At 39.7% G+C, this 60948-nt stretch overlaps 2 protein-coding genes across 4 annotated transcripts in view; both read left to right on the forward strand.

Moving 5' to 3' along the window:
* Nucleotides 1-14005, forward strand: part of HEATR3 (HEAT repeat containing 3) — a 24470-nt gene extending 10465 nt beyond the window's left edge. For all 3 annotated transcript variants that reach the window (XM_071567602.1, XM_071567601.1, XM_071567603.1), the window contains 7 exons: nt 1153-1310; nt 2312-2394; nt 2649-2785; nt 5305-5393; nt 6213-6356; nt 6460-6636; nt 7580-14005. In XM_071567602.1, coding sequence (XP_071423703.1) covers nt 1153-1310; nt 2312-2394; nt 2649-2785; nt 5305-5393; nt 6213-6356; nt 6460-6636; nt 7580-7699 — 908 coding nt within the window. In that variant the 3' untranslated portion in view covers nt 7700-14005. The remainder of the gene's footprint in view (nt 1-1152; nt 1311-2311; nt 2395-2648; nt 2786-5304; nt 5394-6212; nt 6357-6459; nt 6637-7579) is intronic.
* A 1169-nt stretch (nt 14006-15174) lies between these two features.
* TENT4B (terminal nucleotidyltransferase 4B) lies at nt 15175-57472 on the forward strand. Its single transcript, XM_071567304.1, has 12 exons — nt 15175-15878; nt 36446-36569; nt 41564-41610; nt 44244-44364; nt 45393-45500; nt 48490-48618; nt 49967-50180; nt 50772-50898; nt 50999-51102; nt 52532-52719; nt 53309-53473; nt 54726-57472. The coding sequence occupies exons 1-12, from the start codon at nt 15316-15318 to the stop codon at nt 54903-54905; spliced, it is 2070 nt and encodes a 689-aa protein (XP_071423405.1). The 5' UTR covers nt 15175-15315; the 3' UTR covers nt 54906-57472.
* Nucleotides 57473-60948: the final 3476 nt, after the last annotated feature.

The raw sequence follows: 60948 nt of genomic DNA on the forward strand, positions 1-60948 counted from the left end.
ACTGCTACACAGTACAGGTGAAATGCATTAATTTAGACTTTTCTTGCTGTATGTTAAGTGACTTTATCTGTTACCACAGAAGTGCATGGCTGTTAGACTACAGTACCTACATCTCAGGAGAATCTGTGTTGTCAGACAAAATAACTTGGGGGTGAATATGATATTTTTTCGTCAGAGTAGTTAAATGTCCTGACCTATGTATGCAGGCAGAGCTTTCATCTTTTAGAGAGGAGGATCAGTCTAACCTGTAGACTTAGGACTTGGGTAAACACCAGTTAAAATGTAACCAGGTTTAAAGCAACTTTAGATAAATCCGTGTGAACTCTGTAGACGTAGCTATATCGGTTTAAATATATAAATGATGAACTGAGCTTCTGCTTGTCAGGCCAAGTCTGCCTTTAGTTGTGGACAGATTATTCACTTTACAGTAGGCTGTTGGTAATGCAACCTCAACTCCTCTTGCCATGTGTGATTGCACTTACAGATCTGCTAGTAGAATAAGTCATGTAAGTATAAACTTAGTTCAGGTTTAAGACTATAATCCTTGCTTCATTGACTTAAAATATGATTCCTGAAATGACTATGAGAGATTATTCGGCTTGCTTTGGCTTGTTTTGCTGTGATCACTTCATTTTGAGTGGCCTTGCTGTAGAGACAGTAACATCTTAATCCAGACCAGTTACTGCCCATGCAGAGGACATCTGTCTGTGGCTTCAGTATTGCCAGAAAAACAGTTGCCTTAACTTGTTTATTAACTGCAGTCAGTTTAAGTTAAACCAGTGTATTTGCATGCGTGAATCTACCTAAAAAATTGAAATGGTCCAGTGCAAGTTAAAATCTCAGTAAATCTTTGAGATGTTTTTTCTATACATTTTTTGATATTTTTCAGTAACACATTGTTAGTATCAGAGACTAAACTACCAGTGTATGAAAAACATCTCTTGTAAGAATATTTGTTGCCTGAGTGAATGTAAAATATTTTTTTAATAAAATATTTGGAACTGCAGATTAATAGTGCTTGGTTTGTGAGGAGCTCACAGAGCCCCAGAGCTTAAAGATTCCTAAACGAAGAGATGGAGCCAAGTACAATCGAGAAGTGGATACCTATTGCATGAGGGCTGTTATATTTGCAAGTCTGTCTTCTGTTCTCAGATCCCTCCGATGACGAGTGGGAAGAACTGTCCAGCAGTGATGAAAGTGACTTGTTCATGGAAAACTCCTACAACGAGGGGAGTGGGCTGCTAATGACACCCCTATGCCTCTCTGATGAGGTTCACTCAGCATTTCTGAACAATCTCATTCCAAAGAAGGTGTTGTCTTCTTTTATATTTCCCACACATGGTACAGTCTTTCCCTGGTTCCTGTTCTTTATCCCAGGTTAAGCAAGGAAATTATCCCAATCTACCTGAAGGAAAGAAATATTTTTTTAAAAATGAGTTTAGCTTCACTTCATTTGGCCTAGAGGTGAATCACTGTATGATTTGTCTTGACCTAAATAATTGCTTCATGTAAGTTGGAATAGAAGAGTCATCTGTTTTAGAAAGCTAGTTGGGTTTCTTTTAATATGTTTTGGGGGTTTTTTTCCAAAATACAAAGACTGTTGTTCCCTGATTTGGACATGAAAAACCTTACCTGCAAAAAGAAAGAAAACTTTGGTGAAGCGTGACAGCCAGATTTCCATATTATTAATTGAGGTGGAAGTAATGTATGTGAATGGCAGCAGTAGCACTGAAAAAGTAACAAGTCTCCTGTTTTATACAAAGTGTCTGAAGTACAGTATTTGACACTGACAGGAATTTGGATGTTTTTGTTTCAGAGTTGTTTAGCTCATTTTTATTTGGGGTTTTAAAGTTGGAATTTGTTTTTTAAATCAGTTACTGTGCTGGTTCAGCAGCATTGTAGAATCCCAGCCTAAGACATCAAGGTGTGAGATGAAAACTTTGAAGCCTTTTTGTGCTTAATAGCAGGAGTTTTATGTCAAAGCCTTCTACACTTGCAGCCATCTGAAAATTCTGCAGCAGCATCAGTAAGAAGAAAGAGCCAAATAAGAAAGAATAGCAGAGATTTAGAGAATCTCTTGTTGTTCAGTACAGTTGGATATTTAAAATATGCTTTGCTAAATCCAGTGAAATGCTTGTATTTTCAGCAGGTGAGACACTTGCTGCCTGCAAAGCTTTGAAATACATAGTTTGAAGTATCTGTTTGATATCAAGATGAAATTTCCGTCTTTTCTCCAAACACACTATAACAAAAACACTAAAGCAACAAAAAAAAGGCTTTATTGCTAAACCTTTCTTTTTCCCCTCCTCAGATTCTTGAAAAAACTGCTTATCCAAACAGTGTTGCTGTAGACATCTGTATGCACAATCCATCTTGGAAACCATTAATGAAAAAGTAGGAATTTCATTGCCTCTCTTACTATTTTTCATTTATAATAAGTTGGTTTAGAACTCTTAGACAGATTGTCTGTCTTTGGATAACTTTTAAGATCTGGATGCTGGCAGATCTGATACATGACTGGGTAAAGAGATATAAATGTTTTTGTAAACTGCACACAAGATCACAGCCTTAATTCAAGATTGTTATTTGTATTTCAACATGTTTTCTAAGAGATCTGCTAAGTGCATTTTTTCATCTGTTTCTTTCAGACTGAATGCAGTGCAGTGTAGAGCTTTAACATGTCTTCATAGCATTTTGTTAGTGTCAGATGTTGATTGTCTTGGAGGAGCTTCAGCACTTCAGTCCCTTGCACAGCATCTCTCACAGCTGGTCTTTTCTAAAACAGGTAAGATGTTTAGTAAAGGGGACTGGCTGATGCCCTTTGCTAATCAAATAGATTTACGGTAGCCGTGTATGTTGTTAAAATTCTAATGCTGTTTTATTACCAATTGTATCCCTTTGGCCTTTCAAAGTAAGGATATTGAATGTTGGAAATGTGCTGGCAAAACAGTATATCCTGGTAAGATGCTCATAATGCAGGAATCTGCTTTACATCTGGGTCCACACAGAAAGTCTGTTAGTTAGTGGGTGAATCCTGCCTTGCTGTGAGACCAGAACAGTTTGCTTGATCATATTTGTGATAATAGTTTTTCATCAATCAGATGAGCTATGAAGATGTGACGTTTTCTTTTTAAATGTGCTAACTAGGTAGCCTAAAGAGATGTGAAAAGGAGTATGTCTAGCACAGTCTTTCACATAATTTTTTTTCTAGCAATCTTAGGAAATTATGGCAAAGACAATTGTTGCAAAAAAAATGTACATGCTTGTTAGGGTAGGAAGGAGAGCAGCCACCTTGTCTGTGGGACATGCTTTATGCTTAAGATGGCATAGCTTTATTGAAAAGATATTTGTGGTAAGAAAATGTGCAAAGTTTTTATGATTAAATTTTAAAGCTGCTCCACTTCTGGTTCTGGTTTGATTTCAATGGAGAAGTTAATAAATGCTATATAAAATATATAATTAGACATTGGAATGGTTTGCCCAGGGAGGCGGTGGGGTCACTATCCCTGGATGTGTTTAAAGAAAGTCTGGATGGTCTGACAAGGTGGTGTTCGGTCAAAGGCTGGACTTCTTGATCTCAGAGGTCTTTCCCAACCTCACCGATTCTGTGGTATATCCTGGTAAACACTAGAATGTATCCACTATAATTCCTCCAAGGTTTCCCCGTACATCTGCTAGTATCCGTATTATTGGTGGCTGTGCATTAGTTGGCATTTCCAGCTACTTCCTGTAATCCTATACATGAGATGAGCAGCATTTCAATAATCCTGTTGAACCATTTATGCTGTCATCTCTCTGTTAGTGACACAAGAGAAGCTGAATTGAGATTAAAAAAAAAAAAGGCAAGAAACCCCACCCTGGTTCCAAAGTGATGATGTGGGTCCCTGATGATCCGGGTCCCTGATAGGCTCTGCTTCATTCAGACTATTCTGATAATCTGTTTTTGTTTAAGGTGAGTGGTGATAGCTTTTCCAAAAATAAGAGATATTCTTAGAGGCTGGAAAAGCCTGCCAACTCTCAACATTGTCAGAAAATGTTTTCCTTCAGACAGCTCTGTTGAAGTTGAGCATATGTGTGGCTTTGTCATTTCTTGTCTCTTAGAAGATGGAGAAGCTCAGTTTCCTTCCTTTCTTTGAGTGTCTCCATTTGTAGCCACAGATGCAGGGTTTGTAGTTCTTTGCTGTGATGCACAGAATAACACTGCATTAATGCTTGAAAATATATCTGCCTGCAAAAACCACTTTTTTCTCAATGTCTTTAAAAGCATGTGATACATCCATGAAAACATTATACTGAGAGTGTAGTTCTTGAAAAACTAAAATGAAGAAATGAAAATGCATATGCAGACATAGGCAAGGAAGCTCATATAAAATACTTGTCCCATGCTTGAAGAGACAGCTTCCAGGATTTGGGGGTCTACGTGTTAAGCTTTGCAATAGAAGGCTTTCAAATGAAGCTGGAGAAGTTGCAAGCTGAGGACAGATGGTGCTAATAAAATTAATTTAATGGCCTGGGCCCATTTTTTAATGGTTAAATGCTGTGTAATGGATACTGCCAGATAGAGTTGATAAAATACCAACATGTGGTTAGAAGGAATCCTGTGGTTTACAGGGTGAAAAAGAGGCATAAAGATCTAGTTGCTTACATGAGAAAGGGGGAGATATGCATGAATCAAAAAGTTCTGCATTTGGAGTGGTCCAGAAAATAAGAACACATTAGAGGAAAACAAAAAGCCTCAAGAAGTGCAGAACTTGCATTGAAGGTGATGGCCTGGTATTGGATGAGTTTGTAGTTAAACAAGAATAATGCAGTGTTTGAGTCATACATTCCTGAAATGTTATTAAACCACCGGAAAACATGCTCTTTATATGAATTGGAAAGAGTCCAGTGTTCTGGGTGTCTAAAAAGCTTGCTCAAGAAGGCAGAAGAAAGGAGGTAAAGTACACAGTCAGCTTCTGTAGCTTTCTCAGTTCCTGTATTATGGCCTCCATGTGATGCCAGTTTTCCAGCTGCTGTTCTGGTGACAGTGGTTTGTACCATACCTTGGGTCACACAAGTGTTGCAACCAGGGATGTGCCTGAAAATGAGGACCAGCTGTGGTTAACCTCCAGATACAGTTAATACTGAATTCAAACAAATCACTATGGTTACAGCCTACAGAGACTAGTCTCTGAAAATCTGGCTTTTCCTGTTGCAGTAGTACCTGGGGAAACAATTAAGGGATTAAGGAATTTGTGTGTCTTTGCTTCCCATGTCCCTCATCTTACTGTTTAACTTTTGGCTCTGGGTTTATTTCTTTGACAGAATTCCCTAAAGACACAGAATTCCTGGAAGCCATAACCAGTGCTTTGAGGGCTCTCCTACAAACAATGGCATCAAAGAACATCTCCCAGGTAAAAGCTTTCAAACTCAAATGCTCTGGTAGGTTCAAATTCATGTGAGATTGGGCTGGAAAGTTTTTGAAACAAAATTATTTAAATGAAGTGCAGAATTTCAGGAGGTGCAAACAATGAGAGAACAGATTTAATAGCATTAACTCTTTGTGTTTGTTGTAGACCTTACAACAATACTTTTTCATCTGTCTCTTCCATAACATGTAAACAGATGAAAGGTATTTCAAAACCAGAATTACAGTAAGCTATGGGTAGTATCTTTGGAGATGGATATAATGACAGATATTCAGTAAATTAGCACCTAGAAATGTGGATTCTTTATTTCTTGATTTCACCCAGTTGAAGCTGGTTGTCTTTCTAGAATCTTGGTTGGACATGAGCTAGTGAGCTAAATACAAAAATGAAACATAATAAGTTTGTTATACAAGACATAATACTAGATGGTCTTATGGTCCTTTCTGGCTTTAAACTGAAAAATGAGCTTCTCTGTTGTATGTTATAATGAGGTGGAAGCAGCTATTGAACAGGGTAAATTTGTGAAAATATGTTTGGGCTTAGAACTTTTCCTTCACCTTCATGACAGCCTTGGTTATGTTCTAGAAGAAATACCTTAAGTTGAAAGAGAGAATTTGACTGTTTTCTTGGTAATTACATTTTCAGAATTCATGTAGTTTTTGTAATGCAGGGCTCTTTATTTCTGTGTTACACATTTCCCCGTGTTCTGTAAAAGCAAAGTATCTAAATGTCACATTTGAAAAATCCATGAAAATGTAAATGTCTCTGTCTTCCTTCTTTCCCTCCTTTCCCCTTGCTGTACAGTGTATGACTCCTGAGCAGCTGTTGGCTTTATGTGAAGCTGGTATTCACAGCAGCAATGCCAGCGTTAGAGTGAACGTAGTCAGCATCCTTGGAATTTCTGGCAGTGTCCTGGCAAAAGGACAAGATACAGCTGAAACACTAAAGGTGAAAAAGCAAACTTCTGCATTGCAGGCGTAAAAGAGATTTGATATTTCTTTCAATTTTCTTTAGCATTGTTGGAAAAATCAATTTTTCTCTCTTGTTTCAGATGATTGGAAAATTTCTTCTTGAAGTTGCTGTGAAGGAATCTTCTCTTGTAGTAGCCGGGGAAGCCTTGGATGCACTTTTTGATGTATTTGCAGATGGTGAAGAAGCAGAAAAGGCAGCGATAGAGATCAAGTTGCTTCCAACACTGAAGGAATTTCAGCCAGTGTTCAGAATGAGGGTAGGCATCAAGTGCAGCCAGCTCAGGGTCTTGACACACAATGTGGGTTAAAGCTTTGAGATTTGGGCTCCTAAAAGAGATAATTAAGTAGTACTGTATAACTTCATAAGATGGCAAAATAAAAAAGACTGTGTGACTTTCTGATACTCCACTTGGAAAGCAAATACACTTACCTTAAAGTTCATGGAACTGTCAAGGTGACAGTGCAGCACCTGCGTTGCAACATCTGCATTACACCATCAGTAGTATTGATGTCCAAATCACTGCAACAGTTCTGAAACACTTGTAAGAAAAAAATCCTGCAGGTGTCTCTGGAGAAGTGCAGCTAAATTGGTGGGAAAGAAGTCCCTTCTGAAGCTACATTGATGTCTTTTGGTTTTGACTTCTACCTGCTGGTGGATGTTTTTATTCTGCTGTTGGTTAATTAAAACAGATCATGTATTCTGTATTTTCAAGAATAACAAGGCCAGCATTATTACATATGAGTGCAATTCACGTGTAATTTATAATTACATCTGAAATGTGATTTTAGTTATATCCTTGTTTAAAATAGAGAATGACCTTTCACATATTGTTTCTTTGGTCAGACGAAGCCTGAGGAGTGACTTTCATCACCTAAAAGCTACACACAAAATATCTACCTGATGGTGTTTCAGCTGTTTGGTTAGATGTGCAAGGTTTTCCATATAAAAAGCTGCAGAAAAGAAGTGTATGTTTCAGATTTTTGAGTGAAACAGCATACCAATGTTCTAGTTTTAGGCAGCAATGTATTGTAGTACATTGGCTACCTCTGCATGTGCACAAATGAGCACCTTGGAGTTCTCAAAAGCCGTGGGAGGCATTTCTTGTTAGAAGACCTATATATAGAACTAGAGTAAACTTGAGGTGATCTAACAGGAGAAACCTCTGCATTAGTAAAACATGTATTTTTTTGGTTTTACAGATGCGAAAAGAAGGCAAAGGACAATACAGTGCAGATCAACTGTGTGTTCTTGACAATGTGAAGATGAATTTGAGAAGATTCATTGCATATCAGGAGACACTAGGGAAAACTCCAGCTTGAAACATCCAAGAACTTTTAAGGTTTCCCTTACTGAGTAATGTCAACAAATATAACCATTTTGAACTTCTAAAATGTACTGAGCAGAGCAGTTTTGCTTTGATGTTAATACCACATTTTGTAACGTTCAGTATTTTTATACACTTGGGTTGATGCAATATGAAAGTTACACCAGCACAAAAAAAGTAGCATACTCTGAGATTGTTGCTCTTGCAAAGAAGGTGCTCTTGCAGCCCTGAGGTCTGTCCATAGCACCGCTGTTATTGTTTAGAAATCTTCATGTACCCTGGCAGAAAACTATAATTACATGGAAAAGTAATTTAGAGAATAATCTTGGTTATGTGCCAGATCAAGAAAAGAATTTAAAAAGCTCAAGGTATATTTCAGGGAATCGAGCAGCGGCAGAATGTTTCTATTTGCTGTTTGCTCTTACCTATTCCTAGAATTGCACAGGCACTTATTGCGGACTTCCCAAGAGAAGTTTGTGACAAGTGTTTAGATTCCTGTCAGCACTTGGTTCTGTTATTTCATGAGGTTTATTGAGGGGAAAACTGTTTCAAATTCATTTATGATAAGTTCAGTATGATAGCTGCTTGCTGTGGAAGTCAGTGTCAGCAGATCCTACACTTAGATGCAGCTCCCTGTTTTTACTTTATTTTGATTGATATTTCTGAAAATCAAGTGTCCTAATTTTCATTCTTCCTTGTAATTCTACATCAGGATAAATTTGAAATCAAGGAAGTAGTAAGCCCAATAAAAAGTATTTTTTATATTGAGGTATTACCTAAAGTATATTTATAATTGCTTAAAATACCTTTTACAAATATTTGTGATAGAGATTTTTAAGCTCCAAAATAGAGAAACTTGTCACTGGTTCATGAAGATTGTATGTGAACTTCCATATGTCAAAAGCTTTGGTTTTACTTCTGTGAATGAGATCCTCTCATACACATTTTTCAAGAAAAAAACCACAACCAAACACAAAAGCATTTTGTTATGCTGGGTTTTGAAATGGGAAGTTTTTTCCCCTTTTTATGTGCTGTCTTAGCACAGGCATGGAATTTTTGGCAAAAATTTGCCCATGGTGTTAAGCATGGAACTTACAAAGACCAGACTTGCTCAGTTTGTCGGATTTCAGTCTCTTAAGATTGGAAAGCAGACTTGGAAACTGACTGGATAACTTGCAAATGATTGACTTTATGAAATCCTGACATACGGTATTTTGTCAAATGCAAGAGAAAGTGAGAGATGAGTTTAAGCAGCTCTACTGTCTGGAAGTCCTGTTATTGCTATTGCTTTGCAGGAGTCAGATGAAATGTGTGATTTGATGCCTGCTAATCAAATGAGTGAGAGTGTGGGACTGGGAGGGCTCGAGGGTCACTGAGCATGGCCTGGAGAAATCCAGGAGAGCTCATCAGGAGTGTGGTTGAAAGGTTATCCATGGATTTGGCAGGGCAGGCAGTGAAGAGAGCTGGAGTGTAACAGCTGAGGAAAGGTGGATTATGGTGTAAGACTGCACAGTGTGTGGATTTTAATCCTAGTGTTCACTACACTTGCTGTGCACTGAGGATAGTATAGTATTAGCCTGATGAAAGGTGTTAATATTGGTTTACCACTTAAAAGACTTTTATGTGGGGAGTTCTGCTCAATTTCTGGGTGCTACATTGAACTGAAGGATGATCTAGGTTGGAAGGGATCTCTGGAGGTCTTTTAGTGTCAAAGCAGGACTGACTCTGGAGTCAGATATGTTGTGTTAGGCCATGAACATCTTTCGGGATAGAAATTCTACAACTCTGGACAGACTTTTCCAGGGCTTGACTGCCCTCATGGGAAACTTTTTTTTTCCTTTTCCTCCTTGCAGGACTTCCCCCTGCTGCAAAATGCACCTCTTGTCCTTTGCACACCACCAAGAAGTCTGGCTCCATCTCATAAGCCCCACTTTGCAGCTAAAAACAACAATTATATTCTCCTTTTCTCCAGGCTGAATAAACCCAGCTCCCTCAGCTCTCCTTGTACTCTGTCTAGAGCTCTCATCCTCTAACCATCTTAATGGCCTTTTGCTTGACGTACCCTACTGTGCCTTGTACTGAGGGGCCTAAAACTGAACACACTACTATAGGGGGAGCCCCCTACACCGAGCTGGGTGTGGACTGGCGGTCAGAAGAGCTCCGGCACAACAGACATCAGAAGGCTTGATCAGAAGGCTCACAACTTAGGGAGTTTATTCAGATAGTTTAACAGACTGTTCTCATAGCTCATAGTAGAAGAAGTTAGTTCCTATTACATCAGTAGATCTACATCTGACTCACTCTCACATCCTAGTAGATCTCTCTCTCACGCAGTAATGTCCACACCTTTTAAGCACTCTCATATCCAACATGCCAACACATAATTGGTTAACCAATTCACCTTGCATACACCACAGCCTCTCACTGGTCACAAGCCACCACACATACTCCAGGTAGCTCTGTTCTCTGTAAGGTAGAACTCCAAAACAGCTTTCCTTAAGGGATGCACTTACACTCACCCCCACACACTACCTCAGATGTGATCTCTCCTAAGGGCTGAATAGAGGGAAAAAACTGATTTTCTTGACCTGCTGGCCATGCTTCTGCCAATGAAGCCTGTTATTTCTTAGCTGGCATCACTCCAAGGGTGCACTGTTGAATTCTCTTACTGTCCTCCAGGATCCTTTGGCCCTTCTCTGCAAAGCTCCTGTTTTGTCATTCAGTCAAGAGCCTGCTCTGTTTCAAGGGAAAACTCTGTCCCAAGTGTAGGACTTGGCATTTTACATCAATTGCAGCAATCAGAATCTGGTTCTTAGGGATTGTCAGAAAAATAAAGTAGGTTATTTTCTGTTTAGGGGTTTTCTTTTAGGTTAATAATGACAAGAAACATTTCATCTTCAAATAGAAATCTGAAAGTTGCAGATAAATATACAGGAGATAGGGCATCCACTAGAAAACATAGTTTTCTTAATACAATCTATCAGACTCTGGTTTTTTCCTTCAGGTGAAAAAACAAGCTGACATTTAGATCTTACACTATTCTGGCAGTAGGAATGCATAGATTATTTTTTGCTATGCACTGATCAGTTGAATGTCTTAAGTAATATTGTACCATAATAAGTGCATAGTATGAACCATATTGCTTGCAGAAGTATATGATTTTTAGTGCTTAAAATACTTGCTTCTTTCTTCTGGTACATGTGCTTGTTCTAGCTAATGGGAATGCATTTTGGTTTCTTGCAAGTTTGTACTAACAAACAAACCCTAGAACAATCCCTTCATGTGTTTCATCTGAGGAGACAGAGCATTTCAGTGAACCTCTTTGGCTAAGAGCATGAAACACTGACAGGCTGGTGGCCCTGTCTCCAGCTCACCAGGTATGTTTGGGTGATAAAGAGGTGAGCTGCAGCTCTTGGGAGGTGCTTTTATACTCCATTGCTTGTATTAATGATATTCCATGTGATATCCTAATATCCCATGTTGTAAGAACTTTGCCAAAGTCTATTGCCCTTACCAGTGGCCCATGGCAAAATGGAGTGCTCATCTTCCTTTGGGGTTTCTAAAATACCATATCTAATAATATTTAGCCAAGTAAATATTTTGATGTCCATACTTTATTTCTCTGAATGGTAAAAATCCTTCTCTATCATCTGCCCAGCTGTCAGTTCAGTTTAACTTACCCCTAATGGCCAATGAAGGGCTTGTGACTGAGTGAGAAGCAAAAAATTTGTATGTTAATTTAGAGAACACATTGTGCTTGTAAGGGAAAAGATGGAAATAATAGAAAAGCATGGACAACTTCTGAAGACTTGCATCTATGGAAGACAAGCAAGTTATTAGGGATTTAAAGAAGTGTCAGACCAGGGCCTAAAGTCAGATGAGATATATGGGTACAGAAGAGCTAGGCTGTAAGATTAGGGCTATGAAAATTGTTCTGACACAGTTAAGGAAAATTAAGGCAGCAACAGAAATGATGATTTGCAAATTAAGTGTTCAGGGCACGCTTTTGGCACTGTTTGGCTTCAGATGAAGGCAAGATCCTTGACAGCCTACAAAGGGAAAGAGATCTTGAAGATACTTTGAGGATGGCAGAAATTGGACTGATCTGCAGTGTGTGGCATAAGTAAATAGATGCTAAATAGATGTAAGTGATCTTCATCAGTTCATCTAATCACACAGATAAGACTGTTATCAAAATAGGTATCTGAATTTGTTTGCTTATTCTGGTCCCTAAGGCATCATCTGTCTGTACTTCAGTTATAAACTGCAATCCTTGGAAAGCATGGATTGCTGCTTTGTCTCCCTATGACACTGAGCACATCATCTGGTTCTTGAGATGTCATACCAAAATAGGTGCTGAATTTACACTGGCCTGTATCAAGTACAGGGTGTGAAGGGGCTGTGGGCCCCCTGCCCTGTTCAGAGCCAGTGGCACCGCTGCCTTTTGCTGCTGCTTTGGTCTCTGCAGCTTGCAAAATTTTGAATCCCCAACTATATAGAGAAGGAGTTATTGCTGTGTGGTTGTATTTTTGCTTTCTACAAAAAGAAACAAATGGCAAGATTGAAACGAATATTTGTTGTGAAGTAATTTTATACATCATGCCTTGACATTCAGAAGATGGCTGTAAGCACAGCAGAGTCAATAACTGAACTGTTGGGGGGTTATGGTGTGCCTTGAAGGTGGGGTTTTATGCACGGTATGGGGTTATTTTAGATTGCCACCCTAGGGAAACAAGAATAACTTTAACCAGTACTACTTGACTTGGTTTTAGGTTTGTATTTTGAGAGAAAAATATAAAAACATGAGGAACAGTAAAATTACAAGACAAGAAATGTGTTGGAAAACAATTTAAAATTTATTTGTAGTTTAAATATTATAAATTAAATTCATATCTTGTGGAATATTAACATTAAAAACCAACCAAAAATGCCCATAAACTCAAGTTCTGTTTCCTTGGTAGGTGATTTTCAGTAGAAGCATTCCTGGAGGATTGGATAGAAACATCTAGCTTTACATTTACTGTTGCAAATTCCAATTCAGGCAGTGGTAATTGAAAATAATGTAATTTTTTCTTTCTAGCACAGGTGACTTGAGCAAACAATCTAAATATAGTTTGCGCTGGACATGCTGTTAAGATACATAACATTAAGATAATTGGCAAAAACTGAGAAGTCTGATAGTCACAGCAGATTAAGGAAGTTTTTCCACCAGGGCTGACAATAGTGGTGAGCCTTTCTGTTTGAAGAAGTGTTTACTTTAGTACTGTCGGTTTTTTGGTCTAATTTCCAAATAAATTCAAACTGTTTATTTTTGTACTTTCTGGGAAAAATAGGAGGTATTTAAGTCAATTCATGTTAATTTCATTTGGTTTCTGTATTATTTTGTAAGTTTCTTGTTTCTGTGAGAAGCATTTTGTCAGACATACAGATATAATTCAGTGACCCCATAAAACCTTGTCTGAGACTTGCACACAGAAGGATATGGGAAGATGCCCTCTTTTTTTTTGAATCTGGGTTTCAGGAACTTGCATTACTGTTACATTATGGGATTAAATCAAACTGCCTGGGAACTGAACTCAGATCCCACTGTAACAATCTGTACACTGTTGGAATGCTTGTGGCTGCTGCAGCCCTGGGGTTGTGAGGCACTCACTTAAATCACTGTAGTATGCTTCAAGATGCACTGGGATTTCAGTAAGCCTTCTCCTGGTTTTGTGTTTCTGTTTTATGATAAAAGTCCCATCAAGGATTATTTTCTTCCTCCTCTGACACGTGAATTTTTTAAAAAACTTTTAAGGAACATTGGCCTTTTTACTCCTCCCCTTCCCTTCAAATGGAAAGTCAAAAGCACTTCCAGAATTTAATGGGAGAATGGCTGTTTCAGCAAGTAAAGGCATAATGTTTCTAAATAACCTTTTCTGGAAAGTTCTCCTTTTAGTGAGTAAAAGAGTTAAATTCAGAGTGTTGATTAAACAAAACACTTTGACCATATTTAAATGTGGGTTTTGTTTGTTTTTTATGCCCCCTGTCTGTACTTCCTAATCTAAAGCATTTGTGGTACTACATCACCAGTGTCGTGTCCTACTGTATTTGCTTCAGACTAGGGTTGCTACGAAGGAATCCTGTAAACTACCAAACCTCAGTTCTATAATAAAACTTGTTTGCATTTATATGCTGTGGGTGTAGACCAAATCATGGGGGGTTGCAGAATAAACTTTTAATAAAGAAAACAAAACAAACCAGTTTTTTCTTCTGTTACTGTTATCTCCTTAAGGATGACATAAAATCTTTTTTTACTATGCTTTGCTGTGTTTCATTTTAACAAAAATTATTAATTTGAAACCCTTTTATTTGCATCTTTGATACACAGGAAACAGCAGGCTCGATGTTTCTCATCACCTTTTCCTGCTATGTTTATAATTTGCAGAATAACTGAAGAATGTGGGCTTTGGAAGAGGGTTATTGGTAGTGGGTTTTCCCCATTTCCAAGATGGGGTGAAGTCCCACCAGTTTCCACTTGGCTTTTGGTGGTAGTTTTAGATACAAATCCTAATTTTCAAAGCAATTAAGTTTGTCAACCCCCAAATTTCATCTACAGCTTTTTCCTGTGCTTGGTTTTCTCTTGAGCAATGCAGATCAGACCCACTCTGACAGAACAGAGGGCTGAGGTCACAATGTTCTGCTGCGGAATGGTGGGGAGAAGCCAAAACTTCAGGCTTTGGTTGTCACCAGGAAGTGGTGCTAAGCCTTTGCAAACTGTTCACTTCATGGAACGCTTGGAATTGGAATGCAACTTTTAGTTCCAAAACCTCCACCTCCAGCTTCCTAAACAGAAATCCTCTCCCATGCAATTCTGAAACTGGGGGAAGAAGCACCAGGCCCTCCATGCAGCGTGCTGGAAACTTTGTAGTTGATATTAACGATGTTTCAAGGCTGTAGTATGAGAACACTAAAAATAAAACTCAAATTTGACAACAACTACTCAATGTTGCTGTTTGGGGCGTCGTGTATGTGATGTGTTTTTCCATCTGCAGCCAGGGCTGGTACCTGGGCTGCCCTTCCCTCTGCTGTGGAGTTGAATGAAAGGCAGGAAAAGCCAGAAGTCTCTGTAACCATCCCCCGAAGAGTTGTAAAGGAGAGCAGCGGGCGCTGTCGGGGTGACGTCGGTGCGGGTCCGCCTCTACCTGTGCCCGGCAGGGCCGGTGAGAGGGCTCTGCCCCCCGAGCGCGGCCGTTGCCCCGCGGGGCCGCCGCGCACCGGCCGTGCCGAGCGAGGAGACGCCCGGCGCGGGGCTGCACTGGGCCGGGCTGGGCTCCGCCGGGCTCGGCTCCGCTCCGCTCCGGGGGTGCCGGGAGCGGCCGGGGCTCCGCCGCCCCCGAGCTGCGCGCGGCCCCGCGTGCCGTGCCGGCGGCCGTGCCGGCCGGGCCCCGCCTCGCCGCGCTCGCCAGGAGGGGCGGGGGCTGTGGAGCGACGGCGGCAGCAGCGAGCAGGCAGGCGCGGAGCTGCCCTTCCATAGGAGCCGCCATTAGCGCTGGGACCCGCTGACAGGGTCTCGGCGGCGGCGGCCGGCGCTGCGCGGGGAGCGGATCAGCCGGGGTGGGTCCCCGTTTGATGGATCCCCGGATAGCCTGGTTCCAGCCAGAGCAGCTCGGCCCCTCGAACCGCCTGTGGATGCAGATCTGGGAGACCACGCAGGGGGTCCGCAACCTTTACTTCCAGCAACAGCAACAGCAGCAGCAGCAGCAGCAGGAGCAGCAGCAGCAGCAGCAGCAGCAGCAGCAGCAGAGCGCCCCCGCCGCGGCCGGCCCGGCCTCGCCGCCCGGCATGTACCGCGCCCCCCGCGCCGACCCCCCGCCCGACTTCCTGCCGCTCGAGAGCGCCAACAACCCGCACAGCCGCGGGCACCGCCAGGCCTCGCCGCCGCCGGGGGCCGCCGCCTGGGCCCGACCCGCTCGGGGGGCGCCGCCCGCCGCCGCCGCCGCCGCCGCCGCCGCCAGCAACAAGAGGAAGCGCGACAACAAGGCCAGCACCTTCGGGCTCAACTACAGCCTGCTGCTGGGCCGCGCCCCCGCCCCGGCCGACGAGCCGGCCGCCCGCGCCCAGCCCGGCCTGGCCGAGCCGCTCTACACCGGCACCCCCTGGAAGAAGAGGAACTACAGCCAGGGAGTCGTGGGGTGAGCGGCCGCGGGGAGGTCGAGGGGGCGCCGGGCCCGGCCGCGCTCGGCCTCCGGAGGAGGAGGAGGCGGAGGCCGAGGTCCTTCCCGCCCCGGGGCCGCACGCCGGGCACGGGCAGCGGTGGCCGAGGGGCCGCTGGGCCCGGCGGGTGGCGCAGGGGGCCGGGCCGGACTGTCGCTGCCCGGCTGCGGTGATAGCTACACCCCGGCGCTGCCCGAGCGGCCTGCGCGGGACGGGGCTGGGGCTGGGGCTGGGGCTGTGGCCAGCCGCGTGTGTCCTGTGTGTGCGGGTGGAGCGGCCGCGCCGCCCCGCAGGGACCGGCGCTCCGCGGGCGCTCCGCTGTCACCGCCCGTGCACGTGTTGGGCACTCCCGTCCGTTGCTCTCGCTGCTCGGGCACGGCGTTCCGCTGTCACCGCGTGTGTTTTCCCTGCTGTGGAGCTCCGGGTGTCCCCGCTGCTCACACACGTGCGGCGGGGCCGGGGCAGGCAGCAGGGCCGGCACCGCCTGCCCTCCCTCCGCGGCGCTGTCAAGCTCACCTCTAACGCTTTGTGCTGCCTGTGCAACAACGGCGTGGTAGGGACTAGAACTTAAAAAAAATCTGCTTGTGTTAAAAGAAAGCGCACAGACTAGGTAATTTCCCGGGCAGTGTGTTTTTTTAAGACCTGACAGAGCACACACAGGCAGGCACCTGCTCTGAGAATTTAACTTCCATGCATGTATACTGTGTCCTGTGGATTTCAGTGTGGAGTTATTAATGGTTGTCATGGATCTCTGAATGTGGAATGCATGTGCTGATCTGAATATTTTGTCCCTAGTGTTGTTGTGTTAGCTTAGGTCTCAGCAGTTGGCATTGCACGAGCCCGTGGAGAAGGAAGGCAGGCAAACACCCATCTTCTGTTCACCTGAAAACTGGTTTGAGCCCTCGTCTCCCCTTTCTGTAAATGCAGTGATGGCTTTTGATGTGGGTAATGCCTTGGATTAGAGCCATTTGGTAACTTCTGTGGATTTTTTTTTAAAGTTCACGCTTTTAAAAGTATGACCTTTGCCTTGAACCCTCCGGGGTCCATGTGGCAGAGGTTCATGGTAACAGTTGAAGGCCTGGAAGAGATCATTTTAGAAATCAGTAGGGAGTGGATAGTGAGAGTTTTTGTGTGCTCAGGTTGTACCTAAGGGTCCTTCTGCCTCCTCCCACTGTAAAGTATCGACCTCTTTGCTTTACAAAATCTCTATTCTGTAAGATGACTGTTCAAATTTGCTGGTTGTTTTAGAAGACAAACTCTTATCACCTCTGGCGCCTTGTTTCCTTACGAGCTCATATGTTGCCCTTACTGCTGGGATTATAATAATTAATAAAATGACAGTACAGAAATATGGTATTTTAAATTTTTTAGTTACTGTAGCTTAGAACATTCTGTAACTTTCTTTACACAACTTAGAAGTAACATACTAAGTGTTGAATTTTTGTAAGTTAGTTTTTGGACTCTGTTTATGTTCTACCTTGTAACTTATTTACTTGAAGGCTGAGCAACATTTTTAGAATTTACTCTCTGTCTTGTAAATTCATAAACCTTTTTCTGTATTGGACGTAAAGAAGGGGAAAAGGGTGAGTCTTAGCAAGAGATGAATAGTAATAATAATGGGGGAAAAATATTGAAGTTTAGCAAGAGTTTAATGATAATAATAACAGCAACTGTGCCAAAGTATTCAAGGTGTTGCTAGAGTTGAATTTTGGTGGAATCAGTTTCAAACTCCAAGTGGAAGCATATTGTGGGCTTCTTTTTTAATAGTATCAAAACATGCTCAGATATCTTAGTCTACATATGGATTGACTGTCTAGTTTGTGGCATATATTTATATGATGCTGAGCTTCTGTTTTAGCTATTTCCTTTGTTCAAAGTGGAGTAAGGCAGAATGTCTCAAAGATACACCCCTGCATTGCTTTTCGTAAATCACAGAAGCTTGCTTCTAAAATGCTGTTTATTCCAAATGTTTTTAGAGGCTGTTGGCTAACAATCTTGAATGAAAAACTGTGGAAACAATTTCTAAAAGAAACTGCAGCCTCCTAGGAAAACCTGGAAAATGTTTAGGTCCTATGAAGGTTGCAGTGTCACCGAGTGGCTGCTGGCAAGGCCACGTGAAACCTCCTGTGCCTTGGTGTGCACGGAGGTGCTGCCAGTGCTCCAGAGTGCAAGTTTCTCTTTAATAACCTGTCTGTTGTAAGGCCTCTGTCTGCATCTTGAGACACTAGTCAGTGATGATGGATAGAGAGGTTTGTAACCTAGCAAATGCTAAAGTAAATATTTTAAATTTGTTACTTCCCACATAAATTCCCAAATATATCATGAGTAGTTCCAGCAGTCGTTGGGAAGAAAAGATACCTGCATTGCTGTTGCAGCATTACTTGTGTGTGAACAGGTATCTTTTTCACCCCTAATTGTTATTATGCAAATTGTGAAACAGTAGTAAAGGCTCTCAGTGCTTTTCCCTCTATACCATCCTGTAATTTTTTTCAGTTAATTACTTTAAATTTTGAGTCTTTAGAATATGACAGTGTGGTAAAACAGTCCCATTTTCAGAAAGATTGGACCTGATTTTGCTACACAAGAGCAGTTGAATGCTGATATGGGGCGTTCATATTTCAAGGATGTCACTTGTGTGTGTGGCTGTGCAATACCAGCTCTAAATATGCAATTCTATTGATCAGCTGTCTGGAAAAACAGTCCAATAGGTTTTAGCCTGTTGGACAGATTATGTAAACACATAACAGTGTGTAACTAGGTGTCTAAAGATTTAGGTAAGGTGATCATGGTGAAATAGAGATTTCAGTTAAAAGCTTAAGTATCTGTTCAGTCAAAGCTTGGAAATTTTAAATTATTTTTACTGAGAAACATGCTCTCTTAGTTAATGCTGTTTACACATATAAAGAGATAACCAAATAACTAAAAAAACTCTCACAAGAATATTGGTTTTGATGTCAAAGTAGACTTTTTTACAAAGTATGCACAGCGTTTGCCAGCATTTACCTGTGCTGAAATATGGACATTCAACACTTGGCCACGTTTTGCTCCCACAGGCTTAATGGTACTTTTTGTACATCCTATTCTGGCCCATCTTTCATATTTTTCCTCAGTCTAAGTTCTCAGACTTGTAATTCTATTAATAATGCAGATGGTTGCATTACTTTGTTGTGGCTCTCTTAACTTTGTAACTTGTGAATTACCACAATTATCTGGTGCTGCCTGCGAGTTGCTTTGCACCCCGGTTGGATTCAGTTTGTGTCTTCCATCCTCTGAGGGCTCTGTCATCAGACAGGACTGCTGGAAAGAACAGATAATGCAGAAAATGAATGAAATGTTTTACAAGGTGCGTATGATGTTACTGTTGCCTTAACACGTATCTTAAAAGAGTTGGATTTGCCTTGGCAGAGTAATTAGTAGCAAAACTCAAGGATGTAGGAGGATGTGTGGGTTGGGGGTTTTGGATGGGATCCTGTGCGTGTCTCTGTGTGTGTAACTGTGTCCCAAGGGCAGCAGTAAGTAATGTTAGTACTGTCACAATCAGAAAGGAACAGAAAGTAGTTTGAACATCGAAACACTATTTTACAGCTTTCATGGAGTTTAGGTTGAGCCTGACTAGAAGGTGACACAAGAAGAACTGCTGAAACAAGAAGCCTCAAGCGTAACAAAACCTAATAACAGAGACTTGCACTTAAGTTGGCATGTTTCTTGTTTCTTGTGCCAAAGGAAAGAGTCCAGTTTGTGCACAGTTCCCAGGAAGAAGATGTGGAATTGGGGAGTCTGTAGGGAGCTATTTAGTTTTCATAGTAATCTGCAGCCGAAGGTGAGAACCCAGTTAATGTGTGAGCTGAAGGCGTTAAATCTGTCACTGCTGAGGAATATGAATTACATAGAAAACAGTACATTTTGAAATATTGAATGTACACTGTTTTCAAATACTGATGGAAAGTATTCCATGAAAGGAAGAGAATCCTGTGACCTCCAGAGGAGGGAAGTGCACATGGACAATCACACTCTCCTGTGCTGCTGAATTAGTTGGCACAGACTTGAGCAGGGCATAAGGGTTTCCAGCATGTTGCCCTGGATTACAGAAGATATTATGAAATAAAATCATAATTACTTAAGGGAAGAAAATAGCTTAAAGCCATATATGCGTCTTTGCTATAGAAGTTTCATTGTGAGTTTATGTGAAGTTTGTCAGCTTCTCTGGTGTTTCAATGTCGTTTTTCAAAGAAGTGCATTAAGGCAGACACAAGCCCCTTCTCCCAGGTGTGAGCTGAGCAGAGGACATGGAGTCACATTAAGGCAGCTGTAAGCTTGTGATAACTTACCCCGTGTCTCCTTAACCCTGTTTGCTCAGGCCCTTGTGTGGTATCAGCCATGGCAGCATGATGTCCATGTGGACTGGAGCACGAACTGAAAGAGCTGGGTGGAGTATGAGCAGAGCAGGTCTGCGTGTCTGCAGCAAAACCTCTAGCCAGCCTGAATGCCTGACTTAGGGAAATCTGTTAAAATCCTAATCAACTGTGTAGTTTTTCATCCTATACTCTGAAGCGCTTAAATCAAATGCAGGGGTGTTACTTGATTTGTTGTAGCATTACTTGAAAAAAATGCTTTATGTGAGTAAAACACCTTTGTGCACAGACTTCTCATTTCTGGTGAAAGAACAAGGAGGTGTGTGCATAACTTCATGTATCTTCTGTTAGAGTAGTTGCATGTGGTTTGGATTTGTTAAATTCATGTACACTGAAACATAGATTGTAGGTGAATTCACTGTGTCCATCATGTGTAAAAAGGAGTTATTTGGGAAAAATTCATAGACACAGATCTTGCTTTCTGGAAAAGCCTCTGGAGCAGCTCTCTGTCCTCACTGCGTAGCTGTGTGTGGACTGTGAGGTGGAAGTGCAGGGATGTGACTCGAGTGCAGATCCTTTTCATGTCCCTGTCTGAGGAGATCCACTGTTGCTCCCTGTCTCATCCTGAGTCATGGCACAGCACCGTCCTGGCAGTACCCTTGTGACAGCTTGTGCAGCTCTTGGAGCAGTCAGCTGGGTTTTATGGAAGTGAAATCGGATATTTCCCCACAGCCTTCTGTAGTAAGAAATGACTTCTTTTGGAGGGGTTGGGAGAAATAGACACATTTACTAGAGGATGAAGATGATGGAGTAAAGGCAGTTTGAAGAAACCTTTAAGAAATATACTGTGCATATTATATAACAGTATTGCTTGAGGTTGCAGAATCTTGGAATGGGGCCAACATTTCAGCGTGTTTTGTTTAAACAATTTAAGGAGGACTTCAGAGTGTGCTGATTTCTACATGTGCAAGGGAACAGCATGTGGGTCTATTCCTGTGAGCTGTTCTGTTTTCTCCAATTCCTATCTTCTATTTGAGACTTGGATACCTATTTACCTTGGAGTGGCTATATAAGGAACAGAAGTTTGGCAGACTTTTTTTTGGTAGATGGAGATGTCTATATTAAGTAATAGGAAGAGCATGTCATTCCCTCTGGTGTGCTTGCTGATTCCCGAGGGCCACTGTGTACTTTATGTAGCAGCATGCATTGACAAAAGAGGATCTATTCACCCTGAATCTTCATTAGTATTATGTTAAACCATGTTGGGGTTGTAGCTCTTATTTTTTAATTGTCAAACTGTTAGTATAAGGTCAGTTTTAGGAAGCCTGAGATCTTATTGTCAGTCCTAAGGAACACAAGTAAGATGGAGACCTGTGTCATGAGAGCATGTTGTTGCTTTTTTCTCGCTTCAGTTTTTTTTCTGTCATCTTACTATTCCAGTTGGTCCCTGGGCAGTTTCTAGGCACTTATTTAAAATTGGAATATGAGGTCTGTTTTTCACTTCACGAATTTGCAAAACTTTAAAATGTGGTTTTCAGAAGTCGTGTGCACAACTTTACTATTAGAATAGGCAATAATAGAAATACTTGATATTTCTTTTTATTGACCTCATAAAGTGAGGATTCTGAACCCATTGTTCGATATGGTGCATGTGCTTCAAAAATATTGCATATGCCATAATTTTAGAGGTGACTGTTGCTTCGAAGCTTTTTGTTTCTGTTGTATGTGATGTAAAACAGTGGTTCCTACACTCTGCTGGATGTAGGTACTGGCAGCAGTAGCAGAGGCAGCTTGGGTGTTGTGTTGAGGGCTGTGTGTGGTGCTAGTGATGTAGTGACATAACCAGCAAAAATCTTGCATAATACATATTATAAGCAAGCAAATACTACTGCTGTTCTCGGAGAGCAGTTGGTGTACTAATTAATTATTTGAACATGCTGGGAATTCTTAAGTTGTGAGCATTGTCTTTTTGAATTACCTTTTTGGATGAACTACCAAAGAGCGCTCAAGATGTCAATCATTTTTGAGTATTGCTTTCTGTCCCTTTGCCTGTAAATCAGTGCTAAGGAATATATTTCTATAAGCAAGAAAAACTGAGAAAAACTAGTGAACTGGATGTAGGCTTCAGGTATTTTCCTAGGCTACAAAAAGTTATAGAAAGAGTGATTTGAACTTAAATCATTTTGTAATTTTACCAACAACAGATAACACAGCAGGATTTTTTCTGGGAATGCTATGAACTTACTGTATCAAAAGAAGAGACAGACACTGTTGTTTTTAAGTTTGTGCAAAAACCTCTCCTACAGATCTCTGGAGGTGGTACAAGTCCTTTCAATAACTTTGTATTGGTGCTAGTTGTGTTGTGTCATAGTCATGCCATCAATGTATTAGTATTGCTGCATTCAGTACAGGTCTTCTGATACTGCGTGTCCCTGGTGGTTGTCTTGGTGACCCTTAAACCTGTGTCACAAAATCTGAGCCCCACATCCCATGAACTGGTCGTGTCCCTTGGCTGCCTCCGGGGCCACCAAGCTCTGAGGCTGAGCCACTGGGGAGAGGCAGCTGTGCCAGGACTGCTCTAGCACAGCAGCTCAGTGTGAGGGTGAACTGGCTGTCTCACTGGGGCCGAGGATGTCTTATGCTGGTGCATCAGCGACATCTGTTAATTTTCTTCTTCCCATGGTGACAATTAAGATTATTTGGCAGCCAGATCAGCCTCTCTGACAGTCTCATAATGTCCTCCCTGGCCTGAGACTGCATCTGAATTATTCAAGAGCAATGTGCAGTGAAAGAGGCACAGTCTTGCTACAGTTGCTTGAGAAGGCTTTCTGGTGTGGGATTCTCTATCACCACACTGTATTGTGTACATCATGCAATTTCTTTTTTGCATTGCATTTTTTAGGGTTTTTACTAGAAAATAGTGCTAGCAGAGGGTCAGGATCACAGTGAGTGTCTGTGCATCTCTGCTCCTCCACGCTGTGGATGTGCTCTCTTATGGGAGAAGTAGCCAACACTATACTGAAGATGTTGTAAGACAGAATGGAGAAAATAGTACTGTGATTTTACAAATAATAGGATAGAACAGTGGGCAAATGCCAACCCTGAATTCCTCTAGGAACTTCCAAATCAGGGCAGTGAGGGTGATATTATATGATAAATGTGAGATATTTAGGTGAGTAGCAACACTGAATCATAATCTTCACTGAGTGTGGATTTACTTGCATTTATGTCTAAGTACACCCATTGAAAGCATCATGTACTTTATAATTAATTTGTTTATGGATGCAGTAACACCTGAAAGAACTTGGATTAACCTGTCACAAATACCAAGTATAGATAAGCCCTTCATGCAACGTCATACGGAGGAATATCATGCTGTAGTGTAGGTGATGACTAAGGTGTTGTCCTACTGTTATGTGTCAGTTTGTAGTCTGAAGACTGCAAGTCCTTAATCAAAGCTTGTTGACTTTGCCTGACTTCTTGATGTTGTGATCTAGACTGGGGAAGTGTGATAACATAACTTACTTTCTTAAGCCTCGCTCTGCTAATTTCAGAACTATTCACTTCCTATGTTACTTTAGGAACTGCTGATATTTTCCTGTGTATTACAGAAAGCAATTGTGTTTTGTTCTGGTTTTGAGGTTTCTTTTTGTTTGTTTTATTTCAAGAGGGTTGTTATAAAAAGCATACTCCTTTATATGCATTTACACTCCTCCCCCTTCTCCCTCAGTAAGATTTTGATTTTAATCTAAAATAAGTATTCCTTATCATTTTTGAAAATGGTGTTAAGGAGTTGTGCCTTGGCACATGACTTTGTCTCGTGTTCAGAGTCACTCCTGGTTGACAAGCTTTCCACAGCTGCCAGTTGAAGTATTGAGTTTAACTTAGTGTAGTGAAGGAACTATCTTGATCTTAATAATGGTTGCAAATCACTAATGATTGCAAATCACAGTCTTGGGTCACAGTATTGAGTCAGACTGAAAAAAGTGATGTCCTGATGGTTTATTTTGTTTGATTTTTGCTTTCTTGTGTCACACTCTTCAATTGGGTGATTCAGCTCACATGCTGGAGGAGCTTTTATATACTCATCCTTCAGGTTGTGTTTTGGGCTCATTTGTCCATGGGGATTTTTCCTTGTAGTAGTCATACTTGGCAGGTACTCACATGAGAAAATTTTCATGTCCATTTTTTCCTTGAGGAACTAGTTTCTTATTGGGGTAAGCAGCTTCTTTACATGTACCTCTGCTTCCAACATCAGGTGGAAAAGAAATTGGCCTCATCAAGCTGTTAGATTTCATTTTATGGGATAGTTTTTGAGATGAGGGAGAAAGGATAGTACCATCCTGCTTTTATTGCTGTCTTGTATTTATATCAGTTGCAATTGTTTTGCTACCCAAGTTTGAACTAACTAGTGATATTACAAAGCTGTTTGTGTTAGAACGTGGACAAATGTGACAGGGCACATAGGATGGTAAAAGATAAAGTTTCCATGGCAGTAAGCAACAGTGTCAGCTCCTGGCAGAACAGCACCTTGGAGTAAAAGAAGAGAATATCTATATTAACACACTTCCTCTTGTTTTTTTGGACCATGTGGTATTTGCCTGTAGGCATTAAGTCACTGAACATTATTATAGGCTGGAATACTTCACTTCAGCCTTTGCTCCTCTGAAGCACACCTGCTTCAGGCATGCTGAAACGTGCTTGTTCAGATGCTGTTGATTTATTAGCTTGTGAAGCTCACAGCAACCCTCGTATGCCTCTCTTACAGCTGGTCTCCACTGCAGCATCTGCTACTCATTTTTTGGGTACACTGGACACTTACTTGGTCTTTTATGTTCAGTTCTGGGCCCCTCAGTTAAGGAACGATATTGAGGAGCGGGTCCAGAGAAGAGCAACAAGGCTGGTGAAGGGACTGGAGCACAAGTGCTGTGGGGAGAGGCTGAGGGAGCTGGGGGTGTTTAGCTTGGAGAAGAGGAGGCTCAGAGGTGACCTCATCACTGTCTATAACTACCTGAAGGGAAGTTCTAGCCAGGTGGGAGTTGGTCTCTTCTCCCAAGCACTCAGCAATAGGACAAGGGGGCACGATGGGCTCAAGCTCTGCCAGGGGAAATTTAAGTTGGATATCAGAAAAAAATTCTTTCCAGAGAGAGTAATCAGGCATTGGAATGGGCTGCCCAGAGAGGGGGTGGATTCCCCATCCCTGGAGGTTTTTAAACTGAGATTGGCTGTGGCACTGAGTGCCATGATCTGGTAAAGGGACTGGAGTTGGACCAAGGGTTGGACTTGATGATCTCAGAGATCTTTTCCGACCCAGTTGATTCTATGATTCTGTGATTCTATGATTCAAATTATTTTGTGCAGTTTCAGTGAGTTGAATGAAAGTTGAGTGGGTTTCTGAGGGTTCTGCACAGCCTCTTGCTCTCCATTTGCTACTTTTGCCAGAAGACTCTGTACAAATGTGTCAGTGCACGTGTGGATGGTGTGAAGAACTCTGCCATGCCAGGGTTGTCCCATCCTAGAGTGCATTCCAGTACTCAGCTTTGTGGTAATAGGTCTGTGTTCAGCCATGACAGGTCCCTTTTTTTCCATCATGTGCTGACTCCTCTGTCATTATGTCCAAGCTGAACCCAGCAACTGAGGTGGTTGCGTGAAATCTTTAGTAAGTCATCTTTCAGCATATATTGGTGTCTCTGAATTTTAATGTTTTGGACTCACATTTTGGTATTTCGGTGAAGTATTTTCTAGGCTTGTATTTGTAGTTTTCTAACAGATGTGCTAGCTGAAGCTTCAGGGGAAATGAAGATAAATCCTATGATTTCATCCATAGGGTTAGTCAGAGACCCACTTCTCCAGGTAATTTGAAGGATGAGACCTGTTATCTTCATTGGAGGAAGAAGCACTTCTTGCAGTTCCTGACATTGAAGCTCTTGAGGGTGCATTTCTTCACTGGCCTGATAGAGATGCCCACAGGAAACATTTTCCCGTGATCTGCTTTGGCTCTGTCCTTTCTTAGTTATTGTTTGGGGCTTGCTATCCTGGAATGATAAGCAGAGTAGAGGAGGCTGGTGACTCCAAAATACTTTGCTGCATCCTGTCTTGCAAGGAGGAGCATCTGAGCACAAGAGAATAAAACAGAATATGAATAAATAGTTTCTAATATATGCTTTTGAGGGAGCATATTACTGCACCATGAGTCCCAAAATGAATGCTGCATTGTTTGATCTGAACATAGTCCACTCTGCACACCCCTACTGTAAAGATAACAAATCATCAAAGTAAAAAGTTACCTGAAATGTTCCTTGTACCTTTGCCGTAGTGTGATTGTTCCTCCTCCTCCTTCAAAAGGCACCCAGTGCAGTTGCTTTTAAGCAACTGGAAGTGAGGGAGAGCTACAACTATGATTTTAATTTTGCCTGGGTATGACAGCAGTGCATCTGAACTTGTATTGGTTCTGTAAGCAGAGTGTCACCGAAGTGCACTCAGTCACCGTCCATTTTGCTCAAGGACTATGAATTTAACCTACAGACTTAAAGCCCTGTGGTTTTAGTTGTAACTGCTAACTTCACATCTTTCCATAAGAAGTACTGAGTATTTCTAGTATAGGAAATGTACCAAAGTAACCTGTGACTCACTTTTGAGTTCCTTTGAATGTTCCCAAATGATGTGCAAAATTCCCTCCTGTAAAGAAAACCAAAACAAACAAGGCTACCCAAAAGACTGTAAATATTAGAAGATGGTGGAAAGCCTTGGAAATCTGCATTGACTTTCCAGATGGCATATTGGCACTTCAGACTGATTTGAAAGTGTTGTTATTCTGGAGCTGAAAAGTTATTAACAAACTGCAGCTCTGCCTAGTTATAGGACTTAATATTTTTATATTACATTATTTTATTATGTTTGATCTTGTGTTTCTGAAGAAGTGTTTGGAGTTTGACTCTGCTCTTGGTTCTTCTGCCTGCTTAGCAGCTCAGAAGCAGGCTGGCTGCACAGATGGGTGCAGGGAGGGTTTCTGGAGTTGGCACAGTGCGCTGTCGGTGTGTGTTCCTGAGCTGTGGGGCCAAGTGTATCAGCAGCACCGGCTGGAACTCAGACCTCAAACAGCTTTGTGTCTTGGCTTTGAGGTGACAGTGTAAGCCTGGCATTGTCATAGTGCCTCTTCCTTCTTAGGAACTGGTGTGAGCTTGTTTCAGGTGAATGTTTGGAAGTGTAAATCAACTCTGATGGAAGAGACAGGAGCTAATAATTACATTGCTCTTCTTCCTTTCATGTAATGAATCCTTCAAGTCAAATAATTTATCAAGTCATAGACAAGAATATTTGCCAGGCAGAACCCGCTGCATGTGTGGAAATAGGGGACTCTTCTCCACTCAGTTCTGTGTGAGAAAAGCTGTGCAAGGCTTGCCAGGTTTCGTGTTGGGTGCCCCACTGCACACGCAGCAGTCACGCCATGGCAGAGGTCTGTGCTCTGCAGTTTCAGCTCCCATCAGATTCCTCAGGTGGAGACTATTTTCCAAGCCTCTGTTATCCACCAGAAGTGCTCATCAGCCTGCTGGGAGTGTGTTAGTCTCGCCTCTGCCCAGATAACATGTTTTGTCAGTTATTGGCAGGTCGCAGATTGTTTGTTTATGTGATAATATTTACTACACTAACAAAATTGCAGCAATATACTAGTGATGTACAAAGAACTGTGCTAGCCTGGCTTATGGAGACAGACAGAACGGTGTGTTACCTGACTTGCCGTTTCCTTCTGGTTTAATAGTAACATCATTGTTGAGATTTGCAGAACTGATCTGACCTAATAGACTTTTTTTTGTTTTTAACTCCCTGCTCCTGTGTGTTGTGCTGGCTCAGGAGTCAGAGCTACTCGCAAGTGTTACGGTAATTTAGTGGCTATTGCTTTTGTTAGAGCTCCAACCCAAATGTTTCTGTGCTACTGGGAAAGTTCAGCTAATATTAATTGAACTACTGCTGATGCCAATAGTTACTTTTACTTCTTGTTAAGCTCTTGTTTAAAAAACCCCAATTTATAAACTGTTGTTTGGTCTTTCTGAGTGGGAGATGGTAGGCTGAGGAATTACTAATTCCCCACTGTAGGAAATAGATACTTTAACTTGTCTGTGGTTCTCGTTTGGAAATTTACTTTGAGTTGTAATTACAGAATGTCTGAAGCGCATGGTAATAGTTGTACTTTAAAGCTTTTAAAAATACATATCTGTATTTTAAATGATGAGGTTGCAAACGGCATAGCTGGTCTGTATGTGTAACTATTCCAGCAGAGTAACACTTCTTTGCAAGTGAGCTGAGGAAAAACTTGTGGCAGTATTTTATAGGAGATGTTGGAGTTAATGGTGTGTCTCAAAATAATTAGATATTACTAGAGTTGAAGTCTCTTTGTGATTATGAAAATAAATCAGCAATTCCCCATTGCTGCTCTTCCCACTTTGTTTTTCCTGCACAAACCCTTTTTCTTCTGCTTCATCTTGTTCTTTCAGAGCAGTTGAGGTAGCAGTTTCTCTCATGTTTTTTCACTCCTCTGTTAGCAAAATGCATGTTTGGCACCCCATTTCCTGGGAAAAGAGAAGCAGGAGACTCTGACTGCACTTGCTTACAGATATGGGAAGGAGGGATGATATGTAGATACTTCCCAGGGAAGAAATAGAAGGTTATTCCCACACATGCAGTGACTCAGCTAGATTGTTTTTATGTACAGTGTGATTATTAAAAAAAAAAAAGGCAGTGGGAAGTCAGGGTATTTCTCAAAACCATCTTTCCAGTTGGCATTTGATGCTTTTGCTGGAAGTGCTGTAAAAATAGAGAGCAAGACTGGGTGTACATATGGCACAGGTTTAAAAACCAATGGATCAGTTGCAGTTACACTTCAAATGGCTTATTGGTAGGACTAATTCAAGCATCTGTTATATAGTTAAAGTTCAGTAGAATTTTTCTCCCTCTTAGAAGACAAATTTCTGTGGGAAAAATTCTCATACATCTGAGTATATTTTAGGAAGTCGAAGCACACACTGAAATTTATAAACAGACAAAAAATGCTCAATTCTACCGTGATAGGAAAAAAGTCTCTTACGTTACTTCTTGACTAAAGAATGTGTTAGGGAGTTTTAATTAGAAATAACTTGAATCAGTTTAAAGAAGACGGAATTCATCCTGATTGAAACTATGGCTCTATAAAATAAATAAAAAACTAAAAAGATGGAGATAACAGTTTAAATAATTGAAAAGAACTGTCCAGATTTGTTCCTTGTCCAGTATTTTAATGTCTCTACCACAGTATGGCTGTTCCCATAAAGTAGTACTACTTTAGTGCTTTTTATGGTGCAGTTAAACCTATAAATTAATGTAAAATCCAGAACATAAATGAAAAAAACTCCAGTAATTTGAAGGATTTGTGGCAAATGGGTGTTGATTGGGAGGAAGAAAGAGGGTACTGTAGCTATTCAAATACTTGTACAGGATAGAAGTTGTAGATTTTGTAATATAAATTTAGTGGCATCTTTTTTCCTCCACAGCATTGGAAGAAATGTGCATAATCACTCCACTGTAATTGCTGGAAGTGATCAAACCAATTCCATATTTTCAAACTCAGTATCAGAATAATCAGGTTAATCCCAAAAGACATTAGTCCAGAAAACAGGATCAGGGTTCCTGAATCATTTACGTGTTTCTGGAAATTTTGCCCTCCCTGAGTCCTAAAAGGCAATTCTGTGAAATACTCAGTAGGTAACAACTATTAGTTAGAAGGGCCAAGCTGTTCTTGGGTAACCCAACACCAAAAGCTACCCCAGAGGTGGTCTGGGTGTAGAAATGCCAATTGAAGGTGTTTCTTCCACTGGCCTCTTGTCGCCCCTTGTCACCTGGGTGGGAGTGACGGGTCCTCCTTGGGCTCCCTGCTGTGCTTGGAAGAATTTGGCTGAACCGATGGACACGGTGGGATTTACCTTGGCTAACTTTGCCCTTGATGGACTAGGGCGAGTTGTGTAATCCTGTTATGACAGACCCTGTTGCTGGGAAGCTGGGGAGTGGTGACAAACACCTGGGCTATAATGGACAGGGACAGATAGAAATCTTCTTTGCCTTGCTCTCTGCAAAGGGAAGTTCTCCATTTGCATCTTCAGAAACTCTTCATGCAGTAGATATCCTGATTTTTAGTGATGTATTTAGTAATCATATGGCAGTGGAATACCTGTTTTTTCTGCATGTCTGTTTTTAGGTAAACTGTGAAAAGATGGTCTGTGAAGCTGTAATTCAAGTGAGTGCACTGAAGAAAAGAGGTGTGATATCAAAACCCAGCTCCTTAAGCTTTCCTGCTTTTGTCAGGTTACTATTATGAACATGTTTCAGGATGTTTCATTTTAAAGCTCCCATAGGGCATATGTGGCTCAAAATACAGGGACTATGTGACCTAAAATATATTGATGTGATTTAGTAACTAAGGATATAAAAAGTGGTGGTCAAAGTCTCTGAGGCTTTTGAAAATTGTTTGCCTTATTATGCACAATTTTATTTTCTAACGGACTGATGTGTCAGTCACCATGAAAGTTAACTGCCTATTAAATCACCTGCAGATGCAGTTTGGTTTTTTCTTTTCAGTACCTTCAACAAGCAAATATTAAAGGGATTTGTCTACTACGGAGGCCCAAGAGACAGGAAGAGGACCTCAGTAGATGCTTCATGTTTACAGTTCCCTTCACTACTCTAATGTTTGGTTTTGTTTGAGTTTGTAGGTGGGAAAATAATTTGTGATCTTTACAATGTCTGCTGTTGTTCCTGCTTCATTATTCAACACATGTAGATGGTGACAGTAATCTAGAAATAATTTTATTTAGCTTGTGGAAGATGAGTGTTAAAACTGAAAGCTGATTTGGGAAGTGTTGTCTTCCCCAATACAATTGTGAGGGGAGAGGGAAGGTTGGGCTTCTCTATGTCTTTCCTTTACCTTAGTGCAGTGTTGTTCAAAATCACTTCAGGACCAAGTAGGTCATGAATGGAAGGGGAAGAAGCTTTGTTTAGTTCATGAAACTTTTGAAGTTTTGGGAGCGTTTACCAGTACCATCTTTTTCTTAGTAAAATACTTTGTGAAGCTTCAAACTGAAGTTATTCTCTCTTCTCCTGTGCCATGCTGGCTTTCCTCTTGGGAGTGGAGGGATGGATGTGGTTTGGGTTCTTAAGTATAGATGCTTTCAGGAGCTAGAATACTTCAGATTCCTCCTTCACATTCTTCCCCAAAGCCAATTATAATCCTGAAAATCTGCAGTATTTCTCTTTGTTGCTTTTGATTTATTTTTTTTTTCCTCCAAGGGAGACTTAAAATTATAGGGGCAACTAAAGATTGTCCTGTTGGAATTATTCATCCAAAGAAAACTGGGATACAGAAGGCTTGTTTAGTGCTACAGGGGTACCTGGCAAATATCCTTTTCAAGTGTGGGTATAAAATCATTAAACTCTTAAATCAGAAGTGATTAATCTTGAAGCATAGAGTGTGGGAAGACAAAAGTCACCTGTGTGTTCATTGCTTACTTCTGCCGACTGTCCGTGGAGTTTCTAAATAATTTAGATCTTCACAATTCTGAAAATGAAGCTTTTTTCAGAAAATCTTGCCAAAACTGAATTACATTGCATGAGCACTAGACAATTTTTTTGAGTATGGTTGATATCCATTATTTTAAATTGTCTTCAGTGATTTTGCAAATAGCCTTTCCAGTGTAAAGGTGTATATAAGGCCAAGGCAGAGGCACCTCTTGGGAATGGATGACCAGAACTTTTTAACAGCTGGAGCAGAAGCCATGGGTAACACCCTTTTGAGAGAAATTAGCACGTGCATGTCTGCATAATTTCTCCTGTGAAATGAAGAGTGAAGAAGAGCCAGAGGAGAGTAGAAGCATAATAGAAGTCCAGAATTACAAAAGCAGGAAAATTTTCAATTAAAACTAGTTCTTGTTGTTAGTATAATATGGCATGTTGGCACACAAAGGCAACACTTACCTGCTCTACTGTGATTAAACAAAACTGGTCAAAATCATCTTGATCTTGCTGGCTGCTCTGCTGAGCAGGACTGGGCTCTGCTGCTCACCTGCCCCGGGAGGCAGCGGAACTGAGGGAACGATCCCAGCTGGAGCAGCCGAGCCCGGGTGCTGGTTGGGTCGGGCTGGCTCCTCCAAGCTGCCGAAACCTGGGAGTGTGGTGGGCTGGTCATTCACTGCATCAGGATCCGAGTGCAGAGAAATGAAACTTGGAGTATCTCCAGCTGAGTTTTACAGAGTGAAACACCTTCCAGTGTCACTCTTGGTTTCAGTTCCGGACTTGCAGCAGGAGAGAGTTGTGCTGGTTTATGTGTCAGCTGCTGAAGTGTACAATGAAGTTTATGTTCTTGTCCACGTTACCTCCCTGTGTGTTCTGCATATAAAACAGAAATGCCATTTCATTTGTATGTGATTATTTTGAATTGATTGGCAGGTATGCATCAAGATTCATATTCCAGAATAACAACAATTTGGGATATATGTAAACTAGTTTGAGATTCCTGAGTTGCACATTTAGAGCCCACGAGTTGTGCTACAAAAAAAATAAGGTGTGATTAAACTAAGAAAGGATGCTGTTCCATAGTATTGCATCTGCACAAAAGCCGAGACTTTTCACCTAAATGGCTTGTGTTCCTCATGGGGCTGTTCAGTGTTGTTGCCATCAGAAGTCATTCTTGTGATTGCAACTTTTGCAGTCAATTTATTTTTTTAATGATGCATCAGAGTCTCTGTCAGGTGAACATAACAGATACTGTAACCCACTGAAATTGAATAGGTTCTCTTCCCTTTAATTCCATTCGGTCTCTGAAATTCTGATGGAATCAGCTTACCAGGCTTGAAAACAAGGTGTAATGCAAGTAGAACTTTGCTTGAAAACCTACTTAGAGAAAGTCTTAGAGACAATTTTATTTTTTGTTTCCCTGTGTGTTAAGGTTTTCAGAAGTACAGGACTAAGACCCACTTGTTTACTCCATTTACTGTCATAAAACCAGCAAACTAGTTCTCTTATGCCTTGCAGAGAACTGTCTCTGTGTGTCCCAAGTGGCTCTTTGGTGCTGGTGTGCTTCAGTATGACTATAAAGCCAAATGAAATACCTTTCCATACTGAAGTCAGGTTTATTACAGTGTAATTTCCTGCTAAAACCAAGTATCCTTTTAAGGTTTTTTATCTGAAATAGCTAATTAATGTAATGGTATTAAATAATAAAATACCATTATGATGCCAAAAAGAACATCTCAGTCTCTTTGATCTTCATTTTGGCTAAAGATAGAAGATTTCACTAGAGACTTTTGTAAACAGACTCCATTAATCCAAACAAATTATTTTGAAGAACGGCAACTATAATAAATGTTAAGACAGTGAATAACCTTGAGTTTTAATTTTCAATACAGCGTGAGTTAACTCCACATTAATTGGAGTCACGCCTCTAAGTCATGTTGTACTGCTCTGAAATCTGCGGGTGGCTACTCCTGTTTGTCTTGACTTTGATTAATCATTCTCTTATTTCTTGGCAGCTGCCATTATAGGGCAGGGAAATACTGTTCCAGGTGTAGTGTTGAGCCACTGTAGCCTTTGCCTGCCTTCTGCATACCGAGGCTCTGTGCAGCACAGGCTGTCCTGTCAGCGTGCAGTCCTGCAGCAGATGAAACACAGATATGTCTGTACTATTTCCAACTGGTGTGCTGATAGGAACTGTCTCCAGTAGTCTTTAAGCCTTTCTTCTAGCTTTAAAAAAGTTCAGATTTCATTTTTTCTACATCTGCAGTGTTTACTAACACTCCATGCATGTGTAATGTAAGTTTATGTGTTTGCTTGTAGCTTAATTTTTTGTTTTCCCACAAAAGGTTTCATGACTACCTAAGAATAAGAAGGATCCCATTTAAAGAGATGAAGACACCTGTTATTTATGTTTAGAAAAAGAAATACATCTGGTTCTGACAATGCATCATTACTTTATGTGCTTCTAAAGAATGCACCGATTGATATAATTGTCTCTATTAAGAGTGTCAGTGGAGTTAATAAGGAGAAGTACCCTGAGAACTGCAGTGTCTGTATGGCTCGGCTCTCTGTGCACTTTGGGGACCTCATTTCTGATTGCCTTGTTCTTTCAAAGTTCCCTGATGGGGCAGGGGAACAATTAACTCCCGTAAAGTGGAAGCCAAGGAGCAGCTGGGCCCACTAATGATGGGCAGTATGGATTTGTGCTGTGCCACACAGGAATTTCTCCCCAGGGATAGTCCATTGATGCCATCCCAGCATGTGTTGTGCCATTCAGTGCCCTCATACAACATGGTGTGACTCCTCATGGCTCGCAGTGCATTCAGTCCTTACTAGAAACACTGTTCTGGGGCAAATCATGCGCCTTGTGGGTGTGACCAGTCTGTTCCAGCTGGTCCAGAGGAGCAGAGGCAGAAATGGGGCCATGTTCCTTGGTCAGTTCCCCACTGTGCAGCCCACACAGATCTGACTCCCAGATCTTCCTGTAAGCTGGTTCCCCAAATTACAGTTGAAAAATTTGTATTTTCAAGGGTTTAATTAGTCCTGTTTTTTTGCCTGTTTTCCTTTTTCTGAATGGTAGCTTAATGGTCAAGCATATGAAAACTAAATTGAATCCAGTATGTGTGACTGGCAGTGAGGACAGAGTGAACTTACTCATTGGAGTGCTCAAGTTGTCCTGTATCGCATGCTTCTCATCTGAATCCAGTACTTGCACTGGGAAGATAGCTGTAAGACTTTAAATGCCAACATGTGGAATAGCAGTGAAGAGCAGAACAGGAGATGGCTGAAAAGCTGAAGGCAGAGTAGTCAGTGTGGTGTAAGGGATTGCAGTGGTGGTTTGGAGTGTGCTCTTTAACTCCGGGATGTTAGTTTCCAAGGAAAAGCAGGAAAGCAGCTGTGGAAGGAGGTTATTAATTTCCTATGTCAGAGGACTTCTTCTCTTTGCCTTGTCTGTAGAGAGAGCCATGGTTGTGGTCATCCCAGGTTGCCAGGCTTTTTGAATATTACCCTAAATGAGGGCAGTGGTTGTGGGGAGAGAAGTTTGTGTTGTCCCTACACTGACTCTGTTAAATACAACTGTCAGGTATTTTAATCAGTTTTGTTGACACCTGTATACAACTTCCAGTTATGAATGTTTGATTTATTTAAATGTCTGTGCAGTGAGGAAGTATTAGATTCCCCGTCACAGCTTAGGGCTTGCTCTTAATAAATTGCTCCCTTCTGATGGTCCCTCAGAGTTTTAATGAGAGGTGCAGTTGTACTTGGTAACTAGAAATAATCCATTTTTAAAGATGACCAACTATTACTACAGTGGTCATTGCAGGAAACAAATTCAATTCATTTAGTTAGTCTGTGGCTGGAATAATGTTATTAGTCAAGATGATGATGTGTTTATGATACTAGAGAAGCACAGAAATTTGTAGCACTGTATGAAGACATTCATATTTCAGCTCTCATCATAGGCAAGCTAAACAGAACTTACTGACTGTGAGAAGCACATGTAATATGGTAAACTATACATGGGCTAACTGTGTGTTAGTCACTTTTCTGAGCCACTGCTGCTGCATGTGTACTGCTTATTTTCTGGGGTTATGGGGGGAGAGTGCGTTTTTAGTTTATGCCACTTCTGCAAGCAGTAAAAGAAGCAGTTTTTTTAGCTCCAGTACTGGCACAGTTACTGTCAACTTTCACTAGTGTGGTACTGAATACAGACTGCTGCCTGAAACTCCCTGGCTGGTGCCAAGGGACTGACTAGGAAGTGTTGGCTAAAAACCTCCTGTTTAAATTTTTGTGAAGTGTGTACTCAGCTTGCAGCTGCATTCATAGTTGAGGACTGAACCATTTCTCTGTTACACTGGCATTAAAATCGTGTGACTTCCAATGTGAATTGAAGGCACTTGGATTTAGATTTGCTTCTACGCTTTTAGCAAATGAAGTGCAATATTGACCTGTTGGCATAGGAAGCTAACGTGGAACTAAACACTATGAAGTGTTGTGAATGTGGATTTTTTTTTTAATTGCATGCTGCTCTAAAACTGCCCCTGGAGAAACTGGGAACTAGAAGCTTAAAAAGCATGTTTGATGAGAGTAGTTGGTATTTCATTTGCCTGTGGGTTTTTTCATGACTTTTTGTTCTTTATTTTTTTTTTCTTTCTTAGCCTTCATGAAGAAATCATTGACTTTTATAAGTATATGTCTCCCAGACCTGAAGAAGAAAGAATGCGGATGGAAGTGGTGACCAGAATAGAAAATGTTATCAAAGAGCTCTGGCCTAATGCAGATGTGAGTAGGAGAGTTTTATTTGTTAATTTCTAAAAGCAACATTTTGTGCCTGTTTACTTTATGAAATATTGAATACTGAAAATAGTGTGTATTTTTCCGTGTTAAAAAAACACCAAAAAGACTTCTGGTCATGTCTTTCTTTCTAGAATAATACAGGTTAACATTTTCTATCACACATAGGACTAAAGACAAGTTAGTCCTGCTATAGTCACAGAAAGGGTGTAAGGTGTGGCAACACTGAGGCTCAGGAATTTGGTAAGATCAATGGGAACATGTCAGTCATGCATGCATGTACTTTGTTAAAAAAAATCTTCTGAAACCCTGTCTTCACTAGTAGCAGGGCTTCTAGTCCAAAGACGCTGCAGTCTTAAATAAATCAGTTAAGGTGGAATACCAGCACTGCCACATTACATCGACTGTGGTATTTTTAATTAAACTGTAGTAACTTGCAAATTTAAAAAAACCCATGAATTTCTGTATAGGAAGAAAGAAATCTGTAGATCTGTGTATTGAGCTTAGAATCTGCAGTGCCACTTCCCACTTAAGATGGATTTTTGCTAGTACTTACTCATTCAAAACAAGAGCTTCTCCTGTGTAGAGCTGTGCATTTTTTAATAAAGATTGGATTAAAGAGAAGACAGAGAAGTTGCTTTTACAAGTCAGTATAGTTACATAGGGACACACTTGGATTTCTGTGATAATTGAACCTAGTTTAATTATATTTCTCTAACTAATATGGTACTCATTTCCAGAATGTGGATTTGTAGCTGTAGTCATCTATTTGTAGATAACAGTCACTGAAAATAAGGGCTTGTGAGCCAGAATAGCAAACCAAATTCAGACAGCAGAATCTATAGTATAAGGAATGCTCTTTGATCCTGCCAGTTAATGTTTTGACATGAGTGACTTAAATCCCTTGTTAATTTCAAATCTTCTTAACCTATTTTTTCAAAATATGTTTTTATGACAGAGTATGAATTCTATGTAAGCTCTATGTATGTGGTGTGTGGTTTTGTGTGTAAAATACGCTCACATTTGCAAGGTGGTTGTTGTTACAGCCAGTGTATCAGAGAGGAGTCATGTGGAAGGGGCACTCCCCACTCAGGGATAGCTGCCTTCACACAGTTAGAGGGAGTTGGTGCAGTCATTACTACATGTATCTGAGAATTTTGAACACAACCAGTAAGCTTTCAGTGGAAAGTGTGTAAGAGACTTCAGCATGTGTCACAGGTGTTGTACAGCTCTCCTCTAACCCAGTGAAACAATGGAGTAGACCCTAATGAAGAGCAGGATGAAACTGTGTGTGCTGTGATACACCCTGCCAGTGCCTTGTAGGAGGAGATTCCAGCAAAGTCACGGATTGCTTCAGCCAAGAGAACATGATATAATTTTCTAGGCAAGTTTGTTTGCTGCAGACTTAACTAGTGCAATGGGATGAGTGGATATATTACCAGGGATCTCTCTTTGTGGCTACCCGCACTTTGAAAGGGGCACAAGAACTTAGTTCTTCCAGAAATACTCTGTTTGTAGGACAAGCTTGATCTGTAAAAGTTACGTCTTCTGTATTAAAAATAATTTTTAAATACATATCTATATGTGTCTGTGTACATATATAGATATACCTTTGGAGCCTTGAGGAAATAACTCTTTCTTTAAGCTAGTGGGACTTTTTTGTAGCCACAATACATTTAAGAAGGGGAAGCAATTTAAAAGCCTTACCACAAGAGACAGCTGACCACTGGGCTTAGCTGTAACGTGACTAAGAGGAAGCACACACTGTGTAGTTGAAAACTGAAGTTCACTTTTCAATTAGTGCCAGTTAAAACTGCCAGGACTGTCTTTCTCTGTTGTGCCTGAAAATGTTAGAGAGTGAGAGTGTGCCAGTTCTTTTTCTCAAGTCAGTAACTGTTCCTCAAAGCCCAACTGCATTTTGTCTGCAGTTTGTTACACTGAGGAAGAATTCTCCTTTTGTATGTCCTTCCGTTTTCTACAGGCTGGAAGGGAACTGAATGGTGACAACAGACTGCCAGATTATAATTTGCAAATTACTGTGCTGTTATTTTTCTAACACTTTAGCAGATCAGCTTGGGAACTGAACTTCTGAACTCAACTGTGTTCAACTATGGCAGTCTCTTGTAATTTTTCAGTCTTGTGAGTTAATCACTAACCTTTTGGTAATCTGTGTTGGTTTAGCTACTTCTAAGATTCAAGTTTTGAGTACACGCTCTGAGAAGGTGGAGTGTTAGCTGGGCCAATGTCCTCAGCTTTAGCTGTAGTGTAAAGTGATGAGTTAATGTTTAAGCTGTTCATTTTGAGTCATAGATGTGGCCAAACCAGCTAAAATAAACTTGTAAGTTAAACATACACATTTTAGTTTGTAGTTTCTAATAGGTAAGACATAGTCTGTAACAATCAGATACCAAGAAAAGGGAAATCAAACTTCATCAATCTAAATGTACAGAGAACATGTGGAATGTGCCTGAGCATGTACTTTTTTTTTCCCCCTGTTCCACTTAGGAAAAGGCTGAAAAAGCAGATGGAGGGGGGTAAAACTAGGTATCCTGAACTGTTACTTTATTTATAGAAGTTAGCAATTGTGTCATTTGCCCTCTTACTCAAGGGAATGTGCTTAGAAGGAAACATTCCTAGTAAGTGAGAACTGTTCTTGGCATCAGCAAGGCTCTGACCATAAGAAACGCTTTAATTACACTGAAACCAAACATCCCAAAACATTAAATGAAAACATTTTAAGACAAAGATTTTTGACCAGTTGAATATGCAAATTTGACTAATGAAAAAATAAATACTTACGCAGTGGAATTTAGAATACATTTGTCAGAGTGTCCTCAGCTTTGTCTCTATGTGACTCCACAGATCTGAAAAGAGGTAATACTTCACACACTTCAGTTATGAAAGTACTATGATGTAATGAAAGTAGAAAGTTCAACAAACCTCAGAAAATTCTACTTAATGATGTAGAAGGAAGGGAAAGTAAATTGGCTATGGATAGATTTTTTTGTTGTTGTTTTGACAGGGGTATTTTGGTACCAAGGATTTACCAAGCTTTTGTGGGTTTCCAAGTTCTGTTGTGCATAGTGAGCATGTATTTGGACACATACGGTAATTAAAGCTCCTTTGGGAACTTTGGAATTTAATATGAACAAGTTCACAGGAATGTGGGATAAATAGTAACAATAACATAGAGGAGTAGAAGGAGTATTGTGAAGTCTGAAGTTATCTTATGAGTGCAAATACATATCTCTGTCCATGTAGAATAAAAATATGATCAGCAGTGTTGGTACACCACAGAAACTAATGCTCAAGTCTCAAACCATAATAGCGTCCTGTATTTGGGATGCTTTGGAATACATACATGGCTACAGAGCTTGAACAGTTTTAAATTCCAAAATGATAATAAATCAAAATCCTTTACAATTTGTTTTCTTATTTTCCCACTCCTCCTCTTCTGTCTTTCCAGATTTTATGAGAGTGGTTGAAGTGTGGGTGTGGGTTTCTTTTAGAATAGTTCAATGTTTCTCATACTTCAGATTATTGTACAAGAGCAGATGTTGTCTCATTCCTTTTGGTAAAGGTCATATATGTTGTATCAGTAAGCTTATGAATACTTTCAGGGTTGTTTATTCAATAAAAGCTCTTTCCTGTTCAGCTGAACACAGTGTTTTTTTTGATAATGTGAAAGCACATTTAGTTTTTTCTGAACCCATCAGTGGTCATTTTATTGTGCAAAAGCACTTTTCTGATGTTTTTGGTGGCCAAATAAATACTGGTTTGACTGAACTCAGTTTCATAGAGGGTGCTTTTATTATTGTTTTGGATTAAAAATAGTGATAATAACTCTTATTACAGGCTTAGCTTTGTGATGCCTTTATGCTTTTGTTAAGATCCATTACAGTACTGATGCTCATTCAGTGGCATCTCTTGCAGTCTTTGCTAGTTTGAGAAGCTGTGATCTTTCAACATTAAATTGTGTATGTACTTTTCATTGGGGATGGGGTGAGGGAGTGAAAAGAATGAAGTGATTAAAATTACTCAAAAAGAGGCACTCAAACTGCTTCTTAGTCTGTTGAAATATTAAGACACTTGGAAAACATTATGTCTTCCTGTCTCTCCCTTTTGCTTATCCTGAAGGGGAAAAACATAAAAAGTGGGTCACTTGACATCCAAATAGGTGGCAATCAAGCTGGTCTATGGGACTCATTAAAGCAGAATACCCAAGTCTGTATAAGGTGGCTCCAGGAAACACATCAGAAGGCTGCCTGGTTGAAAATTAGTTCAAATGTGTAGATATTTTTCCTTTGAAGTCTCACCAGGCTCCCTTTGAGACTCAGCGCATGAGTCCGACCTCCCTGCGAGGCTTGGCTAAGTAATGAGACTGAGGTTTTGGGCAGCTTACAGTGAAAACCTGATGATCTACACCTCCAATGCTAGTACAAATCCAGCAGAATAAAGTAATTCTGTGGGATGTGAAGCTTTCTGAAACCTTTTTGTTTGTTGTTTAAGCAGAAATAAATAGAGTTGTGCTGTTTGCTTTGTCATTCAGGAAAAAAAAGTGTCATAATTTTTTTTAAGTATACAAAGCAATGGGAAACGTTAAACTCTGAAGGGTATACTTTCAGATATGAAAACAAAAACCAAATTGAACTGTTACTGTTTTTTCAGAATGTTATGTCATCTGTAAGTGTTTCAAAATCTTTAGCATTTTGGACATTTGCCAAATTTGGTCATGGGGACAATTTTTTACAGTACAAGGGAGATTTAGTAGAAAAGTCAAAGTTATTAAACAATGAAGATCAGCTGTTTACAGTACACTGAAGATATGAATGCTTTAACAGGAGTGTTCGGAGTGCCTGTTAGCAATACCAAAATCTACCAATGGAGGGTAGCAATAGCCAGTCTTTACAAGCAGCTTAATAGAACTTGTCTTCTGAAACCTGAAAATTTGTTTTCATATATATCCTCTTCTTGTGTTTCAGGTGCAGATATTTGGAAGTTTCAAAACTGGTTTATATTTGCCTACAAGGTTAGTAATTTTTCAGTGTAAATTCTGTACAAGAGAAAAGGTGACTTGTTGAACCTGTACCCCCGGGGTGATTTATCTCCTCTCCCAGTGTCTGTGTTACTTGTGTCAATACTTATTATATTAAGAAAGTGTTAAGCTTTTAGTTCGCTTCAAAGTGTATAGAAATACAGTAAATGGTATTAACTGCAACACATATCTATATAGATTTTACATGTATTAGCAAAAGGATCTGAATTGCATTGTGGTCAGAAAAGACTTATGTTGTGATTTGGCTTCATTAATGCCAAAAGAAGAGGTTGGCTTTAAAAGAAAAGCTAAATTTTATCTCTACACGTTACTAAATTGAAGCCTTTAACATTAGCTTGTTAGTGTTAGCACTGAAAAGATTACATACAGAATTGACTTTCTTCTTTCAATCTTTTGTGAAATCTGTGCAATAGTCAACATTTTCCTTTTCCAAATTTATTACTAGTTTTCGTAAAGCAAAATCATTGCTCAGTGACAGTGGTATCTTCTGTGTAGAAATTGGAAGTATTTTTGACAAATGAATAGAAATAGAAATGAAAGGCTGAAATGGCTGCAGGGGACAAACACATTTAAATAGCATAAATCTGAGGATAACACTTGAACCAAGTTCTATACTTTGGGAATATGAGGACATCTAAAACTGACTGGAGTCTCAAGAGTTGCAGAGGAGTTCAATTGCTCAGTGTCTGTTTGGAAAGCCAGAAGTTGGGTGTACAAATACTCACTGCTTTCATATTTGCTTTCATTATTGGCCTTTTTTTCATTGATGTAAATATGCTTAATTAAATTTGATTTTATGCTGGTAAGGCAAGAGAGATATTTCTGTCCACTTGACTGATAGTTATTTAGTATGATTGATTGTTTTTTGAAACTGATGTAACAAAAATGTTTTGCTCTTCTCTATTTGATTTCATATTCTGCTTTGCTTCAGTAATTGTTTCAGTTGAGGTTTTGGGGGAGAACAAATGCAGATACTTCAAACAGTACATAAACTCACAAAAAAACCTTCCTGTGGCAGTGCTTGCCAGACTTTCAAAATAACCTGCATTTGTGTGCTGGTCATTAATTCACTGTTGCCTTCTATCAAAGCTTCCCTTTGCCCTGGGTTTTCCCTGCCTGTCATTAACTGTATAGTTGATTTAGATTTCAGCCTCTGAGATTCACAAATACCTATGGTGTTTTTTTAATCATGTTTTTCTGTGCTACAGCTTTCCTTACATCCATTTAGTTAAGCTCACGTTGAAGGTTTGTACACCCAGTTCAGCTGCTCGATCTCTGTTCTTTTGCAGGCAGTATCTATACTCAAAGTGGCAACAGAGCTGCTTTTTCTGTCTCAGTATGCATCAGGAAAGATGCCTCCTGCTCTTAACTGTCAGCAGTGGGTTTAACACTAATTTAGTAGAGTTCTGCTCTCCAAGCTGGTTCTGATCATAGTTTTCTGAAACCTGTCCTTGTCAGCCAGGTGGTCCGTGGCTGAACTGCTGCTGCCGGTGCTGCTGGTGCTGCTCCTTGGCAAGAGCTGGTTCATCTAAGGCAGATGTAGTTTCTCTGAGATTGTTAAGGCAGTGTAGTTTGTGAACCAGCAGACCTGTAGAATCTATTGAAGGGGGAGGAAGTATTCCTAAATTTTTTGTGGTTTCTGTTACACAGTATTCCATATCACTGAATTGTTCTGCTGGCATATATGTAGGTTTACACACTCACCTCCTTTGTGTTCACAATCAAGCGGGGAAATCAAAGAGGAAGAAGCTCAGGACCTCACAGTAGTGCTCACTGGCTTCAGCTGGGACACCAGCCCACTTTTGAATTTGAGTTCAGGGACTGAATTAGGGTGTCAGCTCCCAGTGTTACTCAAATGAATGTGTGTGCACAGGGAGGAAGTGTAGTGGGGTGAAGCTGAGTTAATGAGTGAAGTTAATTAGGTGGATTGATCTTATTTAACAGCTTGTTGCTTCCTGAAGTCAAAGTTGCCACATTTTTCTCTCCCTTTCCCTGCTCCCTGTTCTTGGCACCACAGGACAGCTGCTTACCATGTGCTCACTGGTACTCTGATCACCTAGAAAACCAACTTTGAGATGCAGAGAGGCAGGAAATTACCCCAGAATGTCTGAGGGGCTCTTTGAAGAGGGGAGTGAAGAAGGTTTCTGCCAGACCCATTAATAGGTTGAACTGCTTTGCTGTGAAGGAGACAGGGCAGTGCATCTGGGAGTAGAGGGTGGTGAACGGGACTTTCCCTTTTGGTGACTGTCTGTTAAATTGTCATTACTGGTTATTACGGCCCAAAGATGGTGAATCACAAGAAGTTAATTTCTTGCTCAATTACTCTGGAGAAGCTGATCCCTCTCTGCTCATATTGTGGCCTGAGGAGACTAATCTTAGGCTTTGCAGCCCACTTGATTTATGTGTGTATCTGTCCCCTCCTCTTAGTAACCTGAAATATTCTGTATTTCCCCAAGTGTAGAAGTTCATCAGAAAATTAAGAATTAATTATTTGATTAAACTGTGTTCTGTCAGCTTCATTCCAGGTATGTATAGATGTCAATTTTTAATATTTTAAATGTATTGATCTTTTTGTTTGAATAAATCTAATTTTTTTTTCATTTCAGTGATATTGATTTAGTCGTGTTTGGAAAGTGGGAGACGTTACCTCTTTGGACCCTGGAAGAAGCTCTTAGAAAGCACAATGTAGCAGATGAAAACTCAGTAAAGGTTTTAGATAAAGCAACTGTAAGTTTGGGGAATGAGGGTATTTCCTTGTTCTAAGCTAAATTTCTAATCAAAGAAATATCTTGATTAAAAGAATGAATTTTTATAAGCAGAAACATATTTTGTTATATTAAATTTGAAATAGAACCAACAGAACTTTTTTGATTTTTATTACAGACAAAATAATTCATAGTACAATAACAGAAGCATTTCTTCTGTTGGGGAAATCATCTGATATCCCATATACACAACATACACTTGCTTTTAAGAGAGATTAGTCTAGTCATTGCTGTAAATTAATGTGATTAAACTTGTGAATTTCTAGACTGAGTTTTTACATAAGGAAATTAGTTTTTTTTTCTTTTTGCAAGTGAGCAGTCGAAATAAATTTTAACATAAAACTACTAAGCACAGTCTTGCATAAATAGGTAATGGTCTGTCTTGCACAGAATAGGATTCATTCCGTTACGATTTCTTACTGTTTGCTAATTGTAAGAGTATGTAAGAGTATTGAGGTTTAAACAGGTGTCTAGTTCATAGCTATTATTAGTAGAGAATGGTAATTTGACAACCACTCAGGTGGAGATATATCAGAATGCTCTCAATATTTTGTTCTTACTGTTTGAAATAATTTTGGTGAGGGAGTAAAGACCCCAGTGACCAGGGCTGTGTCATTTCTGGAGTCTCCGGTGCCTCTTCACTGTTTCTTCAGCATTTGTCTCCCCCTGGTGTCTGTGGTTCCCACCAGAGCTGAGCTGCTGCACCAGCTACTGACCCAAACCGATCCAGTATTGGTTATGGAAGATGAAGCATTACGTTGTGTTCAATAGGACAGTAAATTGAAAATAGTGTTTGCGAGTTAGAAAAGCAAAGTTTAAGTAAAACAGATTGGCAAGGAGAGTGAGTTCATAAATAGGAGTCCCGATTTCTCTGCCTATTTCCTCTCTACAAATTCATAAAATGTTTCAGTTTTACTGGTGGATAAATATAAATGAAACCAAATGTGTCTTGGAAATCCGTATTGACTTAACCTGTCTTCTTTTTTACAGGTACCTATTATTAAACTGACAGATTCCTTCACTGAAGTAAAAGTTGATATAAGCTTTAATGTACAGAACGGGGTTAAAGCAGCCCAGCTCATCAAAGATTTTATCAAGGTTAGGCAACACTGTAATAGAACTACAGAGCTGACTATTTGATCACAACTTTATTTCCTGTTTTACTTTGACTGCATCCTTATGAGAGATACACTTTCACTCTCTGTTATTTTTTGTTGTCAGATACTACTGAGGGATGTTCTTAAGTTTTAGATATATTGCGTTAAAAGGCATGAGATATTGAAATATACAAAGAAAGTATGGAGTAGTTTTAATGGTACAATGATTAAGGAAAATGCACTAATGTCTTAAATGTTCTGCTCTTTTAACTGTTCTTTGAGCTTAGAATTAGTAATAACCACACATTCTGGAGGAATTATGAATCATCTTGTTCTAGACTGAAAATTGTTTCAGCATACAATGCTAATTAAGTAGAATAAGTTAAATTTACTTTTCAGAGAGTTTCATTAATACATGTATCATATGTACATTACAGTTACTTTTGTTTCATGTATGGGATCATTTTGTTAGGATTAATGTGCTTTTGTATTTTCCTTCCCTTCCCCTATTCAGTGCATTGTACATTCACAGTAAATGTTTCATAAAAAGCAGTAGAACATTTTTCTTGGATTTTCATGTTCTGCATAAGGAGGTAAAGTGCAGTTCAGTCTCACTTAAGTGCTTAGGTATTACTACTCTTATTCCTGACTGTTTTGTTACTTTAACCAAACTACTGAACAGCAGGAAAATCAAAAGCATTTCAATCACTAGATAAGTAAAACTTCAGAAAACTCCAGAAATCTGAATAAAGCAAGCGCTTTACTTTCAATCATGAAGTTTAGAAATCACATACAGCTGCTTTAATAATGTCATTGAGTCACAAGAAGTCTCCTAAATTTGGGGAGATTTTTAATTACTGGTGAGTTGAACGTATGGCATTCAACTTGGTAGTCTTTAGTTTCTCTGTGTGTGTTTAGTAGCAAGTACAAAAGTAGCTCAGTTTGCTTCTACAGTGTCTATTTCTTTGACCTATAGAAGAACATAGGAGAAAAATCTCTGTCCTTAAATTCAGTAGAATCGTCTGAGTTCTTGTCTGCATAGTCTCACCTTTGTGTGTCTGTAAACCTTCTACTTGAACCCTGTGCTGGTGCCTCTTGCACCCGTGCTGGGAGTCAGAGTGTGGGGTGGGTCCAGTGACCCTTTATCTCTCAGCCTCTGTTTGATGAACAGAAGTTGTATTGTGTAGCTCCTTGCTGGGGAAGGAAGGTACCCAGAATCTCTGCTGTAAGACACCTGCCCAGAATTTGGTAGCTGACTTCAGTTTTCACATCCTGTGCATTGTCCCATTGCCTCGTGGTGGACAGGCTGTCTGTGTTCGGTTGTTTTGCCACAAGGCAGGGACTGTATTTCTGTTACACTCCACATACAAGTTTGCTTTTAACTAGCTCCATAAAGCCCTGCTTACTTTCCCCAAGTTGCCACTTTGCTTCTGAATTTCAGGATAGGAGATAGTCTTCTCATGAGAGCCTAAAGGCATTTTTATGTGTTCAAAAAAAGGCAAAAGTGTTAGCATGTTCATGTTGCCTGGGTTCTTTGTAACCCTTTGGCCTTGGGTTGGGGCACAGGGAGAGGTGGCTGTATTTCCAGGGGTGAGAGGAGCTGTGTGTGGCAGCCAGGCAGGCATGGGACAGGGCCCAAAGAGCAGAGCGGGTCTGGTGACAGCAGCTGGGGTAAGCTCACAGTCCAGCCAGTGCCTGGCAGACAAGTCCCCAGTGAAGATGTTGCGGCTGAGGACGCACAGTCTGTGGTTAGTCAGAATTAGCGTCAGGATCAGCCCCAGTGCAGAGCAGCAGGGCTCAGGCAAACAGCAGGGGGAACTGCTGAGATGAGAGGCAGCTCTTGAGCAAAGTGAAGGGACTCCCAACAAGGCTTCCCACACGCTGCTTTCCCACACAGCTGTTTTTACAGCAGCCTGAGCCAAGGCTGTGCAGCTCCAGAGCTGGCCTTGAGCTGAGCCTGGTGTGCCAGGGAGGTGGCACATGGCAGGCTGTGCTGCTGTGGAGGGCCCTTTGTTTGGAGAAGTCGTGATGTGTACTTGGCAAAGGACTTCCTTGGTATTCTTGAAGCACTCTTTATAAAACACATGCAAGGCATTCTCAGGGGTCTTATTTTGTCCCACATAACTTCCAGTATCTAACTGAGTTGTCATATTCGGTATTAGCCTTGGCAATGCCTATTTCTCTTTGTGTGTGCAGTTTCCTGAGAAAAATCCTGCCTTTGAATTTTGGTATGTACTGATATTCAACACTTCAGCTTGTGACTGTAAGTTCTTAATAGCTAAAAAAAGTGATTTTAGGGTCTTCAGTTAAATAGGGCTCCCAGTACTCACTGTAAAGCTCATGCAGAGAAGTTCTTAGTGAAATTCTTCTTTCCCTTTAATATTCCACAATCACTGATATAACAATCCACCTCTTATCTCTGACACTAAGGAACTTTTGGGCTCTGTATTGATAAAAGCAGTGATATTATTGAACCTCTTTTGCCCCTCCCCTGTGAGGGGGTGTACAGAGTACAGGCATAGCCTCCACTGCTGTCTTAAGAGTCCTTGTTCTCTGCATGTGCAGCATATGCACACCTCTAGGGGAATCCATGCGGATGAACCTAATAAAGCACCAGTTACCCAAAGGTAAGTATTTGGCTCCTTTGAAAATGTTATCTGAGTTTAGTGATTTTGAAGGGCTTTTTTTAACTCTGGGCATCTGAAGTACTTGCAGGACAGAAATCTTTTCATTTGTATGCAAAAAGTGTATTTATAAATTTAAACCAAATATTTTACGATGCAATAACTTTTTTCTTTTGTTAATATCTGCCACCAGATTTGAAGAGGTAAAATAACTGTGTTGACCACAGGCAGAGCACTTGGCTTCTCCCCTGTTACTAAATGTAATAGGTTAAAATTATACTTAGCTTTAAGGCTGAATTAAGAGATAGTTTCAGTATTCTCTTTTAGCATCTGTTTTATCTTAACATCTTTATTTTTTTCTTTCAGAAATATCCTGTATTACCATTTCTAGTTTTAGTATTGAAACAGTTCCTGTTGCAGAGGGACCTTAATGAAGTATTTACTGGTGGAATCGGTTCTTATAGTCTTTTTTTAATGGCTGTCAGTTTCCTTCAGGTAAGCTTAATGGAATCTCTCGATGCCATTGGCGCATAAGGACATCACTTTCCAAAGGAATTTCATCAGTCCTTAAATTTAATCATTTAAGCCATCATGTTGTGGTTTTGCACCCCCTTTTCATTTAAAAATAGACACATCCCACTTGTATTCTGTTCTTTCTTCTGTACTGGTACTTTTGGTATGACGGATGTTTAGAACATCTGTTGTATCAGTGCTGGGCACTGCTACATATGACATTCACATGTGATATTGATATCTATGGTAAACCAACTTGAATATTGTGTAACTTATTTGCAACAAGCTCCATAAGGTTGGTGTTACCTGTACCTTCCTATATGACACTTGGTTTCCAGGTCATGTGCCCTGTATGTGCTTTGATGAATACAGTGGAATTTTAGGTATTTTTCTAGGTTTCTCAACTCGTTTTACAACTTTAACAGGATAAAATGCATGAGCTAAATCTATATTGTTGTGCCTTGGCAAGGAAAGTACTGTTTTGCCACAAGGCAGGGACTGTATTTCTGTTACACACCACATACAAGTTTGCTTGTATGTGGAGTGTAAATATGAAGTAGCTGATTCCTTGCTGTATCAACTTTGCTCTTTGTCCTGAACTAAATGTTACTGTATAACTGTGTGTCTGTAAGTGTAAGTCTGTACTTTTTCAGACTGTAATTACTTTTAAACCTAAGCCTGGAACTGGAGTTGGGTGTATGCCGAGTGCTATTGCAGTTGCCTGCTAAGCACAAAAAAAATAAAGGCAACAGGCATATCTTTTAAAAAGAAACCAAAATCTCTCCCAACACCAGTTTTACTAATATTGACTAACAGCACTGCCATTTGCTCCTGCAAAAGGAAAGAAAAAAGAAGTCAGCTTTTGTATTATGTTCAAATTATAAGCTGGTTTTGTTCATAGTTTCTTGGGCTACATACTTTAACAGCAGAATGAATCATGTATATAGCTATGCATGAGAAGCCTGTATTTGTATTGCAGGCTCAGGTTTGTGAGGTGCAAATATTTTTGCTTTTTCCCAAGAACACTGCCATTACTGCTGGAAGTTCACTTATTGTACTGAAAGTTCAAATACAAAAATGTTAATGCTTGACAGCCTTTTTTAAAGAGGTAATTAGTTCATAGAAGTTTTCATAGCATCTTGCTTTAAAGATGCAAAACTGCTTTATCAAGAGAAAATACTATATTGAGACATATTACCTTTATATATTATGTTTTATTATTGTTTATTACTGTATTTAGACACATTTGCTGTGAAAAAGAGAAGCCACTTAAAGGCACTTGAGACTTGAAGTCTTAAGAAAATGATCTTTTTTTCTTTCTTCTTAATAGCTGCATCCCAGGGAAGATGCCTGTATGCCCAATGCCAACTATGGTGTTCTTTTAATAGAGTTTTTTGAATTATATGGACGTCACTTCAATTATCTGAAGACTGGAATCCGAATAAAGGATGGTGGCTCTTATGTTGCCAAGGATGAAGTACAGAAAAGCATGCTGGATGGGTACAGACCATCAATGCTGTATATCGAAGATCCATTACAGCCAGGTATCCTCATAAACCAAGATTTAACATAGAGAGTAAGAAAGAAAAGTTGGGGGAGTCCTTAGTCTAGTGGAGTTAAACCAAAGAATTAGATCTATGGCTATATATCTATGGATAGATAACAAAATGACCACCAAGCACCAAACAGAAACATCTCATTCCTGCCTAGGAATGCTGGATGTCCTCAGAATACAGTAATTTTCAGAATACAGTGATGGGTGGCTGCTGAAGTGGCAAGTCCAGAGAAGAGAGATAACACATTTCTTGTCTAGAAAAGTGTCACCCAGGAAAGTAATGTTATACATGTAATATATGCAGTGCAGGATTTTAATTTTTTAAATTATATTTATTTTATTTTTTTCTTCCTGTATTGCACTTTTACCCAGAGAATTGCTGTTTTGGACTTCTGTGCATGTAAATAGCAATAGATCTTTTAAGCTCTTTCAAATACTTATGCTTCACTAATCCTGTTCTACAAGAGGTAACTGCAGTTAATTAGGACTTAGTAGCACTTTTTAAAAAATTGCCCATGTCTCCTGTCTGAAAGGTGGTAACAACAGCTTCAATCTTATTTATTTATATTCTTATTTTAAGGTAATGATGTTGGGAGAAGTTCCTATGGTGCCATGCAAGTGAAACAGGCTTTTGATTATGCCTATGTTGTTCTGAGCCATGCGGTTTCCCCAATAGCTAAATATTACCCTAACAACGAAACAGAAAGGTAAAGTCTCCATATCTAAATCTCAGACAGTAATTGCTTGTATTTTTGTGTGTCTAAAAATTAATTGTGCTGTTGATTTTGGTTTTTTCCTGGTTTGCAGTATATTAGGAAGAATAATTAGAGTAACACAGGAAGTGGCCACATACAGAGACTGGATATCCAAGCAGTGGGGAATGCAAAGCAGGACGGAATCTTCATGTAATGGTAAGTTTTGACTCAGCAGAGCTGAGATTGGGAAACTTGCTGCACATTTTGATCATATAGATTTTATTGTTGGTTTTACCTCACGTAAGGCAATGTATGCATCTTTCCCTTTTTTGTTCAGTATTCTTGTCCTTTCATCCAGAAAACTTAGATTTGTACAAGAGTAAAAAGGCCACATCTTTATTCTACTGTGATAGATTTGGTCGGTAGAGAGGTAAAAAGTGCTGCCTTCTAAAACTAGACTTTGGAAAAACTTCCAGTTTAAATTACCAGAGAACTTGGTGATAATGTCTTTTAAAGTCACCTTTAATCCATTGCCCATCTTCTGACTTCAGCAGGCAGCTGTCACCCTCTTTCAGTGTAGGTGTATCTGCTGTCTGAAAGTTTTCAAACTAAAATTAATTTTGACACTCTTAAGTTAATTTTAGAATGTTGCCTACTACAAGTTTTCTCTTGTTAGGGATTAATCAGAGTAGATGATGCAACTACCCGGTAGTTGGGCTAGGCTGGGATTTTGTTTGTTTGTTTTTAGAACTTGTGTTAGTGATTTCCCTCACTATACCTGTCAGTTGAATGTGCCCTGGGCCATTTGTGTTCTATCAGGCCCCTTTGGCCCTGCTGTACTCCCTGGAATGGCAGAGAACTGCTGGTCAGTCCTGCAGGCTCCAGAGGAATCCTTAGCTCCCTATTAACTACCTCCATATAAATACAGCTGTTGGGCAACAAATGTATGTTATGTGAATCAGAGGTAACTCCTAAGCATCTTATGTGAGGTAAAACGGCAATTAAAAAAATTAAAGTTACCCTGTATTAGAAAGGTAATGGTGACAGTTTCAGGGATTGTCTTGTAGATCTAGTTTAGATTTAAGTTCCAATTACTTTTCTTTTAATTAGGGTAGAAGTTAGTGAGATATGAGAGTTCTGTGTCTTGTATTTCCAGTGTAGGAAATCATACAAAGCAATGAGACTTACTTAGAATTCTTCTGATCCTAGCAGCTCCAACAGAAGAAAAATGGGAGTTGTTGAGTATCGGGCAAATAGGAACAGAATTTAAACCTTTGTATTTGAGTGCTGTTGAAGCATGGCATACAACAGTCTAAAGCAGCCCATCTGAACTTTGGTACCGCCTTCTTCCGTGTGTTATCGCTCTGATTTCCAACTCAAATCATGGGCAGTGCTTAGTGGTTTTCACAGTGGGCAGTAATGGATGTTGTCAGGAAGCCACCACGCCCTCTGCGAGGTGCTGCCTGCAGTGTGTACACACACACGCCCACGTGTGTCTGCATGTGCTTAGTGTGGACGTGCAGATGTCTGCATGTCCTGCAGGATGTAACAGGTGTTACGTATCTTAGTGGGTATATTATAAAAACCCAAGACAACGTGTTTTAGCAGTTAATGTGTGGTGATGCTTCTGTTTTGTTTTTACTAGGTAATGGAGTAACCTTGATAGTAGACACTCAGCAGCTAGACAAATGCAACAATAATCTTGCTGAAGAGAATGAAGCACTGGGAAAACCTAGAAATAAAACTTCGGAAACTCTTAGTAAACATTCTTCAAATTCTTCATCAGGTCCTTTATCATCATCATCGTCTACACTGTCCAGCTCTAGTGATGTAGTAAGTACTGGAGGTTTGCTGACTTCGGGTTTTTTTAAATATCTTTTGGGGTTTTTTTCCTCTCATTTGTATTTTCACAGAGTACATTTCGAAAGCTTGGAGTCCTAGTTAGTTATTTCATCCAGAATCCTAACTTGCATAAGATGTTTACTCTTATGCAATTTCTACACATAAAAATTGCAGTGTGTTTTTGACACAATACATGCAGAGAGTAAATATAGTAGATACAAAGTTCCACAGCCCTCTTTTCTCCAGGAAAAGAGTATTTCAAAAATGAAAACAGACTGGTAGTCCTAAGCTACATGCTTTAAAAATAAACAAGCCAAAAGCTTTAAAAAAATCTTTTTGGGAATTCTATTTAAAAAATAAAAGGCAAATGTCAAAACCAGAATCACAAATCAATACATTTTTAAATCTATCTGTTTTACTCAGTAAAAATTCTGGATTGAAAGAATTTTAGTACCTAATACAATAAAAACAAACATGTTTTAAGTTTTGTCCATTGTTAGCTTTATTTTTAAAGGAAAAATCATTTGTAGAAGAACTCATTCTTAAGAAAAACTCGCTAATACTTTACATTTTCCTGAAGGATTCTGATGGAACACCTTGCAAAACCTCTAAACAATTGAGTTGTCGTCAGTCTACCACAAACAGAGTGGGGTCACAAGAAGTGTCACTGGAATCCTCCCAGTCAAGTGGGAAAACACAAAATAGCCAAACAGCCAATACATCCAGCAACACGAACAAATCCCAGGTTTGTGAAATGTTTGAAAACAACATCTGTATAGATTATTTGAATATTACACATGTTCCCCATGGAAACGTAACTTGTCCTGAAAAGGGAATTCCATGTTTTTCACCTCCCCTTTACCCCACTGAAAGATTTTCAGCAGAGGTTTTGTTTAAGATCACGTGGTTCCCTCTTTAGCTTGCACAGATGAATTTGCAAAATGGCTTTCCCAGCTTTAAAACAGATGCAGTTGGACTGAGTTTATTTAGGGACATTCAGATTTGCCAGGAGCACAGAGCTGTGTTGCACCCATTTCCTCTTTGCAAAAAGAGCGTCAGTCCAATTTAGACTGCAGAATTTGAGAACTAATGAAATTTGCTTACACTCAGTGAAAAACAGTTAGCAAAAATTTGTTTAAAACTCTGGCTGCTCTGTTAGCTGTTGATACTTGAGCTGCCTTCCATTAAGGGAGAAGATTCTTTGCTCATACATGAAATTCCCTCTCGTTTCTCCTATAGACAAATACCTTTATGATGACACCTACTACAGCTTATGCATTTAGGGGATTTCTCACATTGAGAATGCTTCTATGTCAGCTGAGTATTCTAGAAATATTATATGCCTCTATATACAATATACTTGGGATATATGCAGTTCAGATTTTTATACTTTCTCAGAGTTTAGGACTTACAAGTTTGAATAGTAGTCCAGAATCTTCTGGACTATTATTCCTGAAAATCATTCTGAAGACATTCCTCCTTGCTGATGATCTGTCTCTAGCTTCTAATGAGACAGTTTACAAACTAGGCCTTGGCTATGCCATGAATATTTGTTCTTGTTACTAGGCAGAACTCATTCCAGGCTGGAATCTGAATGTGCACGATCTGAGATACCTTATATCTCTAAAAAAATGTGGTATAAAATGAGTCCTTCATGAGATTTGAGCAATCTTCTTCTGCTGTCTTGGATTATGGACTCGGTTTTCTGTAAAACAGTAGAACAGTTCTATCCTTTCCAAAAGTCCAAGTGCTCTGCTCTTTTCTCTGGACCTCATGATTTTGAGTCTAGAGATGAACATTTTGTATGAACCACCAAAGTGGAAGATTGGCAGTGCTGTGCTGGTGTCTCAGCAATGGTCAGGCTCCTTCTGTCATAGCAAGTTTTTCCAGTGTAAGGTTTTCATAAGGTAACATCCTTGTTATGCAGAACAGGGATGTGTAATTTTCCTGCTTTTTGCCCCTTGTCACGGATTTACCATGTTCTCTTTCTTTCACAGCATGGATCTGCACGGTTATTTCGCTCTTCCAACAAAGGCTTCCAAGGTCCAACAAACTCAAGCCACGGTACCTCAGTCACAAACAAACAACATCAAGGCAGCAAATCACACCATCAGTTTTATCACGGCAAAAAGAGGAAACACAAGAGGGATGCAGCCCTGTCAGACCTTTGTAGATAGTTGCCTACTTTATGACTGTTCTTCTGTGTGCAATGATCTCATGCTACAGGATAGTTTGATAGTGACTCCTTGGATCTCTTCTGGAGCTTCAGACTGTTCAGACATAGATTAGCAACTGCATTTTTTTTCCCAGCTCGCCACGGAACGGAACATGAAGATTGATCACTGCAGAGAAAAAAAACGAAAAAAAAAACGGAAAAAAAGAAAAAAAAAGAAAAATATTTTTTAAAGAGGAAAAAGGCTGCTCATTTGATAAGTCATATGCTACAACAGGGTCATTTAGGATATAAAAGCTTGAATGTAAAATAAATGTAATTCCCATCAGCTCATGCTGACCTGTAGAGGTAGTACTCAGTGTGTCTAGGGGGTGGTAACAAACAAATAAAACACAAAAAAATAGGAAAAAAAAGGCAAAAAATTGTATTTTGAGGGAAACCCAGCCTTTAAAGGTGAAAGTAATTTGTGCATGATTTTTTAATTATTTTTGCATATACTTACCATTTTATTGTGTATATATAGATGACCATATAGGAAAACTGACATTTGTAATAGTGGATTTGTTAATACTTTTTACATAACATTACTGTTTAAATTGTAAACATGAATTTTTCTCAGGATTAGTTTGGAAAATAATATGAATTGTCATCTTAACATCCATATAAAGAGACATTACTAGTTATATTGCTCAGAATTTCTTTTCTTGGCATTTGAAAGATCTAATAGGACATTTGATCTGCAAAAGTTGTTCCTCTGAAAGAAAGGTTTATGGTGGCAAATGAAGTTTTTCATTTGTATAAAGTGTACATGTACTTTGTGTAGATGCTGAGCTTGTCATCTCAGAGAAATAACCTTCACCTTGTTTTCTAGAGTGCCATCATTTCAGGCAATGGGGTTTTATAGTTGCATCCTTCTCTTCGTCCCCATAGTGGTCTCTCCTCCACCCTTTCTTTTTTTTAAAGAAACAACATAAGGCCACTTAGGGGCTTTTCTGTTTGATTGGTGGTGATGGTGATTGTTTTCTTCTTTTTTTTCGGTTTTAAAAAAACAAAACAAAAAAAACTCAGTTTGTTACAGACGTTTGCATTCCTGGGCTGCTTTAATCCCATGCCTCCTTGTTTGTGCCTTTCCTCCCCCTTCCAGGTCTGGGTTTTTTTGTCTTTTATATTTTTGCTAACTCCTGTAGGAGATGATAACTGTTGAAGCTTTAAGTAAATTTTACAATTAAAGTATTTTTTTCTCACTCCCCTCTTAGGCATTTTTATATTTACACTTAATTATTAAAACCCAACAATTTCAAATAATGAAATATACTTTGTATTGCCTTAAAGACCCAAACCTTTCACATCTCGTAGTATTTCTTCATTGGCCTACTTACCATTTCATTTAAACTCCACGTTTGTGTGGTTCAGTTGCATTACAAGTCTAGGCTGCAGTACCTTTAATGCCATGAATGCGAATGAAATTGTAATTGCACTCACAGGCATAACTTGGAACAGGAGTTGGGACACTTCAGTGGTGGAGAGTTAAGTGGCATTTACTTTCACATATTTTGTTAAAGAGGAAAGTCTGTACTAGACTTATGTGGGTGTATTTAATGCAGCAGTTCTGAGATGATGCTTTCATAAAAAGTACTGTTAGCTTTGCGAAACTCTTTATATGCATTTACAGAATACTACAGACCAACCTGACCTTTAATGGGCACTAATGAATGCAATGATTTTTAAAGTAAAATAAGACCAGAACTGATGTCATCACTTAAATTAATAAACATTTTCAATGTGTTAAAGTGTTTTACTTCAAAAAGGAAAATATCTATATTCCAAAAATACAGCAAGTCATAACATTTACTCCAACACTAAGCTTAAGTGATGTTAATTTGACAATTTTTTTTTAGATTCATATTTTAATTTGATCAGATTTTATCAATAAGATGTTCAGCTTTTGTTCATAGAAACTAGTAAAAGTTGTACCACATTATGCATAGTCAAGTATTTATTTTGTTTTAGATTATTGTGAATGTGTAGACTTATGTTCACCGCTTAGGGAACAATTATTTATAAATTATATTAATCCAGTATTGTTAGCTGCTATTAGCAAAACTGTTCCAAAACTTAATACTTGCAAAGATCTGTATCGCATTTACCACACTGAAGTGTTTTTAAAAGAATCACCCTCATTGTTGAAAGCAAATGTACTCGTAGGGTGCAGATATTAGTGTTCCAATAAGCATGTGATAATTTTAAGGTGGTGGTAGCGGGAAGATAATCTTGATTCCATTGGGAATCTTAGGTTTGCCTCAATTTATGGTTTTCATAAATTTAATGGAAAATAGCTTTTCCTGGACTGCTCAAGTTTCTTTTTGGTAAACAGTATCTTTCTAAAAGAGAAAAAAAAAGAAAAAAAAAAGAAAAAAAAAAGCATGAAGGAAAAATTGAGGTATTTTACATTGCCTCAAATGACCAGCATTGTATTCATAAAATACTGTATATCTTGCAAATCTTTATTTAAACAGAACAGTTGAACTGTTCGTTTTTCAATCTGAAGTAAAATACTTTCAAGACCTTTTAGTTTGCCTGCTCATTTGTCTTGTACATTTCATCTCTGTATTTGACTCGTCTAATTCCTTTTTGAGTTTCAATACTTTTGTGAAGATTTTGTGAATATACGAAAAATAAATGTTTAATCTAACTACTGCAGTTTATCACCATTCTTGACACCCTGTTTCCCCCTTCACAGCACTGTGGAAAGAGCTGCTTTAGGTGCTGTGTAACATTTTTTTATAGTACCTGCATCCTTCCCCAGCTCAGTGCTGGGCCCACGCCTGGAGTTTGGAAGCTGATTTTGTTCAAGTGGCCCTAGTCTGCTGGTTTTCCTTCCAGGACAGCTGGAGCTGAGTGTAAGCCTGAGAATAAATAGAAGAATATACATGTATAAAGGGTTCTTAATGTATGATTTTTCTCCAACTTTCTTCTTCACAATACAATAGGAAACTTGCGGAAGGATCCATTTTCTTTGTCTCCTGACCTTGGCCTCGGGGTGTGTTCCATCTGCAGGACAGCAGCTGTTCAGGGCTGCTGCACCAAGGGGGCTGGGGTATAAATGTGCCAGAGTTAATTTGATTCACTTTCAGCCAGAATCTGTGTTTAGCAGCTCCTGAAGCCCAGCTGACATTGCTGAAGTACGTTCTGAACTTTGGTTACCATCCATCCTTGCATGGGAAGGCATACACGTACTGGAAGTTCTTGTAGTCTTGACACTGGTAGTCCACCAAAGACTATTGCAAATACATAAATAAGCTGAAATGTTTATATATGTTCTTGTTTGGCATTGAATTGATTTTCTAAGGGTTTTTTAATCAGAAAATTGTTCAGATGGTGTTTATAGTTAAAAAACAATGTATTTGTTAGGGTTTTTTGTCAGTCTTCTACCTTGTGGCAGGAAAGAAGCTGAAATGTAAGTAACTCTTTGTGTTTGTGAGACATGGCATGATTCTGTTTCCTCAAAATCTACAGCTCAGGTTTTTAAAATAATTGTAATAAACATGTTTTGCTAGAACTTAATCTTTAGAAAATAATTAGTAGTCCAGTGGCTGGTGGCAACTTTTTTGATGTACTTTCAAAATGGACTTTTTCTATTTTATATCTGGAGTCATCATGAGTGTATCCTAAATATAATGTGAGCAACTGATGAGAAAATAGTCCTAACTCAAAAATGTATTGTAAATAAATGCAGCCAGGCTTTTGACATCTTGATAAGATGTTAAAAGTCATGAGAGATCTTAAAAGTGAATGGGTGGCTCCAACTATATTTTCTAAAGAGTAAAAGCTACAGGAGATTACTAAGTGTGTAATTACTTAAGCAGGGAGTATATTTACCTATTTAGGGGCTGTAACAAAAAATAAATTCAATTATTCCAGCTACTGTTAAAAGTGCAAATAGTGATTATTCATCTGATTCCTAGAACTTGATTCTTTTGCTTAATGATGCAGAATAATTTTCTATGAATGAAGTTTAATATGTCTTGAAAGTGAAGATTTCAAGAGGTTTATATTCTAGGTGATTTGTAGCATTTCCCAAGTTTTCCTCAAAAATCTTTTCCAAGTGTGTTGACCTAAATATAAATGTCTTGACTATATTTCCAGGAGTCATTTACTAGCAGTTGTAACAGATACATTATTAATGATTTCATCTACAAGTTGAAAACAGATTTGCTGTTCTCTTGTGCCTAATTTTGTTATGGTTTAGATTTTCCTGTGTCCAAGTACTACGGCTCTTCCCCATAGTAATTTGCTCTGAGCCTAATGAACTAACCTTCAAAAGTGGATTTGTTAGGAAGTTTGAGATGGTCCCAGAGAAGTATCCAACACCCTTGCTGGTTGCTTAATGTTGTGAGTAACACAGGAATTAAAATTTCAATGATTTTACTCAGTCTTCATAAGGCCAAAGTTTGTGTCAAGTATCTACTTGAAAAGGAAATAGAAAGGAAGGAGCCAGAAAGTGGCTGTTACTTGTGCATGGTAGGGTAGTGGTAGATCAAATTAATGCACAATTTGGGTTACTCTAAAATTTAGATCAGTTATTTTTCAACAGTTTTGATTTTATTTTTTTCCTCTATTTAATGATTGGCCCACCATGACCATTTTATCAATCAATGTGGTGCCTTTGTTGGACACCTTGGCCATGCTGTTCAATGGGCCTTTTCTCTTGGCAATAGCTGGGCTATTCCCATTTGCTCCTTCCTGTAGCAGTGCAGGATATGTATGAGAGTTGGGAAGAAAAAGAGTCTAAATCTTTAGTTTGCTGTAAATTTATTGGTAAAAACTGATGGAATCCTGAACATCACTTAGGTACACATATAAGTAAGGGAAGATGAAAAATCATGGCTATCCTCTGCATGAAAGCCATTTGGAGGAGTGCCATCTTTCTGCTTCCAAGATGCATGAACAGTGAGGTGCTGCGAGGCTTCCGTTGAGTCCACTGGCTCAGGCAGTCCTTGTGGGACACTGAACGACCTGAGCTGTGAATCTGTTGAAGGTTTCTCCACTCTGCAGCAGGTTTTAGTAGCTCTTGATACTTGAAACTTGCTGCATTGAGTTTCCCAATCCTTTTTCAACTCTGAGCCCACCCTTTGTTTTTTGTGGCCCAGAGATTTGGTGCTGAATATAGAATTTATCAAATCGTGTCCAACAGGTCCCAGGGAAGTATGAAAAGGATGGAGAATGTTAGTGCTTTCAGACTCTTGCTGCTACAGCAGCTTTTAAAGAAAAACCGTAAACCCCAGTGACTGAGGAAGCTGAATTAGGAATATGTCCCCTTAGCCCTCTTACATCCATATTTGAATCTAGTTTCTGTGCAAATTATTCCACAATCTAATGTTGGGATGCTAGGTGGATTTTTGTTTGTTTTAATCCTTAACAGAATCACAGACTATTCTGACTTGGAAAGGACCCACAAGGATCATCGAGTCCAACTCTTAAGTCAATGGCCCACACAGGGGATTGAACCCATGACCTTGGCATTATTACAACCAAGTTTTAACCAACTGAGCTGATCTCAGGGCTAAATGAAGTGCTACTTTCCCATAGTGCAAAACTGACAATAAAAACACCTGGCTGTTTGCAAGAGGTGGCTTGTAAAGAATGCATTTGTGTATAGTGGTAGAGGAGTCTGAGGAGCCATGGGTGCAGACCTGGTGAGTGTTTTACTTGTTTAAAATAAATAAAATGTTCTTGTATGGGTATATAAAACTGCTTTTGAATCTGTATGAAGCAATGTTTGACTCTTGAGCTTAAAGATTATTAAGCAATCAAATGCTTCTGAATAGCTATTAGAGAAAGTAATCTGTGCTCTCGGCTGCATTTTCCCAGTTCTAAAGTTCATTTACTGTGCTAGACTTGGTGACAGCAAAATCTGTAAATAAGCCTCATTCAAATTGCTTGTTTATGCTGCCTGGCAATGTAAAACAAAAATATCTATTCTGAACTTCAATCTCCCATCCTAAGACAGCAAAAAGCCAAAACCACAAAACAAATCCACCTTGCTG

This window comes from Pithys albifrons, chromosome 12 (genome assembly GCF_047495875.1).
Source record: "Pithys albifrons albifrons isolate INPA30051 chromosome 12, PitAlb_v1, whole genome shotgun sequence".
Classification (NCBI taxonomy): domain Eukaryota; kingdom Metazoa; phylum Chordata; class Aves; order Passeriformes; family Thamnophilidae; genus Pithys; species Pithys albifrons.

Coding starts and splice junctions, on each gene's coding strand:
- TENT4B (XM_071567304.1), top strand. CDS start 15,316: ATGGATCCCCGGATAGCCTGGTTCCAGCCAGAGCAGCTCGGCCCCTCG. Junction 41,611..44,243: donor GGTTTATATTTGCCTACAAG/GTTAGTAATTTT, acceptor TTTTCATTTCAG/TGATATTGATTTAGTCGTGT. Junction 50,899..50,998: donor CCTAACAACGAAACAGAAAG/GTAAAGTCTCCA, acceptor CCTGGTTTGCAG/TATATTAGGAAGAATAATTA.